The following is a 72,089-nucleotide window of genomic DNA, read 5'->3' as shown; positions in this document are numbered from 1 at the left end:
TAGACTAGTGTGGGAAATTCTCAACACATGAGATAGATATAGAGAGAAGAAGAGAAAATAACAAAGTGGCTTAGAAAAGGACTTGTGTTTAGAGAGAATATAAAACTATCAGAAAATCTGACTTGTGACTTATCTGTCGTCTCTCAAATCTTCTCTCTAAGCACTCCTTTTATAGACTCAATTAGGCCATTTAATTTAATTAAAAAATCAATAAAATAACAGCCATTTTGAAGCCCTAGGTCGAAATTATCATGGGCTATAGGCCCGTGAAATTTCCCATTTGATTATAAGCCCATTGGACATAAAATCAAGGCCTGTATTATTTTCTATTGATTTAATTAATTAAATAATTATTTAAATCCTTTATCAAATTAATTATTTATAATTTGAACCTTGATTTAAATTTATTTATTAATTTAGATACCAATTTATCTTAATTAATAAATCTGCCATAATTTCTCTTTTCTTCTCAAAATTACACAACTCTGTGAAACTATCCAAAATTGACCTGGTCAACTTTGATAATTCTAATTGATTATTAAATCAATTAATTGAGATTATCTAGATGATTTTATCCAAGGTACAATGGGGACCATGTGCCTATGAAATCAAGCTCCAATAAGTTATCATAAATCTAACAAATAAATTTACTAACTTATTAATTCCTCGTGACTCCACTATAGACTTGGAATTGCACTCTTGAATTCATAGAACGCTCTATAACAAATATAGATACGCTATTAGTTATCCATTGTTACAACCATAATTATCACTCAATCCTCTATAGACGGTCTACAATGAGATTGGACTAAAATACCGTTTTACCCATAATTGTATTTTATCCTTAACACACTTAGTTCCTTATAAATGATATTTCAGTAAACTAATTTAATTACTGAAATGAGATCTCTATCATTTAACACCTTGAACCAAACTAAAAGGAAACCATCGTTTCACTTCTTCATCAGAAGCTATATATGTTCATATCTATGATTAACACTCCCACTCAATTATACTACCGAGTTCCCAAGATGTAAGTATGGGCTAGTCCGTAGGGTAAGCTGGTAACGAACAAGTCAAAGAACTCAAATAATACAATCAGTTAGAATACTAACCACTCAGAATTGAGATTGAATTGACCTATGGTCAACTATATGATATGACTAGAATAGATAATAACGGTATGTTTACTTATCTTATCAACTGTCAATATCGGTCTCGTCCGATGTAACAAATACATCCGATCTTATCTACTTTGCTAATGTTCTGGGAAGAACATAACACTGTAACGTGTGAGTAGATCATATCGTAGATTGGCAAGTCAGTGTAAATCCAGTGCACTGACTAATCTTAGGACTAACTTATTTTGAACATATAATCATATTTATATTCCATTGTGATTACGTCACTATAAATAAGATTTGCTATATGCTCGAGATTTAATAGAAGTTTATATTAAACAAATAATCATGAAATTAAAACATGTGAGCAAAGTGATTGACCAAGTCAAAAAAAATGATTTCTATTCTTTTATTGATAATAAAATGAGATTACAAAGAATTTGGGTTTTAATTAGGGCATAAAACCCCAACAAACTCCCACTTGCACTAATTGAAACTAATGCCTTAATTCTACTAGTCCCATTTCCTCGATATGCTTATCAAATGTAGCTTCTGGTAGTGTCTTTGTAAAAGGATCCGCAAGATTGTCTTCAGTAGCAATCTTCATAACCTTCACATCTCCCCTGGCCACATATTCTCGAATAATGTGATACTTCCTTTCTATATGCTTACTCCTCTTGTGACTTCGAGGTTCTTTTGAGTTGGCTATCGCTCCTGTATTGTCACAAAACAACACAAGCGATTTATCCATTTCTGGAATAACACCAAGATCCGAATAGAACTTCTTTAGCCAAACTATTTCCTTAGCTGCTTCTGACGTGGCTATGTACTCAGCCTCCATGGTGGAATCTGAGATTGCAGACTGCTTTACGCTTCTCCAAATCACAGCTCCACCCCCAAGAGTAAACACCATTCTAGAAGTAGACTTTCTGTCATCGACATCAGTCTGAAAATCTGAATCGATGTAGCCTACAGGGTTCAAAACACCACCCTTGTAGACTAGCATATAATCCCTAGTCCGTCTCAAATACTTCAGTATATGGTTAACTTCTATCCAATGTTCCGGTCCTCGGTTTGACTGATACCTGCTCACTACTCCCACTACATAGCAGATATCTGGTCTAGTACACAACATGGCATACATCAGACCTCCAACTGCAGATGCGTCAGGAACTTTTCTCATTGCATCTTCCTCTTCAGGAGTCTGGGGAGACTGCTTCTTTGAAAGATGAATTCCATGGCAGGACGGTAGACGCCCTTTCTTGGAATATGTCATTGAGAAACGTTCAAGCACTTTATCAATGTAAGCTGCTTGAGATAGAGCCAAAAGTTTGTTCTTTCTATCCCTAATGATCTGGATACCTGGAACATAACTTGCTTCACCCAAATCCTTCATCTGGAATTGAGTGCTCAGCCAATTCTTCACATCTGATAATTTCTTAACATTGTTTCCAATGAGTAAGATATCATCTACATAAAGAATCAGGAATACCACTATTTGATTTGCCTTCAGTTGGTAAACACAGGGCTCATCAATATTTTGTTCAAAGCCATAGGTTTTGATTATTTCATCAAACCTAAGATTCCAGGAATGAGAAGCTTGCTTAAGTCCATAGATGGACCTATTTAACTTACAAACTTTTCCTTCTTGTCTAGATACTTTAAATCCTTCTGGCTGATCCATATAATTGACCTCGTCAAGCTTTCCATTAAGAAAAGCTTTCCATATAAATACTTCTGTCTTGACGTCCATTTGCCAAATCTCATAGTCGAGAGCAGCTGCTATGGATAGGAGGATGCGAATGGATTTGAGCATGGCTACTGGACTAAAAGTTTCCTCATAGTCCATGCCTTCTCTTTGGGTATAACCCTTTGCCACTAATCGAGCTTTATTAGTCTCGATATTTCCATCAACACCTCATTTCTTCTTGTAGATCCACTTGCGCCCAATGGCCCTAAAGTCACTAGGTGCTTCCACAAGATCCCAGACAGAATTTGAGTACATAGACTCCATTTCCTGTATCATGACTTCGAGCCATAGTTCCTTTTCAGGGCTAGCCATTGCCTGTTTGAAAGACAATGGAACATCATCACTAGTGTCACCAACAACCATATTGGTTTCACCATCCAAACCATAGCGAACTGGGTTTCTAGAAACCCTCCCACTACGACGAGGCTCCGTGACTGTTTGCTCAGGAACAGTGGTACTTTCTTCATTTAAATCGACTTGCGTCAGTTGTATATGAAGAGTGGGAATTTCATCATCAACTCGCGTTGATGACGATGGAACATTGGTTGGAATCAATTCTTTAACCATCTCCTCTAAAACTACTTTGCTGCGAGGTTTAAAGTTCTGGACATAGTCATTTTCCAGAAAAATAGGATTTGTAGAAGTAAACACTTTCTTTTCTGAATGACTATAGAAAAGTCCACCCCGAGTACCTTTAGGATAGCCAACAAACATACAAACTTCAGTTCACGGTTCTAGCTTTCCCTCCATTTTCCTCAGGATGTGAGCGGGACATTCCTGCGTAAACTAGGCGTAAACTAGATTCTATGATGGCGTAAACTAGGTTCACGACCATTCCAGCGTTCTAAAGGTGTTTTGGGGATTCATTTTGACGACACGATATTGAGAATGTCATTTGCGGTTTCAATTGCATGTCCCCAGAACGAAGTTGGTAGAGTTGAGTAAATAAGCATGCATCTAACCATTTCCAATAAAGTTCTGTTTCGGCGTTCCGCTACACCATTTTGTTGCAGAGTACATGGGGAAGTAAGTTGTGATAAAATCCCAAGTCCAGTTAAATGATCTTGGAACTGCATATCCAAATATTCTCCACCCCTATCAGATCGCAAGATCTTTAACCTTTTACCTAATTGGTTCTGAGCCATTGCCAGGAATTCCTGGAACTTTGAAAATGTTTCTGATTTCCTATGCATTAGGTAAAGACATGAGTATCTAGAGTAATCGTCAATGAAAGTGACGAAATACTCAAAACCACCCCTGGCTTGTACATTCAAAGGTTCACAAACATCTGAATGCACAAGACCTAGTGGTTATTTGGCCCTATCACCCTTTGCAGAGAATGGATGCTTGGTCAGTTTGCCTTCTAGACAAGATTCACAGACAGGTAATTCACCTAAGGTGAGTTCCCTCAAAGGTCCTTCCTTTGTAAGTCTTTGAATCCTATCATAGCCAATGTGACCTAGTCTCAAGTGCCATAAATACGTCATATTATTGTTATCGGTCTTTTGATGTTTATTGGTCCTAGGTTTAGCTACTTTGAATAAATCATTGTTAAGAGCGAGGGGTTCGTTAGGTCGAAGAATATAAAGCCCGTTTTCCAAACATGCAATACACAATTGTGATCCATTGAAAGAAATAGATATATTAAAACTTGTGAAAGTCATAACAAATCATTCTAATTGCAACATGGAAACTGAAATTAAATTTCTACTAAAATCCGGAATAAAAAATACATCTTTTAAAATTAAAAATTTATTTCCGAACTTCAGACGAGCTCTTCCTCTAGCTTGGACCGCAACAAACGCTCCATTCCCAACTCTAAGCTTTAAGCCACCTTTGTTCACTTCCTCCCACTATTCAAGAAGCTATAAAGAGTTACAAACATGGTTAGTAGTTCAAGAATCATTAATCCAAATGGATTTATCATTCTCTAAAACACATGTTTCCAAGATAAATGAACTATAATCATTACCTTTGTTGTTCGCTGCTAGAAACTTAGGGCAATCTTGTTTCCAATGCCCCTTCTCTTTGCAGTGAAAGCACTTATCTTTACCTTTCTTGTTTTTCTTGTTCTTCCCCTTAGGCATCTATGCACTTGGTTGTGCACTCGTCTTTTCAGCCTTTGCAGGCTTGGGGTTGTTAATTTGTCCACATTTCCTCTTGTTTCCAGCTTTCGAAGACGAAGCTTGGTTAGCTTTAGCCTTAGCTAGATGTGCAGCAACATTAGTAGTCTTATTTTCACCTCCTTTACTAGGTCCACCCATGACAGGTTCAATAATCTGAAGCTCGTTCATGAGCTGCGTCAGACCATAGTTGAGTTGAGCACGAACGTGCAGACATGGTGCCATCACGAACGTGCAGAGTTGGTGCTATCCAAGCATTTATGGTACCATCACGAGAATTGACGGTGCCATCACTAACGTGCAGACACGATGCTCGTTCTGGGGATTCCTCAATCATGACGAATTCAGAGTTGTCACCAATAAACTCTATGTTGATATTCTGCTTCCAATTAAGGAAGTTTTCTCCAGTGAGTTTCTCCATCAAAGGTTGAGAAAGGGTGGGAGTAGACATTACTTAACTTAAAACTACAAATTATCAATAAAATAAAAATCAATCACATTTACTCAATAAAACTTCTATTCACACAAAATTCAAGAAATAGCACAACATATACCAAAAATATGTAAGATATGAGAAAAAATACCAAAAACAATCATATCTCTATTTCTTTAGGTTTTTAACTAATCTATGATATCCTTGTCCCGGTTGGCGAGAGTAAAAAATACCACTAGTTAAATAGAGTTGTAAACTCATTTAATAATGGACACCATTATTAACAGCCTACTATTCGATCAAAATAAGAAAACAAAATCTCTTATTTTATGATCTAGACCCACGGTTTCGATAATCATAGATTTAGTCCTAGTAGTCACCGTAGGGGTGAGTCTAGTAGAATTTGACCTATAATTATCTATCTTTCGAGATCTAACCTTGTCAAAATAACTAATGAACACCTTCCGTAGGGGGACGAATTAAAGCGCCTCGAGGCCCCATTAAGCTATTGACTATGTTAAACCAATGGTGGAGATCGAATAAAATTCTTAAAATAAGCTCATTATAAAATTAAAATTAGTATTTTTATTATTTATTTTTAGAAAATTGATGACTATGGTTTTCCATAGCTATATCGTCCCACTTCCATTCTGAATGCTAAGCGGTTGCAATAAACCTGCAGGCCGCTGATGCTCTGGTTTCCCTTGCTGGCATACAAGACACTTAGACACAAACTCCGCTATGTCCTTCTTCATCCCTGGCCACCAATAGATTACCTTGATGTCATGAGTCATCTTGGTAGACCCTGGGTGAACTGAGTACGGGGTACTGTGCGCTTCTTCTATAATCATCATCTTAATCCTTTGATTATTTGGCACGCATAACCGATCCTTATATCTCAATAAACCTTGACTAGATATTGAGAAATCTGTGGTCTTGGCTTCTCGGACTGCATCCATATGTGCTACTAGTGTATCGTCATGTCCCTGATCAATCTGTATATCTTCTAGCAGATTCGACTGGATAGACAAGTTAGCCAGTTTGCTGACAATTACTTCTATTCTGGCACTAATCAGCTCCTGCTGTAGCGGCTTTTCTATTCCAGCTAAAGCTGCTAAACTTCCATAACTTTTCCTACTAAGTGCATCGGCAACTACATTTGCTTTTCCCGGGTGGTATAATATTTCGCAATCGTAATCCTTCACTAATTCTAACCATCTCCGCTGCCTCATGTTGAGCTCCTTCTGAGTAAAGAAGTACTTTAAACTTTTGTGGTCCATCAAAATCTCGCAAGGTTCTCCGTAAAGATAATGGCGCCAGATTTTCAACACAAAGACCACCGCTGCCAACTCCATATCATGAGTTGGATAGCGCTGCTCGTACTCCTTCAATTGTCGTGAGGCGTAGGCTATCGCCTTGGCATTCTGCATTAGCACGCAACTCAATCCTTGCTTCGATGCATTGCAGTAAACTACGAACTTATCGTTGGGTGTCAGTACACAGAGTATTGGTGCTGAGCAAAGCTTATCCTTAAGCAACTGGAAGCTTTCTTCACATCTATCATTCCAGTGAATCTTTGTTGTTTCCAGGTCAGGTTGGTGAGTGGAGTGGCTATCTTAGAAAAGCCCTCTACGAACCTCCTATAATAACCTGCTAACCCTAGAAAGCTTCTAACTTCAGATGCGTTCTTTGGTCTTGGCCAATCCTTCACAGCCTCTACCTTTGATGGGTCCACTGCAACTCCGTCTTTTGATATAATGTGCCCGAGGAACGCAACTTGCGAAAGCCAAAACTGGCATTTCTTGAACTTGGCGTAGAGTTGATGCTCCTTCAGTCGTGACAAAATCAACCTCAAATGTTCCTCATGTTCTACTTCATCCTTAGAGTATACTAAGATGTCGTCGATGAATACTACGACAAATTTATCTAAGTAGTCTTTGAAGACCCTACTCATCAAGTCCATAAATGCGGCTGGTGCGTTAGTAAGACCAAAGGACATAACCAAGAACTTGTAATGTCCATAACGAGTTCTAAAGGCTGTCTAAGAAATATCTTCTCCCTTTACCTTGAGCTGATGATACCCGGACAGTAAATCAATCTTTGAAAATACAGTCGCGCCTCGGAGTTGATCAAACAAGTCATCGATCTGGGGTAGCGGGTATTTATTCTTAATCGTTACCTTGTTCAGCTCGCGATAGTCTATACACATCTGCATGCTTCCGTCATTTTTCTTCACGAATAGCACCGGGGCTCCCCATGGCAAATGGCTCGGCCTAATAAAACCCAAGTCTAGGAGTTCTTTTAGCTGCGTCTTTAACTCCTTGAGTTCCGTAGGTGCCATCCGGTATGGTGCCTTAGAGATAGGCTTGGTGCCCGGTACTAATTCTATCGTGAACTCAATTTCCCGAGTTGGCGGCAATCCTGGCAAGTCATCAGGAAATACCTCTGGGAATTCTCTTACAATACGGACGTCTCCAACCTTGAGTGGTGTTTCCTTTACCACATTTGTGATGCTGGCTAAGAACGCTTGACATCCTTTTTCCATCATTCTTTGAGCTTTGAGAGATGATACTAATGGGGTGTGTAATCCTGAAGCTTGTCCCATGAAGCATATCACCTTCTTGCGTTTGCAGTCGATGGTTGCGCCTTGCCGTCCTAGCCAGTCCATGCCTAGTATTACATCAAAGTCCTTGATCACCAATTCTATCAGGTATCCTTCTAGTTCTACGTCCTCAATCTTGATCGGTATGCCTCGTACTATCCGTGATGATAGAGCTACTTTGCCCGAAGGACACTCGGTTATAAACCTAGTTCTAAATCTTTCACAAGGTTTGTCTAGTTTTTCTATCATTCCTAACGATATATACAAATGAGTGGCTCTTGAATCAAATAATATAGAGCATATGTTATTGAGGATAGAAACCTGACCTGTGACCACCTTATTGCTAGCATCAGCCTCTCCTTGGGTTAAGGCAAAAACCTTAGCAGGAACCATCTTGTCGTCTTTCTTCGCTTCTGGCTTGCGCTGAGGACAATCTTTTTTCCGGTGTCCTTCCTGACCACAGTAAAAACATTCCTTGGTATTTGCTCAGCATTCTCTAGGACGTTTCTTCTGACACTTAGCACATGGCGGGTATTCCACATAACCCGGCCTATTTCCCCCATTATTTGTCTATGCCCTCTTATCCCTGTCAGATTGCTTGTTATCAGGATGCCTTCTCTTCTGACCGTTACTGTTGTTGCCGGACAGATGGTTGCTATTATGGTTGTTATTCCGACTGGTCTGAGGTTGACCCTACTGTCTAGGCTCAGGCTTACTGACTTCTTCTTTACTTACATTAGCCTACAGCCTCTCTACTTCTATTGCCTTCTCAAGAACGTTAGCATACGTACGTAGTATTCCCTGGGTTTGCTAGCTTAACCCCCATCTCGTTCTTTGGTCGAAGTCCCCTAACGAACTTAGACACCCTCAGATATTCAGTGGGAATCATTTCTGAAGTGAACCTATCTAGGCGGTCGAACTGTCGAGCATACTATACCACTGATAAACTACCTTGCTTTAAGTTGGCGAACTCCTCAACTCTTGAAGCGAGTATAGCCGAATTGTAATACTTCTTGTGGAACAGCTCCACAAATTGAGTCCATGTCATGGTGGAAACATCATGCGATTGCTAGACGAAGTCCCACCATATCCTGGCATCCTTCTTGAGCAATGAGGAGACGCAGGATATATGGTCCGCATTACTAAGATTCATGTGCGTCAGAATTGGATCCACATTCGTTAGCCACTCTTCTGCCTCAAAGGGGTCTATAGTCCCTTCGAAGTTTGGATTGTGCTTGTAACGACCCAAATTCACTAATTAGGCTTAAGGGCCTTGATTAGTGTGCCTGGAGGGCATAATGGGAATTATGTGTGATTTTAATGATTAAGATGCATGACTATGATTTAAAGCATGTTATATGACTATGTGTATTATGTTATGTGATAATTATGTTATGTGATTTGTACTGCGTGGGTGTGGTGGTATCAATGTGATGCACGTGCTGAGACGGTCCTAGAAAGTTAGATAATGGTAACTGGTGATTTGGTAACCTACGTAACTGTTAGTAACCGTAGGGAGTAACAAGTTTTGTTGGAAAAGTGGTAAAATTGTAAAGTTAGTAAAAGGAAAAGTGTGCCCTTGAGGTTTAGTTAGAAAGAGATATTTGTGGAGGGATAAAGTGGTCTTTTGGCAATGGTTTAGATAAGTTTCAGCTAAGGAAAATGCAATCACATATAACACTTTGGGAAATTAGTTTATGCTGAATTTTGGAGACCTAGATATAGAGCAGAAGAGAAAGAGAAGAAGGAAGCTGAATTTGGCCCTTGGAAGGAAAATCAAGGGGTTTAGAGTTATCAAATCAAGCCTAGGCCAAGAATACTCAGAGGTAAGGATTTATCTAAGATTTGTTTAAGTTTCAAGTATGGTTTTTAGAGGATAGGCATGAATTGAAGCAAGTTGGTGACTGGTTTTGCATGAATTCAGAGTTGGAATAATCAAAAGAGAAGGTGATTTGAAGCTAGAGTTGAGGAGAAATTCAGTTCAAAGCTTGGATTGGAGGAAGCTCAAGTTGAATTTCTAATTGAGGTAAGGGTATTAAACATGTTTGCAATCTCGTAGCTGTTATGATTTAAGAATCTAGAGGTCTGGTTGAGACTTTTCTCAAGTTTTAGTTTAAGTGTTTGAGTCTGAAATTTAAGTGTGAATTTTGTGAATGGTTGTATAACTGAGCTAGATTATGATGTTTATAGGTTGTTGTATGGTCTATCTGGGGTTTTGAATTGGTTTTGGAACTTAGGTAGGAGTTTGGGGTGACTTGGAATGATTTGGGTTCGGGAAAAACGCAGGGGAAAAACCCAGATTTCTGGACTCGCGAAGGAGCGCCGCGGCGCAAGGCTGATTCTGAGCAGAGCAAGTTCTCTGACTTGCTGGGCGCCGCGGCCCTATAGGACTGTGCCGTGGCGCTAGGCCAATTTCAGAGCATGGGATTTTGCAATCTTGATCCTTTGCTCCGGGGGTTCGGGGGATGCCTTCGGTGCATTGTTTTAGGGATTTGAGGGTTCCGAGAGTGTGGGATTGGTTCCGGGAAGTAGTTTTGGATTGATTAATGACAAAGGATGTTTCATTTGTGTTGTGATTAGGTCTTTGGAGAGGCTCAGGGTAGTGGACCGTGCTCGCGGCTTCGTGGCATCAGAAACTAGTGTATTGAAAGGTAAGAAAACTGCACCCGATTGTGCGATTGTGATGGGACTAAGTGCTCCCGAAAGTTATATCGTGTCAATGTTGGTATTACGCCATGGGACATGTAATAGCGGTCTAAGAGTGCTGTACATGATTTTAGCGCACAGAGCGCGAATTGGCCACTGGGAGCCAATAACAACGGGATAACGGAGGGAGCATCCCGAGGGCGCTAGCCGTGGTTATCATTTGTGAATTGTGTATGTTATGAACTGATATGCCTAGTATGTGGAATACTTAAATATACTGACTGATGATATGTCTGAGTTTATGTGATGCAATGTGAAATATTGACTTGTCTGCTAACTGTTCATGCTCTGTTGTTGTTGTGTTTTCTTGTTGGGCCTTGGCTCACGGGTGCTACGTGGTGCAAGTAAAGGCAAGAGCAAGCTGGACCAAGCCTGAGGTTGAGAGCTCCGAGGTGGAATGTACATAGCCAGCGGTTCGATCGCCACGGTCGAGGAGTGGACCAGGGCAGGGATCACCTAACTACTTGTTTTGCCTTAGCATGGCTGGTTGTTGTATATAAACCTTGAGTCTTTTGTAAACGGTCTTTGAACTTAATATTTTTGGGATCCCATGTAACAAATGATACTTTTTAATGAAAATGTGGCTTTTGAGACCAAAACACTTTTAACCCTAGTTCCTTTATAGTTTCAATAACACGATTTTATTTAAATGGCTTGATTAGCAAGTCTGGCACTTTATAAACACACAGTGTAACGGTCTTGGCTATCCAGGGCGTTACACTGCTGCTTGCAGAACCTCTCATAAACTGGCTCCATGTGCTGTACTGGATATGGCGAGTAGTTTGCCACTGGCCATCCCCCATATGGACCAACTTGTTGGGGTGCTAAGGCCATTTGTTGTGGTTGCGGCTGCGATGGAGGCTGAGGGTGAGTCTGAGCCTGAGCCTGTTGTCACTGTTGCTGCAAAAGTTCTCCACTTATTGTCGTAGTCTGGCGATCTCCGCAGTGTTGTCAGCTGGCGGTGCCGGCGCGTTGCGGCTTGCAGCAGCACGCACTCCCCTTCTGCGAACTGGAGGGGCTTCATTGCTCACTGGAGCAACATTGGAGGTGTTTCCTGTAGAGTCCAAGAACTTTACTTAGCTAAGATAGATAATAGTATGATAGTATTTATAGTATTATCTTTGTTACTATGGATTTTTGGTTCAGACCGGGAATTATTTGGACACTCATAGTAGTACTTATAGATTTTCTAAGTTTAATCTATAGTTTAAGAATATTAAGTATAACCTAAGGTTTGATTATATGACTGATAATTAAGGATTATATTTATTATACTATAAGGTTTAGATATCAACCAATAGGATTTTAAGCACATGTTATGAATGGTGATTAAGGATTAAGTATTTTTGGGGATTAAATCTAATAAGGAGTAAAGTTTGAATTTTATAGGGTCAGTCAGCAGCTTTGAGTACGTTGAGGGCTTAGTCAAGGCTATTTACTCCATTCAAACTTAGCTAAAAATGTGTAATTTCGTGTTTAAATATTCAGCGTGTGCCGATATATCGCAGCTATAGGGGTGATATATCGCAGCACGTAGATACGGAAAACACGAAACGATGCACGGTCGCCTCGGGCATACTGGCCCAGGCGATATATCGCCTACAGGGGGCGAAACGATGCACGGTCGCCTCGGGCAAACTCTTTTGAATTCATTTCCTTTCAGCCATTCAAACTCCTTCAACAGTCCAGCATCTTTTGAACGAGTCTTCAGCCTCTGCTGAACGATTATTCAAATGATTTCACCTAAAAAGCCATTATTTTTATTCAAGTAAAATCAAGATCTTTTCATCTCCAAACTCTATATATAGGACCTAGTACCCAGCCATTATTCACCTTTTGCTCTAAGTTCAGAAGCTGCTAGTGTTAAGTGAGTGTGAGAGTGTAAACACCTGGTTTGGGAAAATCATAAGCTTAAACATCATAAGCTTATCAAACACTTTGGGAAGTGAGGTTGTATAGTATTTCGATTGAGGTGTAGATTGGTCTTTCAAGTCTTTGAGGTAACCAAAACTCTAGTTCATTTCTGTATTATGTTATTTTCTTTCTCATAGTCTTCTACTCAATCTTTAACCTTAATCTTCATTTTGGTTAGGGAATCTAAGTTCTTGAGCACATAAGTTCGGTAAGCATGTTTCTCAAATGGTTTAGTCTTTCCTTCTCTTTCATTTCATCTCCTTTCTTTAGACTCACTCTTTCTTATGGTTTTAGGAGTGTTCCAAAAAGTCCCAACTCAGTCCATTATATCCCGGTAACTTTGGTAAGGAAAATAGGCTAGAATCAATATGTTATGTGCTTATGTTATCTATATGTTTTATGTTATTAATGTGTTATGATATGTATGTATGTTTGTAGGCTTGGGCATATGACCCATATGACTAACAAGACCCCAAATGGATTATGGGCATATGACCTACTTAGCTAGTAGGACCCCACTAATTCCATGGGCATATGCTTGTTTAGTCTATGGGACCCCAAGTAATAATGGCCATTATAATAAGTGTATTATGTGTTATGATATGTCTTTACGTTCATTATGAAATTTATGTGTATGACAATGTGTTAGATTTTCCTTGCTGGGCATTAGGCTCATTCCTTTCTGTTTTATGTGCAGGAAAATAAGCTTTAGAGGCGGTAAGATTCGTGACGCTTAGAGGATGTGTATCAATGGTGAATGGAGTCAAGGAGCCGAGCGTTATTCGATTCGAGGATGTAGTCTTGTTTATGTTTTTTTATGGTTTTAAATGTATTTTCCGCATTTTCTATGTAACTCTTTTTACTTTAAGTTATTTTTGTTTTAAAGACAATGGGTACCCATATCCTACTTATTTTATGAAAGTAAACTTTGTTTCTAAAAGTTTCTGATAAATTATGGTATTTTCGCAAATATGTAAGTTTTATGTATAGTTTCGTTAATGGTCCAAAAAGTCTAGAGTAGTGGGTCATTACAGTTGGTATCAGAGCAACGGTTCTTTTGCATGAAGTTCTCCTCGATACACACGCTCAAAGCTCCGAATCGGACCGCCAAGTAAGTGTTTAAGTTACTAGTTATGTTACTTATGTGTATAGCTAACACCTTTAGTGTTTATGTTTTCAGTTAAGAATGAACGGAGCTTTAAGCAATGAGGATATCCGAGCCATTAAGGCTTTAAAAATAATAAGGGAGCCAAGGAACACTGTAGGAGCACTAGAAAAGATCACTCGAAGATTGATCTTGTTCCACAAAGAGATAGGTCACCTTCAAGAGTCTAAGCAAATCATGATGAGAGCTGCAGAACAATATGTCCTAATAATTAGGCTTTTAAAAGATTTTCCTTCAGCAATTTTAACTTTAGAAGAAATATGGGAGAATATAAATAATGATGATGACTTACAAGCAGCCCTAAGATATTATTCTCTCATACTTAAGTTCGCCTATGATTTAGAGTTTCAATTCACTAATGAGCAACAACATAGGATCTTCTTGAATCTTCCCCGAGGAAATTTTGAGGCTCAAGACAACGATGATTATAAGGAGATAGATGATGATATGCTAGATGAAGGATCGGATGTAGAAGATCCCGATTTTTAGAATAGCTAGTTGTTCATTGTTTGTTTTGTTTAAATCTTTATTTTATGATTGTAATAAGTGAAAATTATTTTTCCAAATTAATTTCATGTTATTTTATCATCATGTATGAGTTTGATTTTATTTTCGCAATCATAATAAGTAATAAATAAAATGAATAATGACTAAGTTCAGTGAAGGTGGATACAAATCAATGAACCAAGTTTCCTTATTGAGAGTTAGGGGGCCTTAGTAGTGGGAACGATTTTACTGATCCCAGCCCTCCCTCAATATGGTTAACTTTGGAACAAAGATAAGTTTCGAGCCTGAGAATTAAGTCATATAGGAAGATTAGAAACACACTTAGAAAATAAAGATGACTTATTTTTCTAAGTATAGAAACCCACTCTAATAATAAATAAAGACCTATATAATTTTTCATAAGAAGTCATAATAAATAGGTCCGAGATATGTTTGTTTTAGAATAAGTTTTTGCCTTAGAGCCTATTAGGGTAAGTTCTAACAAGTTCTCGACTGTTAGAACTTTTGGTGAAGATGTCGCTCCGAAGATCTGCACGCACCAACGGAAACGCCTCCAACATTGTTCTAGCGACCAATGATGCCCTCCAGTTCGCAGAAGAGGAGTGCGTGCTACTACTAGCCGCAACGCGCCGACCCCGTCAGTTGACAACATCGCGGAAATCGCTAGATGGCGACAACAAGTCGAGGAACTCTTGCAGCAACAACGTCAACAGGCGCAGACTCAGCCTCAGCCTCCACCGCAACCGCAGCCGCAGCTACAAAAAATGGCCCTAGCACCCCAACAAGTTGGTCCATATGGGGGATGGCTAGTGACGAACTACGCGCCACATTCAGTACCGAATATGGAGTCAGTGTATGAAAGGTTCCGCAAGCAGCACACTCCAAACTTCGAAGGGGCTATAGACCCCTTTGAGGCAGAAGAGTGGCTAAGGAATGTGAAGCCAATTCTTACACACATGAACCTCAGTAATACGGACCGCATATCCTGCGTCTCGTCATTACTCAGGAAGGATGCCAGAATATGGTGGGACTTAGTTCAGCAGACTAACGATGTCACCACCATGATATGGACAAGATTTGTGGAACCGTTCCACAAGAAGTATTACTCCTCGGCAGTCATCGCTAATGGTAGAAGAATATGCTCATCAGTTCAACAGATTGGTCAAGTTTGCACCAGAGTTGGTCCCAACCAACTTTACGAGGTTGACCAAGTTCATCAGAGGACTTAGACCAAAGATGGAATTAGGGGTTAAGTTAGCAAACCTGGGAACCACTACCTATGCCAATGTTCTAGAAATGGCAATAGAAGTAGAAAGGATTCAGATTAATGTTAGTAAGGAGAAGAAGGATTAAACGATGGTTCCAGACCAAAGTCTTTGCCTTGACCCAAGGAGGAACCCATGCTAGTAACAAGGATTTACAGGTCAGATCCTATCCTCGATAGTATATGTTCTAGTATCGCTTGATTGGTAGCAGTATACTCGTATATCTCATTAGGAATGATAGAAAAACTAGACAAACCTAGTGAAAGATTTAGAACTAGGTTTGTAACCGAGTTGCCTTCGAGCAAAGTAGTTCTATCATCACGAATAGTAGGAGGCGTACCGATCAAGATTGAGGACATAGAACTAGAAGGAGACCTGATAGAGCTAGTGATCAAGGACTTCGATGTAATACTAGGCATGGATCGGCTAGCACGGCATGGCGCAACGATCGACAGCAAATGCAAGAAGGTGATGTTCAAGACTCCTGACGGCCAGAGACGATGCTTCATGGGACAAGCTTCAGGATTACGCACCCCGTTAGTGTCATCTCTCAAAGCTCAACAAAGGATAGAGAAAGGATGTCAAGCATTCTTAGCCAGCATCACAAACGTGGAAAGGGAGACGCCACTTAAGGATGGAGATGTTCGAGTTATACAAGAATTTCCAGAGGTATTTCCCAATGACTTGCCAGGATTGCCGCCAAATCGAGAAATAGACTTCACGATAGAATTAGTACCGGGCACCGAGCCAATCTCTAAGGCACCATACCGGATGGCACCTACGAAACTCAAGGAGTTAAAGACGCAGCTACAAGAACTCCTAGACTTGGGTTTCATTAGGCCAAGCCATTCACCATGGGGAGCTCCGGTACTATTCGTGAAGAAGAAGGACGGAAGTATGCGCATGTGCATAGACTACCGTGAGCTGAATAAAGTAACAATTAAGAACAAATACCCGCTACCTCGGATTGATGATTTGTTTGATCAACTTCGAGGCACGACTGTATTCTCTAAGATCAATTTACGGTTCGGGTATCATCAGCTCAAGGTAAAGGGAGAAGATATTCCTAAGACAGCCTTTAGGACTCGTTATGGACACTACGAGTTCTTGGTTATGTCTTTTTGTCCTACTAACGCGCCAGCCGCATTTATGGACTTAATGAATAGAGTCTTCAAGGATTACTTAGATAAATTCATTGTTGTATTCATCGACGATATCTTAGTATACTCCAATGATGAAGTAGAGAACGAGGAACATTTAAGGATTATTTTGATGCGATTGAAGGAGCATAAACTTTACGCCAAGTTCAAGAAATGCGAGTTTTGGCTTTCACAAGTGGCGTTCCTCGGGCACATCATATCAAAAGACAGAGTTGCAGTAGATCCATCGAAGGTAGAGGCCGTGAAGGATTGGCCTAGACCAAAGAACGCGTCAAAAGTAAGAAGCTTCTTAGGGCTAGCAGGTTGCTATAGAAAGTTTGTAGAGGGCTTTTCTAAGATAGCCACTCCACGCACCAACCTGACCCGGAAGCAACAAAAGTTTAACTGGAACGATAAGTGTGAAGAAAGTTTCCAGTTGCTTAAAGATAAGCTTTGCTCAGCATCAGTACTTAGTGTACCAACACCCGACGATAAGTTCGTTGTCTAATGCGATGCATCAAAGATATGATTGGGATGCGTGTTGAAAAAATGACAAGGTGATAGCCTACGCCTCACATCAGTTGAAGGAGTATGAACAACGCTATCCAACTCACGATATGGAGTTGGCAGCGGTGGTCGTTGCAAATCTAGCGCCATTATCTTTACAGAGAACGGTGCGAGATTTATACGGACCACAAGAGTTTAAAATACTTCTTTACACAGAAGGAGCTCAACATGAGGCAGCGCGGGTGGATAGAATTAGTCAAGGATTACGACTGCGAAATCCTATACCACCCAGGGAAAGCAAACGTAGTTGCCGATGCTCTTAGTAGGAAAAGCTATGGGAACTTAGCAGTCTTATCCGGAATAGAAAAGCCGCTACAGCAGGAGCTTATCAGTGCCAGAATAAAAGTGGTTGTAGACAAGTTGGCTAACCTGTCTATCCAATCAAATTTGTTAGAAGATATAAGAATTGGTCAAGGACATGACGACACACTAGCAGCACACACGAATGCAGTCAGAGAAGGCAAGACTACAGATTTCTCAATATCAAGTCAAGGATTATTGAGATATAAGGATCGGGTATGCGTGCCAGACGATCAAAGTATTAAGAAGACGATCCTAGAAGAAGCGCACAATACCCCGTACTCAGTTCATCCAGGGTCTACCAAGATGACTCATGACATCAAGGCAGTCTATTGGTGGCTAGGGATGAATAAGGAGATAGCAGAGTATGTATCTAAGTGTCTTGTATGCCAGCAAGTGAAGGCGGAGCATCAGCGGCATGCAGGATTATTGCAACCGCTTAGCATACCGGAATGGAAGTGGGACGATATAGCCATGGACTTCGTGACGGGTCTGCCAAAGAGGAATAAGCAGCATGATTCCTCTTGGATAGTCATAGAGAGACTGACCAAGTCGGCTCATTTCCTGCCTGTTAAGACTTCATATACGGCAGACTAATATGCAGACATCTACATCCAAGAGATTGTACGATTGCATGGAATCCCCAAGACGATAGTGTCAGATAGAGGATCAGTATTTACGTCAAGATTTTAGAGAAACTTACAGAGAGATATGGGTACTAAGTTAAGCCTTAGTAAAACTTTCCATCCTCAGACAGATGGGCAGTTTGAGCGTACGATTCAGATCTTAGAGGATATGCTACGCGCGTGTATACTTGATTTCGGAGGATCATGGAACAAGTACTTACCGCTGATCGAGTTCTCGTACAACAACAGCTACCAGTCGACGATCGGAATGGCACCTTATGAGTTTCTATATGGACGAAGGTACTGATCACCGTTGCACTAGGACGAGGTAGGAGAAAGGCAGATTCTAAGGCCCGAAGCTGTTAGAAAAGCTCAAGAAGCAGTAAAGCTTTTTAGACAGCGTATGCTGGCTGCTTAAAACCATCAGAAAAGCTATGCGGATACCAAGCGACACGATGTGGAGTTCCAAGTTGGAGATCAAGTCTTCCTAAAGATATCTCCTATAAAAGGTGTCAAGCGGTTCGGGAAGAAAGGCAAGCTTAATCCCCGATTCATAGGTCCTTTTAGATATTGGACAAAGTGGGAACAGTTGCGTATAGACTAGCCCTACCGCCAGCACTAGCCGATAGTCACAACGTCTCCCACATCTCGATGTTACGCAAGTATGTGTCAGATCCATCTCACGTCCTCAAGTACAATACGATAGCGCTCCAGAAAGACTTAAGTTACGAGGAATGACCGGTTAGCATCCTAGATAGAGGGATGAAGTAGTTACGGTCTAAGAGCCTTCCTATAGTCAAAGTCCTATGGAGCAATAGTTCTGAACGCGAGGCAACGTGGGAGTTAGAGGAGGACATGCAAGGCTGGTATCCGGAGTTATGTGATAAGTAAATTTCGAGGACGAAATTCTTTTTAGTAGGGGAGAATTGTAGAGTCCAAGAACTTTACTTAGCTAAGATAGATAATAGTATGATAGTATTTATAGCATTATCTTTGTTACTATGGATTTTTGGTTCAGACCGGGAATTATTTGGACACTCATAGTAGTACTTATAGATTTTCTAAGTTTAATCTATAGTTTAAGAAAATTAAGTATAACCTAAGGTTTGATTATATGACTGATAATTAAGGATTATATTTATTATACTATAAGGTTTAGATATCAACCAATAGGATTTTAAGCACATGTTATGAATGGTGATTAAGGATTAAGTATTTTTGGGGATTAAATCTAATAAGGAGTAAAGTTTGAATTTTATAGGGTCAGTCAGCAGCTTTGAGTACGTTGAGGGCTTAGTCAAGGCTTTTTACTCCATTCAAACTTAGCTAAAAATGTGTAATTTCGTGCTTAAATATTCAGCGTGTGCCGATATATCGCAGCTATAGGGGGCGATATATCGCAGCACGTAGATACGGAAAACACGAAACGATGCACGGTCGCCTCGGGCATACTGGCCCAGGCGATATATCGCCTACAGGGGGCGATATATCGCCTCCTTCAGCATAAATTCAAACTCTTTTGAATTCATTTCCTTTCAGCCATTCAAACGCCTTCAACAGTCCAGCATCTTTTGAACGAGTCTCCAGCCTCTGCTGAACGATTATTCAAATGATTTCACCTAAAAAGCCATTATTTTTATTCAAGTAAAATCAAGATCTTTTCATCTCCAAACTCTATAAATAGGACCTAGTACCCAGCCATTATTCACCTTTTGCTCTAAGTTCAGAAGCTGCTAGTGTTAAGTGAGTGTGAGAGTGTAAACACCTGGTTTGGGAAAATCATAAGCTTAAACATCATAAGCTTATCAAACACTTTGGGAAGTGAGGTTGTATAGTATTTCGATTGAGGTGTAGATTGGTCTTTCAAGTCTTTGAGGTAACCAAAACTCTAGTTCATTTCTGTATTATGTTATTTTCTTTCTCATAGTCTTCTACTCAATCTCTAACCTTAATCTTCATTTTGGTTAGGGAATCTAAGTTCTTGAGCACATAAGTTCGGTAAGCATGTTTCTCAAATGGTTTAGTCTTTCCTTCTCTTTCATTTCATCTCCTTTCTTTAGACTCACTCTTTCTTATGGTTTTAGGAGTGTTCCAAAAAGTCCCAACTCAGTCCATTATATCCCGGTAACTTTGGTAAGGAAAATAGGCTAGAATCAATATGTTATGTGCTTATGTTATCTATATGTTTTATGTTATTAATGTGTTATGATATGTATGTATGTTTGTAGGCTTGGGCATATGACCCATATGACTAACAAGACCCCAAACGGATTATGGGCATATGACCTACTTAGCTAGTAGGACCCCACTAATTCCATGGGCATATGCTTGTTTAGTCTATGGGACCCCAAGTAATAATGGCCATTATAATAAGTGTATTATGTGTTATGATATGTCTTTACGTTCATTATGAAATTTATGTGTATGACAATGTGTTAGATTTTCCTTGCTGGGCATTAGGCTCATTCCTTTCTGTTTTATGTGCAGGAAAATAAGCTTTAGAGGCGGTAAGATTCGTGACGCTTAGAGAATGTGTATCGATGGTGAATGGAGTCAAGGAGCCGAGCGTTATTCGATTCGAGGGTGTAGTCTTGTTTATGTTTTTTTATGGTTTTAAATGTATTTTCCGCATTTTCTATGTAACTCTTTTTACTTTAAGTTATTTTTGTTTTAAAGACAATGGGTACCCATATCCTACTTATTTTATGAAAGTAAACTTTGTTTCTAAAAGTTTCTGATAAATTATGGTATTTTCGGAAAAATGTAAGTTTTATGTATAGTTTCGTTAATGGTCCAAAAAGTCTAGAGTAGTGGGTCATTACATTTTCGTTGGTGCGTGCAGATCTTCGTAGCGACATTGCAGCAGAGTTCTAACAGTTAAAAGAAACATGTTAGAACTTTACCTAATAGGCTCTCAGGAAAAAACTTAATCTAAAACAAACATATCTCGGACCTATTGATTATGACTTCTTATGAAAAATTTATATAAGTCTTCTTTAATATTAGAGTGGGTTTCTATACTTAGAAAAACAAGCCATCTTTATTTTCTAAGTTTGTTTCTATTAATCCTATATGACTAAATTCATAGGCTTGAAACTCATCTTTGTTCCAAAGTTAACCATATTGAGGGAGGGCTTGGATCAGTAAAATCGTTCCCACTACTATGGCCCCCTAACTCTCAATATAGAAACTTGGTTCATTGATTTGTATCCACCCACACCGAACTTAGTCATTATTTATTTTATTTATTATTTATTATGATTGCAAAATAAAAGTCAAACTTATACATGATAACAAAATAACATGATATTAATTTGGAAAAGAGTTTTCACTTATTACAACCATAAAACAAACAATAATTATAACAAACAATGAAACTAACTATTCTAAAAATCAGGATTTTCTACATCCGATCCTTCATCTAGCATATCATCATCTAGCTCTTCATAATCTTCATTATCATGTGCCTCAAAATATCCTCTAGGAAGGTTCGTAAAAATCCTATGTTTTTGCTCATTTGTAAACTGAAATTCTGATTTTGAAGTGAACCTAATTAATTGAAAGTAATATCGCATTGTTGCTGGTAGTTCATCTTCATCATCCATTGTTTCCCATATCTCCTCTAAGGCTGCAATTACGGGATGAAAATCTCTAAATAGTCTAATTACTAAAATGTATTGTTACGTTGCTCTCATCATGATTTGCTTAGACTCTTGAAGGTGACCTATTTCTCTGTGGAACAAAAGCAATCTCCGAGTGATTCTCTCTAGTGTTCCTATGGTTATTCTCGGTTCTCTTATTCTCTTTAAAGACTTAATGGCTCAGATATCCTCATAGGTTAATGCTCCGTTCATACTTAACTGAGAACACAAATGCTAAAATCGTTAGCTATACATATAAGCATAATAACTATAACTTAAATACTTACTTGGCGGTCAGATTCGGAGCTTTGAGTGTGTGTATCGAGGAGAACTTCATGCGAATGAACCTGGCTCTGACACCAACTGTAATGGCCCAACTACTCTAGACTTTGGACCATTAATGACTACTATACATAGACACTATTTTTTAATAAAACTTACAAGTGAAATAATCATAACTTCATTAAAACTTGAAAGAAAACAAGTGTTAAACTACATAAAATTTAAAGTAGGATATGGGATCCCATTGTTTTTAAAATGAAAACATAACATAACTTTAAATAAATGGATTACAAAATAAAGTGCGGAAAAGACATATAAAGCATAATTTTTTTTAAGAAAAGACTAAGAAGCGACTTCATCCTCGTACCGAACGCTCAATCCATCCATTTCCATTTTGCCTCAATACACAAGAACCTTTCCGCCACCATAGCTATTTTCCTGCACATATAAACATAAAGGAATGAGCCTAATGCCCAGCAAGGAAAATCTAACACATAAAATTCATATCGCAACATATACTAAAACATATAATAAACATATGTCACATATACTATAATGGCCATTATTACTTGGGGCTCGTAAACTAAACAAGTCATATGCCCATTAGATTTGTGGGGCTTGCTAGCTAAGCAAGTCATATGCCCATAAATTTATTGGGGCTTGCTAGTTATACAAGTCATATGCCCAAGTCTACAAACATACATAATATAACATATAACATATAACATAACACATAAATCATAAGATAACATATAACATAACATATAAAATCCTGTCCTATATTTTCCTTACCAAATATACCGGGATATGAGAACAAGATTGGGACTTTGGAAAAACTCCTAAAAACCATCAAAGCAAGGTGAGTATTGTAACACCCTGTTAATTAGGGCGTTACAATGTGGTATCATAGCAGCCAAGGTTTAAGGGTTCCTGATGTTGGACTGGGCATGTACATTCTCTACTAAAGACAAGCTCGACTCAGGGTTGGGTAACTATTAATGTAATTATGTGTATACATGCTTAAATGAATTATGTGTGCTTTATCTGCTAGTTTGAATAAGAAGCATGAGCTATTCTGATAGGGCCTGGCCCTTGACTACTGCATGTAGATTGAGAACGTGTTTATTAGCACGATAGATATTAGTGAGTGTTACAGGACTACTTATTAGCGTCATTGAATTTTATGAATGTCATAAATGCTTATTAGCAATGTTGTATGTGTACCCTGGATCGAGGATGCTTATTAGTGTCGTAGCATGCATAAGGAAAAATGTTCATTAACATTGTTAGGTGGTCATGCATGCCAAAGAATATGCGTACTAGCATTTTGTTTTGATGATGCCATGAAATTTCTCTGCTTATTAGCATGATTATTGAGTATGAATTATTGGGATGCTTATTAGCATGCATGTGGATGCTTATTCGATCAGTTTTGAACCGTGGGTTGATGTGAGATACTGTTATTACTGCCTGATAAGGTGAGTCATTGATTGCAGATAGACTTGGAAGTATGCTTCCAGGGCAATCCAATGAGCCAGCCAGCGCTAGGTATCAGGCCGAAAGTAATGATCAGGGTCAGAACCCTTTGCTAGCCCCTGAGAACTGGCAGCTGGTGCTTGCAGACTTACAAGCTCAACTGCAGAGGCAGAATGAAGAGATATTACGATTGAGGCAACAACAGGTTCCAGCTGAGAACGCTGCTTCAGGGGTCCCATCTGCTGTTTCAGTATCGGATGTACAACAGCAGACAGAGTTGGAGAACCGTTGGGAATTGGTATATGAGCGGTTCAGGAAGCAACACCCTCCGGTATTTGAGGGTGGCACAGATCCACTTAAGGCAGAGCAGTGGATGGCTATGATTACGTCCATCTTGAACTTCATGAGAGTTGTGGGCAATGAAAGAGTGGCTTGTGCCACGTACATGTTTCGAGAGGGTGCCCGAATCTGGTGGGAGGTGGTGTCCCAGACTATAAATGTAACTACAATGGGTTGGGAAGAGTTTAAAACCCTCTTCAATGAATAGTATTATAATGAGGCCGTTAAAGCTGCAAAGGCCGAGGAGTTTAGTAAACTTTTGCAAGGGAATATGTCAGTGACTGAGTATGCCCTGAAATTCAACACATTAGCCAAGTTTGCTCCAGACTTGGTGCCCACTGATGGGACAAGGAAGGAAAGATTCCTTCAGGGGCTACAACCTATGATAGCCCGGGATGTCAAAATTACCACTGTACCTGGAGTGACAACTTATGCTCAGGTAGTGGAGAGAGCCCTTACTGCAGAGGGTGCTGAGAATAAGATCTAGCGTGATAATGCAGCCAGGAGAGATATGAGGAGGATGGGACCTCCCTTCTCAGGAGTTGGTAGGGGCGGAGGCTCCAGTGATCAGAAAAGAAAAATCCCGGACACCAGTTTGGCTCCTAGAGCTGATAGGAGGCCACAGGGTGCGCAGATTGCCCGCCAGGGCGGCAATGAGAACTGGAAGACATATCCAGAGTGTGCCAGATGCAGGAGACATCATCTAGGTGAGTGTCGGGCGAAGGCCTGTTTTGTATGTGAACTTGTTTTGTATGTGAACTTGTTAGCCATAACTGATTTTGACATGATTTTGGGGATGGACTGGTTGACTAGATATGGAGCAACCATTTATTGTAAAAAGAAGATGGTAACTTTTGAACTTGAGGGTGAGTAACCTTTTGTATTTGTTGGCACTGTGCTGGACCCCGAATGCCTATGATCTCGATACTGAGGGCTAGGGAACTACTACAGGAAGACTGCATAGGATTCCTAGCCAGTGTGGTGGATACCACGCAGGTCATGCCAGTGGGACCATAGAGACTAGGTTGGTCTCTGAATTTCTGGACGTGTTTCCAGAGGATCTGCCGGGGTTGCCGCCGTACCCAGAGATTGACTTTGTTATTGAGCTGACACCTGGGACAGAGCCAGTGTCTATGGCTCCTTACAGAATGGCCCCAGCTGAGTTGAGGAAACTCAAGGTACAGTTATAGGAGTTGTTGGATCTGGGTTTTATTAGACCCAGTTTCTCACCATGGGGTGCACCGGTGTTATTTGTGAAGAAGAAGGATGGTTCACTAATGATGTGTATAGACTATATAGAACTGAATAAGTTGACTATCAAGAACAAGTATCCCCTACCAAGGATAGATGATTTATTTGATCAACTGCAAGGTAAAATGGTGTTCTCAAAGATAGATCTTCGATTTGGTTATCACCAGTTGAGAATTAAGGATGAAGACATACCCAAGAAAGCTTTCCGTACTAGATATGGGCACTATGAGTTTCTTGTTATGTTATTTGGTTTGACTAATGCTCCGGCAGCTTTTATGGACCTAATGAACAGAGTGTTTAAGGACTATCTGGACCAGTTTGTGATCGTCTTTATTGATGATATCTTGATTTACTCACAGGCAGAGGAGGAGCATGAGCAACATCTCAGGTTAGTCTTTTGAGATTTTCTTGTCATTTTTTTGTGTGTTAATGCCTCCCATATTTTGTGTTTAATAATGAGTTTTTTTTTTCTTCTAATTAACTTACATATTTTTCTGGTTTAGGTATTTTATTTTTCTATTTATTTTTTCATTTCCTCATGATACTACATATTTTAGTAGTCATGACTTGAGAGTTTATCATGATATTGGGCTCTTCATTTGACGTTTTCTTTGTTGATGTGGTCATATTTATGCTTTGATATATCTTTTTCCTAGTAATTCTTTATGTTTTGATATAATTACTATTTCAACTTGCAACTTTATGCTTTGATATTTCATTATAAGTCTGTAAAAATTATAGTATAGCAATTCATTCATTGCCTTGTGAAAGTAGATGCCATGAGATCTCAACTTGTCTCATATTATAATCTATGTAACATGATGAAGGTATTAATACTATATTTCTCTGTTCAAATTGTCTCATAATTGTTTTCCTTTTAGTTTTTTTTTTTTTGCAATTGTCATGCCATGGAGGTAGTTGGAATTGATATCTCATCATGTTGTGCTCCTTTTATTTCATCCCATAGACAGTAAGTACGAAAGTTACACCAATTGTTACCAACAAAATAAATAAAATAAAATAAAGTTACATCAATCGATGTACTTTTCATTCACCATCCGATTGAGTTTGCATTTATTCTAATATAGTGAAGCTTCAATTTTTAAAGTTGACCAGGAATTGTCGTTTGAATTGAAGCATTTGATCTCAACTATGCTTTAGTTTGAAATAGCTAAAATGGCAGGGTGTGCACGTCTATGTTTCTATGTATTTTAGGTGGACAATAGATTTATATCAACTTTCAATTGGAAAAAAAAAATGTATAGATTTGTTGATTTTAGTGTATACTATGCATATATATTTTGTTGGATACTTTGCATTTGATTTTGTTATGTTTATTCAGCGTTAGAATATATATGTGTACTATTGTAATTAAGTTCTTTTTTGTGATTCATTTTTTACATTCATTGATTTTGGTATATATATCTATATATAGATATGTTTTTGTTGGATATTTCTTTCTGGTATTATTATGGTTAATTATATTTATGGTATTCATTTTTTTTTGCCAATAATGTTAAAATAATGAGTATGCTTATTATGTTAGTGATTATAGGACTTATTGTGCTCTTATATTCTTAAAGGCATACAAAGTGTCATAAATGCCCATAATAAGTCATTCTTTTTTCTTTATGAAATCCTTATGATGATTAAATTGGGGATATTCTATTATTAAACAAGATATTTTGTTATACTGTAATTTTCAACTGTCTCAAACCTTGTCGGCATTCTTACAAGGTCAGTTTTTTTTTAATAATCTCTAAGAGGGATTAATCAACTAATTTTACATATTTATATTGTTGGTTCTCTCATTCAGTCTAGTTGAAATGATTTTTGATTTTATATAGACATATCTAGTATTATTATTTTATAATTGAATTGTGTTTGCTTGATTTGTTTTATTATTGGTACATTAATTAGACTGTTAAAAACATACACTTGTAAATGGTGTAATAATCTTTTCATATAGTTTTTTAGGTCCTTCTCAATTGTATTTCAAGCAACTTTGCCTAAGTTGCTTCTTTTTTAGAGTCCTTTTGCTTCTTAAAGAAACCAAAATATCATGAAGTTATAGGTATACACTACTATAAAAAAAGGTTTTTTAAGACTAGCATTGTGAGTCCTAAAAAAGTTTTTAGGACTTGCGCCTCGTGAGTCCTCTATTTGAGAGCCTTATAAACTAAGATTTTTTAGGACTTGCATTGCGAGTCCTAAAAGAATGTTTTTAAGACTCGCAATGCGTGTCCTAAAAGAATGTGCGAGTCCTAATAAAAACATTCTTTTTGGACTCACAATGCAAGTCTTGAAAAATCTGGTTGAGTGCCTTTAAGTAATTTTTTAGGACTCTCATTGCGAGTCTTAAATTAATGTTTTTAGGACTCGCATTTCTAGTCCTGAAAAATTTTATTTTTAGTTTTTTAAAATAATTTATTTTTATTTTAAATTCAAAATAACTTTTTAAATGAAACATTTATATACAATTCTGAAAACTTATAAATTAAAATAACAAAATTTGTACATTATTTTCAATGAGACACAACAATTAACAGCCATTCTAATTAATTCTAAAGATAAACAACAATTTTATATAATTAAATCTACATGAGTCCATAAATTTTCTTAGAAAAACCGGCAGCATATCAACTGCAAATCGGACATCTCCAAATTTTAAAAACCTGCAAACACAATATATAAACAAAATCAGACAGTCTAAAAACAAACACAACATATTAGTTAAACATTAACTAATTTGAAAATGAAACACAAAATACCTAAACTATTAATATACCCTAAAAATATACCCAAAATAAAATAAATTGATAATCTGAAATATAAATCTCCACACTAAAAACATACCCTTGATAATCTGAAATTATTATCTATACACTAAAAACATACCCAAAATAAAATTCAAATCAATATATATATAATTCAGAAATAAAATTTATATATTAAATAAATATTAAATCAATATATATAACATTCAGAAATAACTACCGTGGTGGACGGAGGCGCCGAGAACCACCAGTCGCCGTCGACGTCGAGCCCCAGCCAGAAGCCTTGCACTGATGAGTCCCTACGTCGCCCGAAGCCGTCGGCGAGAAGAACCACCTAGACCGAGCATGCGTTGGCCGAAGCTTGAAGTCGTTGCCACTGCGTCGCTCGAAGTCATAGTCGTTGCCGAGAACCACCCAGCCCGAAAGTTCTCGCCCCTGCGTCGCTTGAATCCGCCGCCATCGCCGAGAACCACCCAGCCCGAAGATTTGCGCCACCGTCGGTCGTCGTCCGCAACTGTTGATGATGAGTGGCTAAGGGCTGAGTTCTTTCTGTTGAAGAAGAAGAAGAAGAAGAAGGAAGGAGGCGGCTGAGTTCTTTCTGTTGAAGTAGAAGAAGAAGAAGGAAGGAGGCGGCTGAGAGGAAGGAGGCGGCAGATCTATTAGGTTATTAGGATATTAGGTATTATGTATATGATATAACATTTAAAAAATAACAATGAAATGTTAAAAAAAAAACATATTGTTAAATATTATTTCCCAACACATAATAATTATATTTTATTAATTATTTCAAAATAAATAATTAATTAAATGAGAACACTTAAAAAATTTGGTGGGAATTCGAAAATTTTCAAAATTCAAAATTTTATGATACACATAAGTTTTTAGGACTCGCGAAGAATGTTTTTAGGATTCGAAATGCAAGGCCTAAAAACATTCTTTTAGGACTCGCAACGCGAGTCCTAAAAAACTCCAGCTTTTTAAAATTCAAAATTTTATGATACACATAAGTTTTTAGGACTCGCGTTGCGAGTCCTAAAAAGTCCAGGAGGTGTTTGTTTAAAAAAAAACTCAAACTTTTAGGACTCGCTCCACGAGTCCTAAAACAAATTCTATAAGGACTCACAACGCGAGTCCTAAAAGGTCCAGGAGACTTTTTTAGGACTCGCATTTATGTGAGTGTCCTAAAAATGTGTCCTAAAATGGTGTTTTTGTAGTAGTGATAGGTAGTATAATTGCATAACGAGCTGATAAAGTCATAATTAGGTAATTACACTACTACAAAAAAGTTTTTTTAGGACTCGCAGGGCGTGAGTCCTCTATTTGAGAACCTTATAAACTAAGGATTTTTAGGACTCGCAACGCGAGTCTTAAAAGATCTGGTTGAGTGCCTATAATTAAGTTTTTAGGACTCGCTTTGTGAGTCCTAAAATTGCGAGTCCTAAAAACTTAATTATAGGCACTCAACCAGATTTTTTAGGACTCGCGGGTAATTTTTTAGGACTCGCTTTGCATGCCCTTAAAAGTAATTTTTTTTTTAAAAAAAAAATACAGCTACAATTTTAATTTTGATTTAAAAATATATATCCATTTGAGTGTCGAATATGTATCAAAATAATTTTGAAAAGAAAATACTAAAAAAATGGCAAAAAAATTTTACGAAATAAATTTAAAATTTCTAAACATGTATTGTAATTAGCTAGCTATAATATCATTCATTTTGCTCTAACCAATTCTAAATATAACATTGCCCATTCTTCTCTAACTTCGTCAATTTCTTGAGTAGTATATGGTTTTTCGGAGGTGAACTGAAAAAAATAGAAAACAAAAATTTAATTATAATTATATTAGTTGTAATAGATTCGAAGCATATATAATAATTGTACTAGATTAATACTATGTAGTTGTATATTGTTTATTACCTGTTTCGACAAGAAATGCTTGATATGAGGGGCATTGATAAGTGTAGAGTCCAAGAACTTTACTTAGCTAATTGTTTAGTAGTATTATAGTATGTTTAGTATTATCTTTGTAACTGTGGATTTTTGGTTCAGACCGGGAATTATTTGGACACTCATAGTAGTACTTGTAGATTTTCTAAGTTTAACCTATAGTTTAAGAATATTAATTTTAACCTAAGGTTGATTAATATGACTGATATTAAGGATTATATTTATTGTACTATAAGGTTTAGATATCAACCAATAGGATTTTAAGCACATGTTATGAATGGTGATTAAGGATTAAGTATTTTTGAGGATTAAATTTAATAAGGAGTAAAGTTTGAATGTTATAGGGTCAGTCAGCAGCTTTGAATACGTTGAGGGCTTAGTCAAGGCTGTTTACTCCATTCAAACTTAGCTAAAAATGTGTAATTTCGTGTTTAAATATTCAGCGTGTGCCGATATATCGCAGCTATAGGAGGCGATATGTCGCAGCACGTAGATACGGAAAACACGAATCGATGCACGGTCGCCTCAGGAACAATGGTCCAGGCGATATATCGCCTATCGGGGGCGATATATCGCCTCCTCCAGCATAAATTCAAACATTTTTTAATTCTTTTCCTTTCAGCCATTCAAACTTCTTCATAAGTCCAGCATCTTTTGAACGAGTCTTCAGCCTCTGCTGAACGATTATTCAAATGATTTTCACCGAAAAAGCCATTATTTTTATTCAAGTAAAATCAAGATACTTTCATTCCCAAACTCTATAAATAGGACCTAGTACCCAGCCATTATTCACCTTTTGCTCTAAGTTCAGAAGCTGCTAGTGTTCAGTGAGTATGAGAGTGTAAACACCTGGTTTGGGAAAAGCATAAGCTTAAACATCATAAGCTTATCAAACACTTTGGCAAGTGAGGTACTATAGTATTTCGGTTGTGGTATAGATTGGTCTTTCAAGTCTTTGAGGTAAACCAAAACTTTAGTTCATTTTCTTTATGTTATTTCCTTTTTCATAACCTTCTACTCAGTCCCCTAACCTCATTCTTATTTTGGTTAGGGAATCCAAGTTCTTAAGCACATAAGTTTCGGTAAGTATGTTTTTCAATGGTTTAGTCATTCCATCCTTTTCATCTCTTCTTCTTCATAAGACTCACTCTTTCTCATATGGTTTTAGGAGTGTTCCAAAAAGTCCCCACTCAGTCCACATATCCCGGTAACTTTGGTAAGGGAAATAGGATAGAATCTATATGTGTATTGCTTATGTTATCTTATGTATATGTTATGAAATATGATATGTTATGAATATGTTATGAACGTGTATGTTTGTAGGCTTGGGCTTATGCCCTATTTGACTAACAAGACCCCAAAAAGATTTTGGGCATATGCCTACTTAGCTAGTAGGACCCCACTAATCTCATGGGCATAAGCTTGTTTAGTCTATGGGACCCCAAGTAATAATGGCCATTATAATAAGTGTATGTATTAAGTGTTATGATATGTCTTTACGTTTATTATGAAATTTATGTTTATGACTATGTGTTAGATTTTCCTTGCTGGGCATTAGGCTCATTCCTTTCTGTTTTATGTGCAGGAAAATAGCTTTAGAGGCGGTAAGATTCGTGACGCTTAGATGATGTGTATCGATGGTAAATGGAGTCAAGGGGCCGAGCGTTATCGATTCGAGGATGTAGTCTTGTTTTACTTTTTATGGTTTTACATGTATTTTCCGCATTTTCTATGTAACTCTTTTCACTTTAAGTTATTTTTGTTTTAAAGACAATGGGTACCCATATCCTACTTATTTTTATGAAAGTAACCTTTGTTTCTACAAGTTTATAATAAATTATGGAATTTTCGCAAATGTATGTTTCAGTAAGAATTTGTATGTATAGTTTGATAATAATCCAAGAGTCTAGATTAGTGGGTCATTACAGTTCGTATCAGAGACAACGGTTCCTTCGCATGAAGTTCTCCTCGATACACACGCTCAAAGCTCCGAATCTGACCGCCAAGTAAGTATTTAAGTTACAAGTTACTTTGCCTATGTGTATAGCTAACAACTTTAGTGTTTATGTTTTTGTTAAGAATGAACGGAGCTTTAACCTACCAAGATATCCGAGCCATTAAGGCCTTAAAAAGAATAAGGGAGCCAAGAAACACCGTAGGAGCCCTAGAAAGGGTCACTCGAAGGTTGCTTTTGTTTCACCAAGAGATAGGTGGCCTTCACGAGGCTAAACAAATAATGCTAAGATCAACGGAACAATATGTATTAGTGATTAGGTTGTTTAAAGATTTCCATCCTGTAATAGCAGCTTTAGAAGAAATATGGGAAGAAATGCATGAGGAGGATGAATTACCATTAGCAATGAGATACTATTTCCTCTTAATTAGGTTTACCGCAAAATTTGAGTTTCAGTTCACAAATGAGAAAAAACATAGGATTCTCACCAACCTTCCTATAGGACGTTTCGATGCTCATGACAATGATGATTATGAAAAAATAGATGATGATATGCTAGATGACGGATCGGATGTAGAAGATCCCGATTTTTAGATTAGTAGTTTTTATTTGTTTTATTTACTTTTGATTGTAATAAGTGAAATTGTTTTTCCAAATGAATAACATGCTATTTGAATATCATGTGTGAGTTTGATTCTATTTTCGCAATCATAATAAATACTAAATAAAATAAATAATGACTGAGTTCGGTGAGGGTGGATACAAATCAATGAACCTGGTTTCCTTATTGAGAGTTAGGGGGCCATAGTAGTGGGAACGATTTTACTGATCCCAGCCCTCCCTCAATATGGTTAACTTTGGAACAAAGATAAGTTTCGAGCCTGAGAATTAAGTCACATAGGATGATTAGAAACACACTTAGAAAATAAAGATGACTTATTTGTTTATGTATAGAAACCCACTCTAATAATAAATAAAGACCTATATAATTTTTCATAAGAAGTCATAATAAATAGGTCTGAGATATGTTTGTTTTAGAATAAGTTTTTGCCTTAGAGCCTATTAGGAAAAGTTCTAACATGTTTCTTTCAACTGTTAGAACTCTGCTACGATGTCGCTCCGAAGATCTGCACGCACCAACGGAAACGCCTCCAACGATGTTCCAGCGACCAATACGGTCCCTACAGTTCGCCGAAGGGGAGTGCATGCTACTGCTCGCCGCAACGCGCCGGCACCGCCAGCTGACAACACTGCGGAGATTGCCAGACTGCGACAGCAAGTCAAGGAACTTCTGCAGCAACAACGCCAACAGGCTCAATCTCAGCCTCCGCCACAGCCGCAGCCGCAGCCACAGCAAATGGCCCCAGCACCCCAAAAAGTTGGTCCGTATGGGGGATGGCCAATGATGAACTACGCTCCATATCCAGTACAGCACATGGAGCCAGTGTATGAGAGGTTCCAGAAGCAGCACGCTCCGAACTTTGAAGGAACTACAGACCCCTTTGAGGCGGAAGAGTGGCTAAGGAATGTGGAGCCGATTCTAGTGTAACGACCCACTAATCTAGACTCTTGGACCATTATCGAACTATACATACATATTCTTACTAAAACATATATTTGCAAAAATACCACAATTTATTATAAACTTGTAGAAACAAAGGTTACTTTCATAAATAATAAGTAGGATATGGGTACCCATTGTCTTTAAAACAAAAATAACTTAAAGTAAAAAGAGTTACATAGAAAATGCGGAAAATACATCTAAAACCATAAAAAAAACATAAATAAGACTACATCCTCGAATCGAATAACACTCGGCTCCTTGACTCCATTCACCATCGATACACATCCTCTAAGCGTCACGAATCTTTCCACCTCTAAAGCTTATTTCCTGCACATAAAACAGAAAGGAATGAGCCTAATGCCCAGCAAGGAAAATCTAACACATAGTCATAAACATAAATTTCATAATAAACGTAAAGACATATCATAACACTTAATACATACACTTATTATAATGGCCATTATTACTTGGGGTCCCATAGACTAAACAAGCTTATGCCCATGAGATTAGTGGGGTCCTACCAGCTAAATAGGCTTATGCCCACAATCTTTTTGGGGTCTTGTTAGTCAAATAGGGCATATGCCCAAGCCTACAACATACACATGCATAACAAATTCATAACACATTCATAACATATCATAACATAACACATAAGATAACATAAACATAAACATATAGATTCTAGCCTATTTTCCTTACCAAAGTTACCGGGATAAAATGGACTGAGTTGGGACTTTTTGGAACACTCCTAAAACCATAATGAACAAGAGTGAGTCTAAAGAAAGGAGATGAAATGAAAGAGATGGAAAAACTAAACCATAAAAACATACTTACCAACTTCTATGCTTAAGAACTTGGATTCCCTAACCAAAATAAGAATGAGGTTAGGGGACTGAGTAGAAGGTTTTGAGAAAGGAAATAACATGAAATAAATGAAACAAAGTTTCGGGTTTACCTCAAAGATTTGCAAGATCAATCTAACCTCCACCGAAATACTATAGAACTCACTTCCCAAAGTGTTTGATAAGCTTATGATGTTTAAGCTTATAGTTTTTCCCCAAACCAGGTGTTTACACTCTCACACTCACTTAACACTAGCAGCTTCTGAACTTAGAGCAAATGGTGAATAATGGCTGGGTACTAGGTCCTATTTATAGAGTTTGGGAATGAAAATATCTTGATTTTACTTGAATAAAAATAATGGCTTTTTAGGTGAAAATCATTTGAATAATCGTTCAGCAGAGGCTGAAGACTCGTTCAAAAGATTCTGGACTGTTGAAGGAGTTTGAATGGCTGAAAGGAAATGAATTCAAAAGAGTTTGAATCCATGCTGAAGGAGGCGATATATCGCCCCCTGTAGGCGATATATCGCCTGGGCCAGTATGCCCGAGGCGACCGTGCATCGTCTCGTGTTTTCCGTATCTACGTGCTGCGATATATCGCCCCCTATAGCTGCGATATATCGGCACACGCTGAATATTTAAACACGAAATTACACATTTTTAGCTAAGTTTGAATGGAGTAAACAGCCTTGACTAAGCCCTCAACGTACTCAAAGCTGCTGACTGACCCTATAACATTCAAACTTTACTCCTTATTATATTTAATCCTCAAAAATCTTTAATCGTTAATCACCATTCATAACATGTGCTTAAAATCCTATTGGTTGATATCTAAACCTTATAGTATAAAATATATAATCCTTAATATCAGTCACATTAATCAAACCTTAGGTTAACTTAATATTCTTAAACTATAGATTAAACTTAGAAAATCTATAAGTACTACTATGAGTGTCCAAATAATTCCCGGTCTGAACCAAAAATCCATAGTAACAAAGATAATGCTATAAATACTATCATACTACTATCTATCTTAGCTAAGTAAAGTTCTTGGACTCTACAATTCTTCCCTACTAAAAAGAATTTCGTCCTCGAAATTTACTTATCACATAACTCCGGATACCGGCCTTGCATGTCCTCCTCCAACTCCCACGTTGCCTCGCGTTCAGAACTATTGCTCCATAGGACTTTGACTATAGGAAGGCTCTTAGACCGTAACTACTTCATCCTTCTATCTAGGATGCTAACCGGTCGTTCCTCATAACTTAAGTCTTTCTGGAGCGCTATGGTATCGTACTTGAGGACGTGAGATGGGTCTGACACATACTTGCGTAACATCGAGATGTGGAAGACGTTGTGACTATCGGCTAGTGTTGGCGGTAGGGCTAGTCTATACGCAACTGTTCCCACTTTGTCCAATATCTAAAAGGACCTATGAATCAGGGACTAAGCTTGTCTTTCTTCCCGAACCGCTTGACACCTTCCATAGGAGATATCTTCAAGAAGACTTGATCTCCAACTTGGAACTCCACATCGCGTCGCTTGGTATCCGCATAGCTTTTCTGACGGCTTTGAGCAGCAAGCATTCGCTGTCTAATAAGTGTTACTGCTTCTTGATCTTGTCTAACAGCTTCGGGCCTTAGAAGCTGCCTTTCTCCTACCTCGTCCTAGTGCAACGGTGATCGGTACCTTCGTCCATATAGCATCTCATAAGGTGCCATTCCGATCGTTGACTGGTAGCTGTTGTTGTACGAGAACTCGATCAGTGGTAAGTACTTGTTCCATGATCCTCCGAAATCAAGTACACATGCGCGTAGCATATCCTCTAAAATATGAATCGTACGCTCGGACTGCCCATCTGTCTGAGGATGGAAAGTTGTACTAAGGCTTAATTTAGTACCCATGGCTTGCTGTAAGCTTCTCCAAAATCTTGACGTAAACACTGATCCTCTATCTGATACTATCGTCTTGGGGATTCCATGCAATCGTACAATCTCTTGGATGTAGATGTCTGCATATTGGTCTGCCGTATAAGAAGTCTTAACAGGCAGAAAATGAGCCGACTTGGTTAGTCTATCTATGACTATCCAAGCAGAATCATGCTGCTTATTTGTCTTTGGCAGACCCGTCACGAAGTCCATGGCTATATCGTCCCACTTCCACTCCGGTATGCTAAGCGGTTGCAATAATCCTGCAGGTCGCTGATGCTCCGCCTTCACTTGCTGGCATACCAGACACTTAGATACATACTCCGCTATGTCCTTCTTCATCCCTGGCCACCAATAGACTGCCTTGATGTCATGAGTCATCTTGGTAGACCCTGGATGAACTGAGTACGGAGTATTGTGCGCTTCTTCTAGGATCGTCTTCTTAATACTCTGATTGTCTGGCACGCATACCCGATCCTTATATCTCAATAAACCTTGACTGGATATTGAGAAATCTGTAGTCTTGCCTTCTCTGACTGCATCCATGTGCGTTGCTAGTGAATCATCATGTCTCTGACCATTCCGTATGTCTTCGAGCAGATTCGATTGGATAGAAAAGTTAGCCAGCTTGCCTACAACCATTTCGATTCCGGCACTGACCAGCTCCTGCTGTAGCGGCTTTTCTATTCCGGATAAGGCTGCTAAGTTCCCATAGCTTTTCCGGCTGAGTGCATCGGCAACTACATTTGCCTTTCCCGGGTGGTATAGGATTTCGCAGTCGTAATCCTTTACTAATTCCAACCACCGGCGCTGCCTCATGTTGAGCTCCTTCTGCGTAAAGAAGTATTTTAAACTTTTGTGGTCCGTGTAAATCTCGCACCGTTCTCCATAAAGATAATGGCGCCAAATTTTTAACGCAAAGACCACCGCTGCCAACTCCATATCGTGAGTTGGATAGTGTTGTTCATACTCCTTTAACTGACGTGAGGCGTAGGCTATCACCTTGTCATTTTGCATCAGTACGCATCCCAATCCTAACTTTGATGCATCGCATTAGACAACGAACTTGTCGTTGGGTGTTGGGACACTAAGTAATGTTGTTGAGCAAAGCTTATCCTTAAGCAACTGGAAGCTTTCTTCACACTTATCATTCCAGTTAAACTTTTGTTGCTTCCGGGTCAGGTTGGTGAGTGGAGTGGCTATCTTAGAAAAGCCCTCTACAAACTTTCTATAGTAACCTGCTAGCCCTAAGAAGCTTATTACTTCCGACGCATTCTTTGGTTTAGGCCAATCCTTCACGGCCTCTACCTTTGATGGATCCACTGCAACTCCGTCTTTCGATATGATGTGCCCGAGGAACGCCACTTGTGAGAGCCAAAACTCGCATTTCTTGAACTTCGCGTAAAGTTTATGCTCCTTCAATCGCGTCAAAATATTCCTTAAATGTTCCTCGTGCTCTACTTCATCCTTGGAGTATACTAAGATATCGTCGATGAATACAACAACGAATTTATCTAAGTAATCCTTGAAGACCTTATTCATTAAGTCCATAACGCGGCTGGTGTGTTAGCAAGACCAAAAGACATAACCAACTCGTAATGTCCATAACGAGTCCTAAAGGCTATCTTAGGAATATCTTCTCCTTTTACCTTGAGCTGATGATACCCGAACCTTAAATTGATCTTAGAGAATACAGTCGCGCCTCGGAGTTGATCGAATAAATCGTCAATCCAAGGTAGCGGGTACTTGTTCTTAATCATTACTTTGTTCAGCTCACGGTAGTCTACGCACATCCGCATACTTCCGTCCTTCTTCTTCACGAATAGTACCGGAGCTCCCCATGGTTAATGGCTTGGCCTAAGTCTAGGAGTTCTTGTAGCTGCGTCTTTAACTTCTTGAGTTTTGTAGGTGCCATCCGGTATGGTGCCTTAGAGATAGGCTCGGTGCCCGGTACTAATTCTATCGTGAAGTCTATTTCTCGTTTTGGCGGCAATCCTGGCAAGTCATCGGGAAAATACCTCTGGAAATTCTGGTATAACTCGAACATCTCCATCCTTAAGTGGCGTCTCCCTTTCCACGTTCGTGCTGCTGGCTAAGAACGCTTGCCATCCTTTCTCTATCCTTTGTTGAGCTTTGAGAGATGACACTAACGGGGTGCGTAATCCTGAAGCTTGTCCCATGAAGCATCGTCTCTGGCCGTCAGGGGTCTCGAACATCACCTTCTTGCGTTTGCAGTCGATTGTTGCACCATGCCGTGCTAGCCAATCCATGCCTAGTATTACGTCGAAGTCCTTGATCACTAGCTCTATCAGGTCTCCTTCTAGTTCTATGTCCTCAATCTTGATCGGTACGCCTCGTACTATTCGTGATGATAGAACTACTTTGCCCGAAGGCAACTCGGTTACAAACCTAGTTCTAAATCTTTCACTAGGTTTGTCTAGTTTTTCTATCATTCCTAACGAGATATACGAGTATACTGCTACCAATCTAGCGATACATATATTGTTGAGGATAGGATCTGACCTATAAATGCTTGTTACTAGCATGGGTTCCTCCTTGGGTCAAGACAAAGACTTTGGTCTGGAACAATCGTTTAATCTCTCTTCTCCTCACTAACATTCATCAGAATCCTTTCTACTTCTATTGCCGTTTCTAGAACATTGCCATAGGTAGTGGTTCCCAGGTTTGCTAACTTAACCCTTAATTCCATCTTTGGTCTAAGTCCTCTGACGAACTTGGTCAACCTCGTAAAGTCGGTTGGGACCAACTCTGGTGCAAACTTTGACTAATCTGTTGAACTGACGAGCATATTCTTCTATCATTAGTGATGAATGCCGAGGTGTAATACTTCTTGTGGAACAACTCCTTAAATCTTTTCCATATCATGGTGGTGACATCGTTAGTCAGGTGAACTAAGTCCCACCATATTTTGACATCCTTCCTGAGTAATGACGAGACGTAGGATATGCGGTCCGTATTACTGAGGTTCATGTGCGAAAGAATTGGCTTCACATTCCTTAGCCACTCTTCTGCCTCAAAAGGGTCTATAGTCCCTTCGAAGTTTGGAGCGTGCTGCTTGCGGAACCTTTCATACACTGACTCCATATTCGGTACTGGATGTGGCGCGTAGTTCGTCACTGGCCATCCCCCATATGGACCAACTTGTTGGGGTGCTAAGGGCCATTTGTTGTAGCTGCGGCTGCGGTTGCGGCGGAGGCTGAGGCTAAGTCTGCGCCTGTTGACGTTGTTGCTGCAAGAGTTCCTCGACTTGTTGTCGCCGTCTAGCGATTTCCGCGGTGTTGTCAGCTGACGGTGTCGGCGAGTTGCGGCTAGTAGTAGTTCGCACTCCTCTTCTGCGAACTGGAGGGCATCATTGATCGTTGGAACAACGTTGGAGGCGTTTCCGTTGGTGCGTGCAGATCTTCGGAGCGACTTCTTCACCAAAAGTTCTAACAGTCGAGAACTTGTTAGAACTTACCCTAATAGGCTCTAAGGCAAAAACTTATTCTAAAACAAACATATCTCGGACCTATTTATTATGACTTCTTATGAAAAATTATATAGGTCTTTATTTATTATTAGAGTGGGTTTCTATACTTAGAAAAACAAGTCATCTTTATTTTCTAGGTGTGTTTCTAATCATCCTATATGACTTAATTCTCAGGCTCGAAACTTATCTTTGTTCCAAAGTTAACCATATTGAGGGAGGGTTGGGATCAGTAAAATCATTCCCACTACTAAGGCCCCCTAACTCTCAATAAGGAAACTTGGTTCATTGATTTGTATCCACCCTCACTGAACTTGGTCATTATTCATTTTATTTATTACTTATTATGATTGCGAAAATAAAATCAAACTCATACATGATAAAATAACATGAAATTAATTTGGAAAAAAAAAATAATTTTCACTTATTACAATCATAAAATAAAGAAATAAACAAAACAAACAATGAAAAACTAGCTATTCTTAAAAATCGGGATCTTCTACATCCGATCCTTCATCTAGCATATCATTATCTATTTCCTTATAATCATCATTGTCTTGAGCCTCAAAATTTCCTCGGGGAAGATTCAAGAAGATCCTATGTTGTTGCTCATTAGTGAATTGAAACTCTAAATCATAGGTGAACTTAAGTATGAGAGAATAATATCTTAGGGCTGCTTGTAAGTCATCATCATTATTTATATTCTCCCATATTTCTTCTAAAGTTAAAATTGCTGAAGGAAAATCTTTTAAAAGCCTAATTACTAGGACATATTGTTCTGCAGCTCTAATCATGATTTGCTTAGACTCTTGAAGGTGACCTATCTCTTTGTGGAACAAGATCAATCTTCGAGTGATCTTTTCTAGTGCTCCTACGGTGTTTCTTGGCTCCCTTATTCTTTTTAAAGCCTTAATGGCTCGGATATCCTCATTGCTTAAAGCTCCATTCATTCTTAACTAAAACATAAACACTAAAGTCGTTAGCTATACACATAGACAAAGTAACTTGTAACTTGTAACTTAAACACTTACTTGGCGGTCCGATTCGGAGCTTTGAGCGTGTGTATCGAGGAGAACTTCATGCAAAAGAACCGTTTGCTCTGATACCAACTGTAATGGCCCACTACTCTAGACTTTTTGGACCATTAACGAAACTATACATAAAACTTACATTTTTGCGGAAATACCATAATTTATCAGAAATTTGTAGAAACAAAGGTTACTTTCATAAATAATAAGTAGGATATGGGTACCCATTGTCTTTAAAACAAAATTAACTTAAAGTAAAAAGAGTTACATAGAAAATGCGGAAAATACATCTAAAACCATAAAAAAAAACATAAATAAGACTACATCCTCGAATCGAATAACACTCGGCTCCTTGACTCCATTCACCATCGATACACATCCTCTAAGCGTCACGAATCTTTCCACCTCTAAAGCTTATTTCCTGCACATAAAACAGAAAGGAATGAGCCTAATGCCCAGCAAGGAAAATCTAACACATAGTCATAAACATAAATTTCATAATAAACGTAAAGACATATCATAACACTTAATACATACACTTATTATAATGGCCATTATTACTTGGGGTCCCATAGACTAAACAAGCTTATGCCCATGAGATTAGTGGGGTCCTACCAGCTAAATAGGCTTATGCCCACAATCTTTTTGGGGTCTTGTTAGTCAAATAGGGCATATGCCCAAGCCTACAACATACACATGCATAACAAATTCATAACACATTCATAACATATCATAACATAACACATAAGATAACATAAACATAAACATATAGATTCTAGCCTATTTTCCTTACCAAAGTTACCGGGATAAAATGGACTGAGTTGGGACTTTTTGGAACACTCCTAAAACCATAATGAACAAGAGTGAGTCTAAAGAAAGGAGATGAAATGAAAGAGATGGAAAAACTAAACCATAAAAACATACTTACCAACTTCTATGCTTAAGAACTTGGATTCCCTAACCAAAATAAGAATGAGGTTAGGGGACTGAGTAGAAGGTTTTGAGAAAGGAAATAACATGAAATAAATGAAACAAAGTTTCGGGTTTACCTCAAAGATTTGCAAGATCAATCTAACCTCCACCGAAATACTATAGAACTCACTTCCCAAAGTGTTTGATAAGCTTATGATGTTTAAGCTTATAGTTTTTCCCCAAACCAGGTGTTTACACTCTCACACTCACTTAACACTAGCAGCTTCTGAACTTAGAGCAAATGGTGAATAATGGCTGGGTACTAGGTCCTATTTATAGAGTTTGGGAATGAAAATATCTTGATTTTACTTGAATAAAAATAATGGCTTTTTAGGTGAAAATCATTTGAATAATCGTTCAGCAGAGGCTGAAGACTCGTTCAAAAGATGCTGGACTGTTGAAGGAGTTTGAATGGCTGAAAGGAAATGAATTCAAAAGAGTTTGAATCCATGCTGAAGGAGGCGATATATCGCCCCCTGTAGGCGATATATCGCCTGGGCCAGTATGCCCGAGGCGACCGTGCATCGTCTCGTGTTTTCCGTATCTACGTGCTGCGATATATCGCCCCCTATAGCTGCGATATATCGGCACACGCTGAATATTTAAACACGAAATTACACATTTTTAGCTAAGTTTGAATGGAGTAAACAGCCTTGACTAAGCCCTCAACGTACTCAAAGCTGCTGACTGACCCTATAACATTCAAACTTTACTCCTTATTATATTTAATCCTCAAAAATCTTTAATCCTTAATCACCATTCATAACATGTGCTTAAAATCCTATTGGTTGATATCTAAATCTTATAGTATAAAATATATAATCCTTAATATCAGTCACATTAATCAAACCTTAGGTTAACTTAATATTCTTAAACTATAGATTAAACTTAGAAAATCTATAAGTACTACTATGAGTGTCCAAATAATTCCCGGTCTGAACCAAAAATCCATAGTAACAAAGATAATGCTATAAATACTATCATACTACTATCTATCTTAGCTAAGTGAAGTTCTTGGACTCTACATCTAGCCCACATGAACCTCAGTAATGCAGACCGCATATCCTGCATCTCATCTTTGCTCAAGAAAGATGCCAGGATCTGGTGGGACTTGGTCCAGCAATCCCATGATGCTGCCACCATGACGTGGACCCGATTTGTGGAGCTCTTCCACAAGAAGTACTACAATTCAGCGGTACTTGCTACGAGAGTTGAGGAGTTCACCAATCTGAAGCAAGGGATTTTAACAGTGGCAGAATATGCTCGTCAGTTCGACCGCTTAGCAAAGTTCACAGCAGAGTTAGTTCCAACCAATTATCTGAGGGTGAACAAATTCGTGAGAGGACTCCGACCAAAGATCGAGATGGGGGTGAAGCTAGCAAACCCGGGAAACACTTCATATGCCGACGTTCTTGAGACGGCAATCGAAGTAGAAAGGTTGTAGGCCAATGTAAGCAAAGAAGAAGCCAGTAAGCCTGAACCCAGACAGCAGAGCCAACCTCAGGCCAGTCGGAACAACAATCATTCTAGCAATAGCGGCAACAATCAGTCCAACAACAATGGTAACGGACAGAAGAGAAGACATCCTGACAACAAGCAATCTGACAATAATAAAAGGGCACGACCAAATAATGGGGGAAATAAGTCGGGCTACGTGGAATACCCGCCATGTGCCAAATGTTAGAAGAAGCACCCCGGAGAATGTCGCGCCAACACCAAGGAGTGTTTCAATTGTGGTCAAGAGGGGCATCGCAAGAAAGAATGTCCTCAGTAAAATCCAGAAGGAAATAAGGATGAAAAGATGGTTCCTGCTCGGGTCTTTTCTTTAACCCAAGGAGAGGCGGATGCTAGCAACAGGGTGGTCACAGGTCAGGTTTCCATCCTCAATAATTTATGTCATGCATTATTTGATTCGGGAGCCACTCATTCGTATATTTCGTTAGGAATGATAGATAAACTAGACAAACCTAGTGAAATATTTAGAACTAGGTTTGTAACTGAGTTGCCTTCGGGCAAAGTAGTTCTATCATCACGAATTGTACGAGGTGTACCAATCAAGATTGAGGACAAGGAACTAGAAGGAGACCTGATATAGCTGGTGATCAAAGACTTCGACGTCATACTAGGCATGGATTGGCTAGCACGGCATGGCGCAACGATCGACTGCAAACGCAAGAAGGTGACATTCGAAACTCCTGACGGCCAGAAACTATGTTTCATGGGACAAGCTTTAGGATTGCGTACCCCATTAGTGTCATCTCTCAAAGCTCAGAGAATGATGGAGAAAGGATGCCAAGCATTCTTAGCCAGCATCACGAATGTGGAGAATGAGACGCCGCTTAAGGTTGGAGATGTTCGGGTTATACAAGAATTTCCAGAAGTATTTCCCGATGATTTGCCAGGATTGCCGCCAACACGAGAAATAGACTTCACGATAGAATTAGTACCAGGCACCGAGCCTATCTCTAAGGCACCATACCGGATGGCACCTACGGAACTCAAGGAGTTAAAGACAAAGATACAAGAACTCCTAGACTTGGGTTTCATTAGGCCAAGCCATTCACCATGGGGAGCTCCGGTACTATTCGTGAAGAAGAAGGACGGAAGTATGCGAATGTGCATAGACTACCATGAGCTGAACAAAGTAATGATTAAGAACAAGTACCCGCTACCTCGGATTGACGATTTTTTCGATCAACTCCGAGGCGCGACTGTATTTTCTAAGATCGATTTACGGTCCGGGTATCATCAGCTCAAGGTAAAGGGGGAAGATATTCCTAAGACAGCCTTTAGGACTCGTTATGGACATTACGAGTTCTTGGTTATGTCTTTTGGTCTTACTAATGCGCCAGCCGCGTTTATGGACTTAATGAATAGGGTCTTCAAAGACTACTTGGATAAATTCGTCGTTGTGTTCATCGACGACATTTTAATTTACTCCAAGGACGAAGTAGAGCACGAGGAACACTTAAGGTTGATTTTGACGCGATTGAAGGAGCATAAACTCTATGCCAAGTTCAAGAAATGCGAGTTTTGGCTTTCGCAAGTGGCGTTCCTCGGGCACATCATATCGAAAGACGGAGTTGCAGTAGATCCATCGAAGGTAGAGGCCATGAAGGATTGGCCTAGACCAAAGAACGCGTCAGAGGTAAGAAGCTTCTTAGGGCTAGCAGGTTATTATAGAAAGTTTGTAGAGGGCTTTTCTAAGATAGCCACTCCACTCACCAACCTGACCTGGAAGCAACAGAAGTTTATCTGGAATGAGAAGTGTGAGGAAAGCTTTCAGTTGCTTAAAGATAAGCTTTGCTCAACACCAGTACTCAGTGTACCAACGCCCAACTATAAGTTCGTTGTCTACTGCGACGCATCGAAGCAAGGATTGGGATGTGTACTGATGCAAAATGACAAGGTGATAGCCTACGCCTCATGTCAGTTAAAGGAGTATGAACAACGCTATCCAACTCATGATATGGAGTTGGCAGCGGTGGTATTTGCGTTAAAAATCTGGTGCCATTATCTTTACGGAGAACGTTGCGAGATTTATACGGACCACAAGAGTTTAAAATACTTCTTTACGCAGAAGGAGCTCAACATGAGGCAGCGCAGGTGGTTGGAGTTAGTAAAGGATTACGACTGCGAAATCCTATACCACCCAGGAAAGGCGAACGTAGTTGCCGATGCGCTTAGTAGGAAAAGCTATGGGAATTTAGCAGCCTTATCCGGAATTGAAAAACCGCTACAGCAGGAGCTTATCAGTGCCGGAACCGAAGTTGTTGTAGGCAAGCTGGCAAACTTGTCTATCCAATCGAATCTGCTAGAGGACATACGGATTGGTCAGAGACATGATAAATCGCTAGCACCACATATGGAAGCAGTCAGAGAAGGCAAGAATACCGATTTCTCAATATCTAGCCAAGGCTTATTGAGATATAAGGATCGGGTATGCGTGCCAAATGATCAAAGTATTAAGAAGACGATTCTAGAAGAAGCGCACAGTACCCCATACTCAGTTCATCCAGGGTCTACCAAGATGACTCATGACATCAAGGTAATCTATTGGTGGCCAGGGATGAAGAAGGACATAGAGAAGTATGTATCTAAGTGTCTGGTATGCCAACAAGTGAAAACGGAGCATCAGCACCCTGCAGGCTTATTGCAACCACTTAGCGTGCCAGAATGGAAGTGGGACGATATAGCCATGGACTTCGTGACAGGGCTGCCAAAGACAAATAAGCAACATGATTCCGCTTGGATAGTCATAGATAGACTAACCAAGTCGGCTCATTTTCTGCCTGTTAAGACTTCATTTACGGCAAACCAATATGCAGACATCTACATCCAAGAGATAGTACGATTGCATGGAATCCCCAAGATGATAGTGTCAGATAGAGGATCAATATTTACGTCAAGATTTTGGAGAAGCTTACAGCAAGCTATGGGTACTAAGTTAAGCCTTAGTACAGCTTTTCATCCTCAGACAGATGGGCAGTCCAAGCGTACGATTCAAATCTTAGAGGATATGCTACGCACGTGTGTACTTGATTTCGGAGGATCATGGAACAAGTACTTGCCGCAGATTGAGTTCTCGTACAACAACAGCTACCAGTCGACAATCGGAATGGCACCTTATGAGTTGCTATATGGAAGAAGGTGCCGATCACCGTTGCACTGGGACGAGGTAGGAGAAAGGCAGCTTCTAGGGCCCGAAGCTGTTAGACAAGCTCAAGAAGCAGTAACGCTTATTAGACAGCGTATGCTTGCTGCTCAAAGCCGACAGAAAAGTTATATGGATACCAAGCGACGTGATGTGGAGTTCCAAGCTGGAGATCAAGTCTTCCTGAAGATATCTCCTATGAAGGGTGTCAAACGGTTTGGGAAGAAAGGCAAGCTTAGTCCCCGATTCATAGGTCCTTTTGAAATATTGGACAAAGTGGGACCAGTTGCTTATAGACTAGCCCTACCGCCAGCACTAGCCAATAGTCACAACGTCTTCCACATCTCGATGTTACGCAAGTATGTGTCAGACCCATCTCACGTCCTCAAGTACGATACCATAGCGCTCCAGAAAGACTTAAGTTACGAGGAACGACCAATTAGCATCCTAGATAGAGGGATGAAGCAGTTACGGTCCAAGAGCTTTCCTATAGTCAAAGTCTTATGGAGTAATAGTTCTGAACGCGAGGCAACGTGGGAGTTAGAGGAGGACATGCAGAACCGGTATCCGGAGTTATTTGGTAAGTAAATTTCGAGGACGAAATTCCTTTTAGTAGGGGAGAATTGTAGAGTCCAAGAACTTTACTTAGCTAATTGTTTAGTAGTATTATAGTATGTTTAGTATTATCTTTGTAACTGTGGATTTTTGGTTCAGACCGGGAATTATTTGGACACTCATAGTAGTACTTATAGATTTTCTAAGTTTAACCTATAGTTTAAGAATATTAATTTTAACCTAAGGTTGATTAATATGACTGATATTAAGGATTATATTTATTGTACTATAAGGTTTAGATATCAACCAATAGGATTTTAAGCACATGTTATGAATGGTGATTAAGGATTAAGTATTTTTGAGGATTAAATTTAATAAGGAGTAAAGTTTGAATGTTATAGGGTCAGTCAGCAGCTTTGAATACGTTGAGGGCTTAGTCAAGGTTGTTTACTCCATTCAAACTTAGCTAAAAATGTGTAATTTCGTGTTTAAATATTCAGCGTGTGCCGATATATCGCAGCTATAGGAGGCGATATGTTGCAGCACGTAGATACGGAAAACACGAATCGATGCACGATCGCCTCGGGAACAATAGTCCAGGCGATATATCGCCTATAGGGGGCGATATATCGCCTCCTCCAGCATAAATTCAAACATTTTTTAATTCTTTTCCTTTCAGCCATTCAAACTTCTTCATAAGTCCAGCATCTTTTGAACGAGTCTTCAGCCTCTGCTGAACGATTATTCAAATGATTTTCACCTAAAAAGCCATTATTTTTATTCAAGTAAAATCAAGATACTTTCATTCCCAAACTCTATAAATAGGACCTAGTACCCAGCCATTATTCACCTTTTGCTCTAAGTTCAGAAGCTGCTAGTGTTCAGTGAGTATGAGAGTGTAAACACCTGGTTTGGGAAAAGCATAAGCTTAAACATCATAAGCTTATCAAACACTTTGGCAAGTGAGGTACTATAGTATTTCGGTTGTGGTATAGATTGGTCTTTCAAGTCTTTGAGGTAAACCAAAACTTTAGTTCATTTTCTTTATGTTATTTCCTTTTTCATAACCTTCTACTCAGTCCCCTAACCTCATTCTTATTTTGGTTAGGGAATCCAAGTTCTTAAGCACATAAGTTTCGGTGAGTATGTTTTTCAATGGTTTAGTCTTTCCATCCTTTTCATTTCTTCTTCTTCATAAGACTCACTCTTTCTCATATGGTTTTAGGAGTGTTCCAAAAAGTCCCCACTCAGTCCACATATCCCGGTAACTTTGGTAAGGAAAATAGGATAGAATCTATATGTGTATTGCTTATGTTATCTTATGTATATGTTATGAAATATGATATGTTATGAATATGTTATGAATGTGTATGTTTGTAGGCTTGGGCTTATGCCCTATTTGACTAAAAAGACCCCAAAAAGATTTTGGGCATATGCCTACTTAGCTAGTAGGACCCCACTAATCTCATGGGCATAAGCTTGTTTAGTCTATGGGACCCCAAGTAATAATGGCCATTATAATAAGTGCATTTATTAAGTGTTATGATATGTCTTTACGCTTATTATGAAATTTATGTTTATGACTATGTGTTAGATTTTCCTTGCTGGGCATTAGGCTCATTCCTTTCTGTTTTATGTGCAGGAAAATAGCTTTAGAGGCGATAAGATTCATGACGCTTAGAGGATGTGTATCGATGGTGAATGGAGTCAAGGGGCCGAGCGTTATTCAATTCGAGGATGTAGTCTTGTTTTACTTTTTATGGTTTTACATGTATTTTCCGCATTTTCTATGTAACTCTTTTCACTTTAAGTTATTTTTGTTTAAAAGACAATGGGTACCCATATCCTACTTATTTTTATGAAAGTAACCTTTGTTTCTACAAGTTTATAATAAATTATGGTATTTTCGCAAATGTATGTTTTAGTAAGAATTTGTATGTATAGTTTGATAATGGTCCAAGAGTCTAGATTAGTGGGTCATTACAATAAGTACATTCTTCATCATCCTCATAACGTAATGACTATTGAATCCAATGAAGTTCGCCTATCATTCTAGTTACTATAGAAGAGAAATAAAGAGCTAGTATCAATCACTAACATAAAAACATGAAATACTTTATAAGGATCTACATTCTAACACATGCCAAATAATATGGGGATAATTGTCAATAACACTTACTTGTAACCAAAATATGAAAAAATTACATCCCGGTTTCCAACAAAATGCCAATGCATGAAAACAGACATAGGAACCACAATGCATGCCAATACATCCCGGTTTAATACTACTAGGCATTTGGCACCTTAAATTTAGAGAATCCTTCCATCACAGAATGCCAAGAATCCATCAAATACGAAGCACTTAAACTTAAATCCCAGCTACATCGACATGTAACACACAAGAAAGATTAAAGCCACTGATTTCATTGATTTCAACAATACTAATGGTTTGTTAATAATAATGGTTTATGTTTATATGCACTGATTTCAACAATACTAGAAAGATGAATAAATGCAAGACATAAGTTACTTTAGCTTCATCATTATTCCACTTAAACTAAATAAAGCAAACACTTAAAGAAATTTCCTTGATGTGATCAAATATAGATCCTTGATCTCTCTTGGTATATATACTAATAATGAATAATCTCATAATATTACCTAATCAAATCCAAATCCAATTTTTTTTATTATGTTTTTACCATGCAATGCATGAAATCATCAAAATTTTGTAAAAAATAGGATCCAAATCACAATGAGTGATTTGGATTTTAAGATCCAATCAATCACATATATACCAACTAGAATGTGATTACCAAATTTAATGTAATAGTAAAATAATAAAATAATTCTAAATTTTTAATAGGACAAAGATATAAATTTTTGGTATCATATAATTTCACTCACATATATACTTAGTATCTTATTATCAAATTTTGTACACAACTTAAAACAATAATTAATATATAAGTATGCAAACATATGTAATCAATCCAAAAAAATAATATATACTAAATCGACTCTTTTGAGGCTCGGATTAAGCAAATTTTGTGATTAGTAGCAAAATTGAAATTCAACTTAATTATTAATTAGACGGTCAAATGTTAAATATCCGGATCACAAATTTATCATTGTGGCAGTTATCATTTTCATATTTCCACACAAAACTAAGTACAAAAAAATCTATAGAAAATCAGGCAACATATCCCCTAATTTACTAACCTAGCCATCTGTCACAATTAACACCAACATGTCAAACAAATCAAACAGCACACAGGTTTTCATCCATATATCACCGCAACACACAAAATTATCAGAACCTACTTCACTAAGACATGCAAGTTCTCAATCTTCCGTTATCACCGTAGCGTACAGAATTCCCAAAACCTACTTCACTACGGATGAATATCTAAGATATTTAAACTCCACTAAGTACAAAAATATTTGACAGATAGCCATAAATAAGAAGTCTTAACACAACAAGGAAACTATTTTTTTATAATTCAAACTCAGATAAGCTCTAATAAAAATCTTTAAAATTTATGAAAGTAAAACTGCAATCAATTTCTAATTACATGAAACATGTTTGGTATTAATTACCTGTTCTACACCTTGAACTGAGGACCTTTCCTTTCTGGAAGCATCACCATGTTCAACTTCAGCAGCTAAACTATCATGGACGTCCACAACATCCTATTAACAGTGGCAAACGTGAGAAGTAAAGGCATTGAGAATATTTACAAAATCAATTCATAGTGCTTATAATAATAGACCAATTTCAAGCAAAAAAATATTCTAAATGTTATTGCTGCAGTGCAGGAATAAAATCCACAATAGCATGAACTACTAAAAAAGACTCCAGCAATCAAAACCATCACACAAGAAAAAGAAACTGACAATTTATTCTTCCTTATGATACTACAACAAGTAGATTTAGCTGTTTCGCATATGTATATGTAGAAAGAAAAAATTCTAACACTGTACAACTTCTACTTCTCGTGCTGCGCAAAATAATGAGCTAATGAAAGCATCAAAATATAAATTAGTAAAATATAACCATGGCATGGTCCAAGATATTCCTATATTAATTATTTATAATTACACTTATTAATTTAGAGATGAGTAGTCTGTAGACCACAACAATAATTAAGGTAAATCAAATCATAAAGATTAGTTAGATATTAATTGAGTTTTGAGTATAGCTAAGCTAAGGAGGATTGAGTCCACTTAAGAAGCTATATGTGATTGTTTTACAGTAGTACTACTAGTTGTACATTTCAAGAAAAATTACATAATCCTCAACAAATTCATGTTATACAGTTACAAAGGAAGCCAAGATATGAATAACAACTAACATTTTGTGCACACAAGTTTCAAATTTTGACTAATATACAGTTTAAAGAGATTACTAATATGGCATGAAAAAGATCACTCATAAAGCCTCCATAGGATATTCCTATCCTTGCCGACATAACTAACTTAAAAATAATAAAATTGTTAATAGAGATTGAGTGTACCAAACTTCAATGGCGTGAAGTTTGCATTCTTAGGCTTCACTTTATTTTACCAATCCTTATTTATATTCTACATTTAATATTGACTAATTTCTAAAATTACATTCACATGAAGACAGATATTTCAGTACCAGATGTGTAGTTGAGTTGTGCTTAATTATACTTGTTCCATTTCCATACGAAAGATCTAATACTTTGAGCTTTGCTCTCAGAATTTGCATGATCACCACAAGTAATCCAAAATGCCCTTTCAGGTCTCCAATCTGAAAGTTTGCATTAAAATCAAATGAAGTTTGAAACTAATAAACATTAATTTGAAATCTAAGCTCAATTAATTAAAGCAGATTTTGTAATCTTACAACTCAGAATTACTTTGGAAACTTTAATTAATCTTTCATAAGCATTATTATTACAAGGGAGAGCTAATAATTTTGAAGAAAACTTTGATTTCATGAATATTCAATCACCTGACAACTTAAGCCTAAATGATGATTGAAAATTAATCAAATTCTTAAGTAATTCTTGCTATTATTACCTTCATGAATTTGGGAGCTCCAAAGTATTCTTCTTGTTGAAAACGTCAATATATATACTCATTAAATAATTTTTTAGAATAATGAAGTCAATATATATACCCATCTCCATCAAACCTGCACACAGAGCAAAGGAAACAAAATCAGTGTCCAAATATGACACCAAATATACAAGTTAGTTTCAAATGATCAAGATGACAACACTCAATTCAAGAAAACTTTATTTTTATATAAAATACAAGGTTGTTTATTCAATTATTAGTCCTAGGTTTACTAATTTTAGTAAGTTTGGTTAAGTCGTATGTATAATAACCAGATCAGTTTCTTATCTGTAGACTAGCATTTTACATTATTCAATGTAAGAAAATCATTGAGAGAGTTTTGAAAGCTCAAGACTTGTTGTTACTCTTTTCTCTTTATTATTGCTTTCAGTTAAGTTAAATCTTTTGTTTCCAACTATCAGATAACCACCTAATAATAGTTTTACATCTGAACTAGTTAATTTATTTATTTATTCTGAAAAATTATTACGCTATGATTTTTCCAATAAGGAGGTTAAATGACAAGAAGAGAAATGTGACCCTTCTATCAAAAAAATGGTTTTCAAGAGACCAAAACGTGATGAATAAAATTATTAAAATACCTAAAACCAAAAACAGAAGCACACTGCGAAAACAGAGCAAAACTAAACAAGCACAATTGAGAACAAAACAGTAAGACATATAGTTTATTTTCCATTTCTTTGACCTCATCCTCATCACCTAATAAAAATAGTATTACTTGAATATATAAATTCTTTATAGTTGAAAAATTGAGAGGGAAACACAATGATAGCATTTAATACAAACAAACACATTAAACAAATTAGAACCTTCTTCCTAATGTCAACAAACTTTATTTCTTTGTTATTCTATAGGTTCTGGATTCCAACTTCACCAATAGGCTCAATTAAATACACTACCAAGACAAAGAAGCAAATTCTTTCCAGTTAACAAGGTAGAGAAACACGAATCCATTATTACTCTATTTTAGTTTAGTTAGTAATAATATCCCAACAAACAGTAAAGAAGGATAAGAATATGGAGAATGACACAGTGTAATAGCGTTATAAGGATTACAAAAAATATAAACAACATTTGGGGTTTTGGGAAAAAGCAATATTAAATGAGAAAAAAGAAAAAGACTTCAAGCAATGGCTTTGGCAGTGGCATTGCCTCCAAAACTTAAAAAATTGGTAACAACTTTTTTTCACTACCTATAATTTGATTAATACAACTTATAAAATGATCAACTTATAAAAGAAAAGATGTGTAGATACCAGTGATATCCAGCTAGTGGAACAAACTTGAGACCAACTTGAAGAAACTCTCCATTTAAGCACTCCTGCATATGTATAGTATAGCATATATATACAGTATATACACACAAGTAGCTACCATGTTATATACTAAGAAAAAGCTCAATATAATAAAGACAAACCACGAAAGAGTTATATAATTATAAATATATATTATATTTAATCATCTAACAATAATAATAACAAAAGGCAGTAGTAATTTGAGCACACAAAAACTAGAATCACTCATAGTTTCATTAAATCATATTCTGTTGTTTCTTTGAATCAATTTCTCAAACACTTGAAGAGCATCAACCATTAGTTTAAGAGATCCATATGCCCTGGTTTCCTTACACTACTTTCCAGCTCAAGACAAAAAACATCCAAAAGATAAAATCAGAAACTAACCAGAAAATATCCTAGAGTTACAAGAAAATTTTAAGATAAACAAGCAAAAATTTAAATCTCAAATCACACAGGCACCAAGCCAACGAATCCCAAATCTCAAAATACACCAAGCCAAATAATTGGAATACATCAAAGCCTCCAAACAACTTCATACGAAACCTTACAAAACAGAATATATAGGCATTATAAATCTATTCATGTATATAATATTTATACATATATTTCTCAAATCTATATACATATGGAAAAAAAAATTGTTAAAGAAAGCATACTTAGAGCAGAGACCACCGTTGCGACCCCTGTGAGGCCACCGCTCCACCAGCTGCGACGGCATACCTCTGATTGTTCAATGCCCCCACCGTCGCGACCCCTGCGAGGCCACCGCTCCACCAGCTGGAGGCTTCTGCTCACGGAGGAGAACGGCAACAAAGGGCTCGCGAGGCTGGAGTTTCAGCGGCGTCTGGTACTCCTGATCGGGTGTCTGCACGCCGACGACCATCGGAGGGCAGCCGTTCGGCCCTAGCAGAGCAGAGAGAGATGGAGAAATGCAAGTATGGATCGGGTATGGTGGGAGAGAGAAAGGGATTTTTGGCACTTATATTTTATTTATTTATTTTATAAATACAAATAAGAGTATATTATTCAGATAAAAAAAATGTGATATTCCTAATATTATAAAAAATAATTTTAAAAATCAAAACTATACAAATTCTCTTAAAACTTATAATAATTGTTACATAAAATAATTTTATGCTTTTTTACTTGACAACAATTTTAAGGACTTGCTATGAGAGTCTTTAATATTCTCGCTTTGCGAGTCCTAAAAAAATATTAAAGACTCTCATAGCAAGTCCTTAAAATTGTCAAGTAAAACACTCATTTTTTAGCCCAGATTTTTTTAGGACTCGCATATTTTTTTAGGACACTCATTGCGAGTCCTAAATTGTGTTTTTTCATGACTCTCATTGAGAGTCCTAAAAACTCCATAAATATTTTTAAGGACTTGCATTTATATGCGTATCCTAAAAAAGTGTCCCGTAAAGGGTATTTTGTAGTAGTGTTAAATTTTTTTATGTACTCTTTTGGTTTACTATTAACTTTAAATTCAAGCATTAATTATTTAAATTCTTATGTAGCTAAGCAAATCGACCCACAACAAAGACAAGTGCACAATGGATGATGAATTGAAGGATGAAGCAAGTTTCATGGTTTACTTTTTGTGTATCTTGCTGTGACTTTGTTTTTCATTTTTGAAGTAAAAGATGTTCAAGATTATAGAACTTTATTATGTATGCTTTCAAACTTAAGTTAGAAATAAGATCTCATGAAGTAGCCACAGTCATGGTTTGAATTAGTTCTTGTTTAATGTAATACTTATGGTTTATCAATCTATATAATATTACATTTTCTTATTATTTTTTATATTTTTTTATCGAAATACAATAATAAAATCCTTTTAATTTAAAAGAAAACTTATAATTATCCTTACACAACAAAATTAAAAATCTATAATCTAGACTAAAATAACAATTGGACCTTTAATATGGTATTTACAGTTGTCTTGGATACATATTATAAGTGTAACAAAATATTATGATTTATATAATACAACAAACTAAAAAGGCTATCAAAATAATCAATTATAACAATTGAAAAGTGTTATGCAAAAAGTTGAAGATTAAACTTCAAATTTATAACCAATTACTCTAACTAAACGTTATTATTTTAATATGATAGCTACTAAAAATGTGTTATTGAATACTTTAAAATAACATCGAACATAACATTGACAAACTGTTATAGAAAAGACGGGACTTTTAATAACAGGAGCTATGTTAGCGTTTTGAGAAGTGTTATGAATACTTCTAGTTAGCAGTTTTTAAGTATTATGAATACTGTTTTTTCTTGTAGTGTTTGAGATCTTACTAATGAATCTTATCTCTATGCATGGCCCACTGGCACTACAACAAAAATTACTTTTAGGGGCGACGCATGTCGCCCCTAATAACCCAAAAAGTCGCCCCTAATACGTATCAGGGGCGACTTGTCGCCCCTGATTGGTCGCCCGTAGAAAAATGTCCCTGAAGGGTACATTAGGGGCGACTATAGGGTCGCCCCTGATATTCAAATATTAGGGGCGACATAGTCGCCCCTAAAAGTTGAAATTTCGCCACAAAAAATCAAAAATTTTGAAATATTTTTTCGATATGTCGCCCCTAATACTTAATTAGTCGCCCCTAATAATTAAGTATTAGGGGCGACATGTCGCTCCTAATACTATAATATGTCGCCCCCAGATGTTTACACGTGGTATATTATTAGGGGCGACAATGTCGCCCCTAATAATTAATTATTAGGGGCGACATGTCGCCCCTAATAGTTTACTATGTCGCCCCCAAATAGTACACGTGGCTATTAACAGGGGCGACAATGTCGCCCCTAATACTACTTTATTTATAAAAAATAATAAAAAAATTAATTAATTAAATATTATTAGGGGCGACAAGTCGCCCCTAATACTACTCTATTTATATAAAAAAAATAATAAAATTAATTAAATAAAATTTTAAATAATTATTTATCGAAATATTTATTTAAAATTTAATTAATTAAATATAAAAAATTATATTAAATATTTAAATTAGTATATTAAAATAACAATTGTAAATATTCATAATACATTAACATAACAAATATTTATAAAATTAAACAATAATTAATAAAAAAATAAATTTAGTCTCCTAAGTCAGTTGTCTCGTCCTCCTCCCTATTGTCTTCTTGTTGTGGTTGTTGCGGTGGTTGTGATTGCTGCGGTGGCGGTGGCGGCATCGGCCAAGGATATTGGGGAGGTAATGTAGACGATCCAGCTCCATACATGTAGGGATACGATGGCTGGGAGGACGGTGGAATCGGACACGGATAATGTGTTGTTCCGTACATATATGGAGGTACCATATGATAAGACGGCGCTGCCCCGTACATAGAAGGATGAGTTGGAGCTGGAGGTTGAGAAGACGAAGCCCTAGAAGTATTGTCACTATCAGGCACATGCGGCATCTGAACGTTTGGTGGACGAAATGGAGGTACAAAATATTGAGTTAAGAAATTAACTTGATCAGTCAATTTCTGTAAATTATTCTCCAGATTTTCTATATATTCTCTTGAATGATGAGGAGGAACTCGAGACTCGCTGAAGTGAGAGTGTTGGGTAGATGATGACCTCGACCCCGACCCCGACCCCTTCAATTTGCGGCCCACTCCTCGCTCATGTCCACGCCTTTGGCCTAATACTTTTTGTAGCACCTCCTCCTGATCAACTGATGACGGACTATCATTATTAGAAGCATCAGTGGATGTTTGCTGAGTTCGTAACTCAAAATCAGCCTTCAGTTTTTCCTGTTTTCAAAAAATGTTAGACACTAACATTAAATATAACTCTATTAATATTAAAAAATATAATTCAAACTTACATAATCTTGGCGAGCATCATCGTTCACGAAATCATTTTTTGATTTCTTCCAATGATAATTCTTCCATGACTCAATGAGGTCCGGGTTCGTCTAAAAAATATAACCAAAATGTTAGAGAACATATAATTTAAAATAACATAATTTTGATAATATTTTATCTTTTACTTACTTTTTCAAAACGGACGGCTGCCAGCGATTTTGTACCCTGTGTTGTAGAATACTTTTGTTTCTTCCGATTTTCCTTATTCTTTATGGAGCGCGCAATAAATTGTGGACTTGTAAATAACTGACAAATCTGCTTCCACTCCTCCTTGTTAACATCATTGGTTGGGTTGTTTAGAACCTTATCCCAATCCTCCGGTCCATTGTAGTATTTCTCAAAGTGTTCGTGTCTTAGTGTTTTCCTATTGCGGTATCGGTCTTTCATCTCTCGATCGATACCATTTAAACACTTTAAGAAATCCTCGCGGCCCGCTATTTGATAATAGTACTAAATTGAAAATTAAACATATTAATAATATATGTACTATATTAAAGACAAATTTTAAAAAAATATATTTAATACTATTTTTACCTGAATTATGGCAAGGACCTGATCCTTGTATTGTTGAGGCACTAATTCCCATGAACCGTAATGTCCGGGAACTTTCGTTTTAATTTGGGTTCCCACAAGGCGGACAAAAGCAGCGTGCTCGCTCCCAACAACCTTGTACGTTCGTGGGCAAAACGTTACTTCCAGTGGTTTTCCATTTTTACGCCGCCTCTCCTCTAGATCTTTTCCAATAGCTGCGCCACGACCCTTTCTCTTAATTGGGATTCCTGTATTTTTTTTTATTAATAATACATAGAATATTAGTATATACATGATAAACATATGTGTAAATAAAATAACAAAAAAATTACCTGAGTCGCATGTAGTCGGGATCCTAGTAGGATCCGGTGGAGGATCACCGCCAGCGTCTCCACCGTGAGCTCTAGCCACATCTGCTGACATCTACTAACACGACAGTAATTTAACCTATCTATTTTAATATTTAATTATTATTTATAATTAATTTATTGAGTATTATTTCAATTGATTAGGTAATTTGAAACATGCTATTTGGAAACGAACTTTTTATTTCTCAATATGCATAATACATTGAACACTAGATACAAAACTAAGTAGAATAGTCACTATCCTCACTAATTACATCAACATCTATCGGGCACACATCATCAGTATTATCATCACTAAGGTCGACAATTAATTCATCCTCATCTTCTGCTTCTTCTACACTGTCTGCCATATCATCTTCATTGTCATTAATAAATCCATCATCTTCTTGAACAACTAAAGAAGGTCGATGGGCCGTGTTGACTTGAGTTGCTGGTACATCAGATTGCTGAACAACCAACTCTCCGAGATCCACAGTCAAAACAAAATTCGATGAGTTGGTGTCATGTACAACATCAACATCAGCAATCATATCTGAAGCATCTGGAAAGTCCCAAACTTGCCGATGATTCACTTCTTGGACAACTTTCCAATCTCGTCCTCTAACAAGATCATCGATGTAGAATACTTGTTTTGCTTGACTAGCTAGTATGAACGGTTCATCTTTATACCATTCACCGCTAACATTGATACTAGTAATATTATTTACAGTGATGGTTTTCTTTTTTTTCGGATCTGTATTGAACCATTTACATCGAAATAATACCACCGAATAAGAACCAGTAAAAGACAGCTGGAGTATTTCTTCAAGTTGCCCGTAATAGTTAAAACCTTCTGTTCCAGCAACACACACTCCACTGTTTTGTGTAATTCGATTTTGATCTCGATTGTATGAGACAAATCGAACTCCGTTCACTATACATGCTTGGTAGGAGTAAGCTAATAGATCTGACCCAGATGCTAAAGCTAGTAATTCATCAGCATGCTCTAATGACCCAAGTTGGTGCAAGTCATATATCTAATAATAAAGAAATATATTAGAATAAGAATGTAATTTGTAGTATGCAATTTGCTAAGTACAAGTTACCTTCTTATGAAACCATGAACGAAACTCTTTCTTATGTATCAATTTATGATTGGCAGCCATATCTCTTTGTTGCACCTCAGTTAGGTGTTCCCTGTTAATTAATTAACAATGTCAATATTGTTAATTAAGGAGTACATTGAACAAAGAATAAAATGAATATTAATTATGTACTTACTCTAAATACACTTCAGTTTCTGGAGAATTATCCAATATGAACCACTCAGCTTTATTCCGAGTATTTTCATCGAGGGGCACGGGAATTCCCTTACTAAGAGGACGACATTGAGATTCAAACACTGTGAGGTGTCGATTCACATACGGTGCATCTTCGTTTCGATCAGGCTGATTAAATTTTGTTTCCACACCTTTGAAATACATTGAACAAAATGTCAAAGCCTCATCTGCAACATATCCTTCTGCTATAGATCCTTCAGGACGAGCTTTATTCCTGACATAGTTTTTTAATTTTTTCATGTATCTTTCAAAAGGATACATCCACCTCATAAATACAGGTCCTCCCAATATTGCTTCATCAGGCAAGTGCAAAACCAGATGGATCATTATGTCAAAGAATGCTGGAGGGAAAATCAACTCCATCTTGCATAAAATAACAATCAAGTCATCCTTAGCTTTCTCCATATCAGAAACGTTCAGTGTCCTAGAGCACAATTGTTTGAAGAAATTACACAATTCAGTGATGGTAGTGGATATAGATTCTGGTAAAAACTTGCGAACACCTACTGCAAGTAATCGTTGCATTATCACATGACAATCATGGGACTTCAACCCAACAATGTTTGAGTCATTGTCTGTGACTTTTTTCTTTAGATTAGAACAAAAACCATCGGGTAACTTCACTCCTCTCAAAAATTGACAGAAATCTCGCCTCTGTTCAAAAGTGAACACGTATGGAGCATGCGGTTTCATTAACCTTTTATTGGCATCCTCGTAAATCCACAATGATTTCCTAACCCCCATATTCTTTAAATCATGTCTTGCGTTAGTGGTGTCCTTAGATTTATCATTATCTAACAAAGTCCCAAGGATACTGTCGCACACATTCTTCTCAACATGCATCACATCTAGGTTGTGTTTTAACTGATTTGAACTCCAGTAATCAAGTTCATAGAAAATACTTTTTTTCCTCCAATTACTTTCCCCTACACCTCGCTTGCGCTTCACCCCCCCAAATCTGTCATGTTTACCAGACACTTGAAGCGGTAAAGCATTGACTTGATCTAAAACTTGTTGACAAGTAAACTGTTGTGGAGGATTTCTTTTCTCAACTTTGCCATCAAATTCCTTGTCTCTTCTATACTTATGATTACTCATCAAGAATCGCCTATGACCGACATACGATGTCTTACCAATCACTCGAATGGAAGTGGTGTCTTCATTGCACGTTGGACATGCTTTATACCCTTGCCCGCTCCAACCAGACAAGCTACTACGAGCAGGGAAATCGTTAATTGTCCACAGAAGGGCTGCACGCATCTTGAACAATTCATTCCTTGTGCCATCTCTTGTGTCGACTCCGTTAATCCACAATTGTTTTAACTCATCCACCAAGGGTCTTAGAAATACATCCATGTCTTTACCCGGTGATTTTGGCCCAGGAATAAGCAGAGTTAGCATAAAATACTCTTCCTTCATGCATAGCCAAGGGGGGAGATTGTAGTTCGTCAAAATCACAGGCCACATGCTGTATGATAAGCTCATGTTGCCAAAAGGATTAAACCCATCAGCAGCCAAGCCTAGACGAACATTTCTAGGATCTTTTGCAAAATCAGGATGGGTGGCATCAAAGTCTTTCCATGCAGACCCGTCAACCGGATGACGCATCACCCCATCTTCTATTGATCTCCCAGTATGATGCCATAACATGTCATTAGCTGTATGTCTTGAACTGTACATTCGCTTTAATCTGGGAGTCAACGGAAAGTAACGCATCACCTTGTGTGGAACCTTTTTCCCCTTCTTCTTTTCATTGACCCATCGGCTACTCCCACACACATGACATGAATCTTTGCTTGCATGCTCATTATAAAATAAGGAACAATCATATTTACACACATGGATTGATTGATATCCCAACCCTAACTTACTCAGCTTCTTTTTCGCCTCATAGTGTGTTGGGGGAATTTTATTATCTTTCGGAAATGCAAATTTTAGTAACTTCAACAATTCATCGAAAGAGTTATTTGGCCACTTCCCTCTAACTTTCAAATGCATCAACTTCGCCAAAAAGTTTAAGGATGATATCCAATCACAACCCGGATACAACTCAGCTTCAATCTCGTCGAACAACTCGTCATAATACTGTCCCATTCGACTGCCAGACACACCATCTGCTTCCTCTGCATTTGTCGGTAAGAGGAAATCATCAACGACGTCAACCATCTCGTCTACATCTTCATTCTCCTCAACTACCTCATTGGCGACACTAGCTTCCACCTCACCGTGGTAAACCCACTTTTGATAACTCTGTTGAAAACCCTTGTCAAAGACATGAGCCTCCACTGTATCTATAGTTTGTAGTTTAACATTCAGGCACCTCACACACGGGCATAAAATTCTCCCGTCGCAGTCTACGTGTTCTTTTGCCATTCTCAAGAAGGCTTGGAGACCGTTCCAATAAGCATCACAGTTACGCTTCCTTAATGTCGTCCAACTCTTATCTATCGGCATCTACGATACAAGAATAAACAATAATTAAAACTTATTGACTATGTGTGTGTGTGCCCTAATCCACCTTTTCACTCCACTTCTATAAGGGTAAAGAACCTATCCCATTCAGATTTGTAGTATACATATAATTTAATCTACACTCTTAAAATTGTTTTGTTTATGTAAAAATTTCGGCAGCACCTCCCTATAGTTCTCATAAGTGGGCAGACTAAAATTAAGTTTGCCCACTTACGAGAACAAATAAGGAGACACATATTGAAATCTCTATTAACGAAACAATAAAATGAGTACTAGATCAAATTATAGGTACACAATAAATCCAAACTATCCATGCGGACACATACCGTCCTGGATAATTCGGAGAAGCATATTTAAGAGTTCTTACTAACTCAGCTTCACCGAACGGGTCTAAGGCTTTTCGTGATTGAAAATAATTAATAAAACATTATCACTAAGTGATAATATATAAAACGTCTATCCAATCTTTGGTGATCAAATTTTATCACCAAAGAAAAGCAACAAAAAAAGAAATATTTTTTAACATTAGATGTTTTATGATGTCTTATAAAATCTTATGATATTAAATTATAAATTTGTAATTTATTTTGAAATTATTTATCTAACTTTTAATTTATTTTTAAATTACTAAATTTGTTAATATTAAATTAAATTATAATTTTTTAATTCATTTATCTAAAATTTTAATTTATTTTGAAATTATTTATCTAATTTTTTAATTACTAAATTTGTTAATATTAAATAAAATTATAATTTTTTAATTCATTTATCTAAATTTGTAATTTATTTTGAAATTATTTATCTAACTTTTAATTTATTTTTAAATTACTAAATTTGTTAATATTAAATTAAATAATAATTTTTTAATTTATTTTGAAATTATTTATCTAACTTTTAATTTATTTTTAAATTATACATCTAATTATTTAATTTATTTTTAAATTACTAAATTTGTTAATATTAAATTATAATTTTTCACTTTATTTTAAAATTATTAAATTGTTATATTAAATTAAATTATTTATCTAATATTTTAATTTATTCTTTAATTTATTTTGTTAATTCTAAGTATTTAATGTCTTATTTATTATATTATTATTTATTTAGTCCTCTAACTCTACCAAAATTTTGACAACATAACATTTCTATTATAACATATCCCAAAAATTTAAAACCCTACAAAAAACACTCAGAAAATTCCCAGAACATTCACAATATACATATTATTAATCAAATCTAAATACTAACACATACTACAATTTTATACACATATATAAATATATCACTAAACACATCTCATTTTGTACACACATTCACATATTAATTATATTAATTAAACTAATAACATAATTAAAAAATAAATACCTTGATGCCACAAAATTATATTATACCAGTGACCGAATTTCCAAGAGATACTCCTTCAATTTCTACACAAAATCAACTCAAATAATTAAATTTAAACAAAATTAAATCAACTTAATATATATATATATATACAGACTATAATAGTTCAATTTTAAGTCATATAAGACAAACTAAAGGCCCTTTAAGCTTCGGCAAATCACTGATGATTAACTCTTACTTTGACATAACTGATGACTTATATTTATTCCACACACACAATAGCATCTCTCTCTCTCTTTATAAATATACATATATCTATATTTAATTAATGCTCATTCATGCACATGCTGATCAGGGTGCACATTCTCTACTTTATTTCATCAGTAATGTCACAACATTATTTGGGCATCTTATACAATTACCAAGCATTACAATGTTCTGACAACAAAAAAAGAGGAGGTTTAACGTAAGGTATCTTTCACATGCCTCTAACACATCATGTCAGACACATGGTGTGCAACACTGAAAAGGTCAGTATGTGATAGCTTTGATTACTGAACAAAGCTTAACAAGACACCAAATCTAATACTATACTATGGTCTGGTGTTCACAACTTGCTTATTAAGAAGATATATATTTATATATATTGTGTATGTATACACACACGCCCATACACATATAAGCATTATTCTAATCACATGGAGTGTGGGAAATAGTGGAGTCCAGTCCTATCATTTATAATCTCAAGGTACACTTACTATATCTTTATATACATATATATATATATATATGCCCAAAAAAGAAAAATGTATACTTTTGCTCAAGTTTTAAGTCTAAAGTCTAAAGTCTAAATTCTGCCATGAAGAAGATAAGCAACAAAAGAGTAAGTGAAAACATAACTTTGGAATATATTTGAACTAAGTGAAAATATTATTTAAACCCTTTAACTCATATAGACATATATATATATATAGCTTATTTCATTAATACATTCAATACCAAAAGAGTAATATATACGAAAAATTAATAAATGTTTATATATGTAAGTATTTTTAATCTAGACCCCACGATGAAAAGAAAATAAAAGATCAGTGTGAGTTGGAGAATGGTTAAAAGGTCTATTTTGAGTACCAAAAATACCCATCTCTGCTAGACCAGACTCCTGCACCTCTATATATCTTCTTCTTGATCACAGACTCAACTTCCCAAAACAAAAAACAAAAAAATAGAGTATTATTATAAGTCTTCTCCTCTATTATTTTCCATTACCATAAACTTTGATCATAGACAAGGTTTGTGCATATATATATATATATATGTTAAGTTTGTTTAATTTAGTTTTGTGTAGGGTGTTATGAAATTGAGTTTTGTTTTTTTGGTTGATTAAATATATATATATATATAGTTATATGGAGAGAGAGAGAGAGAAATACAAGGCTAGCTATATGCATTTCGTTACACAAATCACTATTGGGATCAATAATGCATATTTGACAAATCACAAATGGGATCAATTATGCATGGATGGCTGAGTGACTAATTTCACAAATAACACATCAAGTTCAGTTCAAACGCATAAATAGTTCAGTTCAAAGTTTATAAGACTATTGTAAGTAGTTTTATGTGTGCATATACTTTCATAACATAAGAATATCAGATCAGCACATATATTATATGATTTAAATATATATGTGAGTGACAATATTTGAAGGTTAATTAATTACAAGAGGAGGCTAATTTACGTAGCCTAGCTAATTATTTCTCTTTTAACTTTGTATAATACAACCTAAATTTGTCCAGCTATATTCTTTGATAGAACGGCCTGCATATACTACACACATATATATGTATGGGATATGTAGTTCAATCAAAACCTGAACAACTAGTTTGTGTGTGTAGATATAAATATATGCACAAGGAGAGGATAGACAAATTGGTAGAGATAAAGAGAACAGAGAACAGAGAACAGAGAACACCACAAACAGACAAGTCACCTTCTGTAAACGACGTAATGGTTTGCTTAAGAAAGCTTATGAGTTATCTGTTTTGTGCGATGCTGAGGTTGCTCTCATCGTCTTCTCCAGCCGTGGACGCCTCTCATTAGCTTAGGCACTTATTCCTACCAAAACGATGGGAACACAACAGAATCAGCCATTCATATGGCCCTCAAGGTACACTTACTATATCTTTATATATATACATATATATATGTATATGAATGGATCATAGAGAGAGAAAGTCAACCAAATGAACAAATCTGAGCACAATAACGCAAACACATATTCAGATTTGGCTGCCTAGTTTACCTCAGAGAAAGCGGAAGAGACTGTGTGGTCGGCTGGTTCTTGCTTCGGCGGGGTCGCTTGGTTCTTGCAGAAGCTGAGCTCGGCGGGGTCGTTAGGGAGAGAAAGCCGAGAGCTGAGTTCTTGCAGAGGCTGAGTTCAGTGGCGTTGAACGGATCTAGAGGGCTGAGTGTTAGAGAGGGAGACTTACAGAGGAGAGAATTTTGGAAGCTTGACAGAGGAGAGACTTACGGAGATAAGGTTGGGGTTTGGGGTTTGGGGTCTGAGGGGAGATAGGGAGACCTAATTTTCGTTTGGTGTCTGGAGGATTTGGGGTTTGGGGTATATGGGATATTATAGAGGGAAAAACATATTTTGGGGGGTTTTTTATTTGGCTTGCCGGGAAAAACACATTTTGGAGGTTTTTTTTATTTGGCTTGACCCAATTATTAAGTATTATTAATAAAATTTTATTTAAAAAAACTTCTTTTATTAAATATATAATAACTAATTAAATTAATAATTAAAAAAATTAGACAACTAATGAAAAATTATTTTTTAATTAATAATTACTCTATGTTGCAAATTAATAATTAATACTTTTTTATAAATATATTTGTATAATATAACATTTTAAAATTATTTTCAATATTTAACCAATAAATAGAACAACTCATTTTCAATATTACACTAATTTTATAAAATATGATAAAGAATAATGTAGTTAAATTACATTTAAGTATATTATTCTTTATATCATAGCTAATTTAAATTTTAATATAAAAATTATTAATTATAAATACAGAAATTAATAATATGGAAAATTTAGAAACAAAAAAATATAATTTTAAAAGTTTTTAATAAATACATAATTTTTATAAATATATATTTACATAATTTAGTTTTTTTTTAAATTAAATTATTCATTTAACAAAAGTAAAACTTTTTAAATTCAATCTATTCTCCATTTCTAAATTTTAATGTCACTTATTAATCATTCCAAGAAATAATACATAATTTGAGACATAAATCCATCTATTATCTCATTATATAATTAAATTTTAATTTTAATATAAAAAATTATTATAAATACAAAAGTTAATAATATGAAAAATTTAGAAAAAACAATTAGTTTTAAAAGTTTTTAATAAATATACATAATTTTCATAAATATATATTTAAAAAAATTTAGTTTATTTTTTAAATTAAATTATTTATTATTTATTAATTATATTTTTAGATTTTTTTATTTGAATTTCGACGACATTTTATAAGAGATGTTTACATAAATATGGGAAAAATATAAATAGTTTCTAAATTTATGGGAAAAAAAATAATTGTACAAAATATGTTAAGTTTTGGAAAAAAAGTTTAAAATATGGTAAATAAATTACCATAAACTTAATTCTCTTCTCTCCTCACGATCTCTGTCTCTTCTTCTCATTTCTTTCTTTCTCCTCTCCCATTTCTTCCTCATTTCTTATTTTCTTTCTCACGATCTCTACTCAGATTTCTTCTGGCGATGCTACCTCCGACGACGGCGACGACGAACTGGTTTTTCTTCTTCTTCTTCTTCTTCTTCTTCTTCTTCTTCTTCTTCTTTCTTTCTTTCTTTCTTCTTTTTCTTCTTCTTCTTTCTTTCTTCTTATTCTTCTTCTTCTTATTTGGTCTTTCTTATTCTTCTTTTTCTTTCTTCAAATCTAGTTTTATTCTTTTTCTTCTTTTTCACATCTGATTTTGAACTTCATATTTTATTTTTCTGAGGTTTTTTTTTTTAAATCTGTTTAAGTAACCAGGTACTTGACTTCATATTTGATTTTTCTGGGTTTTTTTTTCTAAATCTGTTTAAGTAACCAGGTACTTGACTTCATATTTGATTTGATTTAAGAAATGTACTGAAGAAAAGTTGACTGCTATTATTTAATGTAGGCTAGAGTAGTATAAGAAGCTAGGTAGTTGAATATTTTAGGGTACTTTTAACATATGAAAGCTTAGGTTAGCTGATTAGTTTTTTTGGTTGAAAATGGCAAAAGTTGTCAAAAGGTTTTTCCCTGTGATGTTTAGATCAATTGGATATAGCTTTAGCAGCCAAACGTTCATCAAATAAGGTTCTAACATAAATATTTATGTGTTTATTAATTATTTAAAGAAATAGAACTAGAATGTTTGCTCAAAAAATGTATCGATAGGTTTACAAAATTTATTCAGAATACAAGTACAAGAAATAAAAAAACAAGCAAACAAAACTTTTGATTTTTCTGGGTTTTTTTTTTCCAAATCTGTTTAAGTAACCAGGTTCCATGACGCCTGATTCATTTTATTCATATCATATTTTTTTTAGACCTAGGTGTAACCAGTTACAATAGCGATTAATTTAGATTCTTTTGTTTAGATTTGATTTTGTTTTCACACCTGACTAAGCAACCAGGTACCATAGCAATTGGTTATTTTTTTTAGATTTGATTTTTTTTCTTAAGTTTTTTTTTTCGAATTGTAAATAATATTATATTTTAAAAAAAATACAATATAAGGTAATTAATAAATAATAATTAGTATACTTAAAAAAAACATATCAAGAAAATAGCATGGTAGGTCGGTTTATAAAACCGACCTACTAAATACCTACTAAGTTGCATAATAGGTCGGTTCTATCATTGATGATTTCTTGTCATAACATAAATTTTTTATGACTATATGTCGTTTTTAATCTTAACAAATAATTATTTGTGACTGAAAGTATTATACAGTAACAATTTGTCCTTGAGCAAAAATATATGTAGTCACAATAAATTATTATTTTTGTTGCTAATACTTTTAGCTACGGACTTTTAAATATATTTTTAGTCACAAATTTTATTGTAATCATGGAAACAATATTATTTATAGTTAAATCTTGGATTTGGATTTTTTTCTTCCAAAATATGTAAGATCCTATCACAATTACTTTATTACAACGATAAAAGTAGTAATTAGTTACAACTTTTTCTTAGTTCAAGAGTAGTAGCTGGTTACGATTTTGAAACCAAAAGAAAAAAGTTTTCCCAAACTTGTAACCTGTTACCAGTTTTAAACTTGAAAAAGTTGTAACCGGTTATAATTTATCTCATTGCTGGTTACCTGAATAAAATTTTGAAAAAAAAGGACAATTTCATATTCAAATTCTCAACTCATAAATCAATTGTTGGTCTCAATTTTTTTAATAGAATTGTAGATCGACTAATATTGATCTTGAGTAGCATAAAATCAATCGAAATTGTGAATGAAAGTTTACAATATGTGGGAATGTGGAAAATTTTGAAACTTAATTGCCAACAAATAAGAGTATAAATCCTGTAAATTTTTTGGTAGAAAAAGATAGTGATCGAGGTAGAATGACATATGAAATTATATTATTACATTAATTATCTCTTTAATTAAAATTTTAAGATTATGGAGTAGTTTTCTTTATAGTTAAGGGTTATTTCAAAACCCTAGACATGATATCTTGAATGCATTGATGAATTTTTTTTTTATTCCCTTATATTAAATTGCTTCTATCTTTCTATTTGAATGTCATGGATCTTGTAAAATCTTGTTTAGATGGCCACTAATTAAGGTTTTGCATTGTTCTACTATCATCTTAGGATTTCTATTCACCTAATAGTTTAGGATTCTAAGTAAAGTGATAAATTGCAATTAAGGTATTGTGACGGGTATTCTAATTGTGATGAGAAATAGAACCTAGGTTAAATGAATTGCATACTTAATGAATTTGTTGCCTAGATTAACCTGTTTCAACAAAGTGTAATGTTTTTACTAGGTTAAATAGATTGCATGCTTAATGACCAGGTACCATGACGCCTAATTCATTTTATTCATATCGGATTTTTTTTAGACCTAGGTGTAACCAGTTACAATAGCGATTAATTTAGATTCTTTTGTTTAGATTTGATTTTGTTTTCACACCTGACTAAGCAACCAGGTACCATAGCAATTGGTTATTTTTTTTAGATTTGATTTTGTTTTCTTAAGTTTTTTTTTTCGAATTGTAAATAATATTATATTTTAACAAAAATACAATATAAGGTAATTAATAAATAATAATTAGTATACTTAAAAAAAACATATCAAGAAAATAGCATGGTAGGTCCGTTTATAAAACCGACCTACTAAGTACCTACTAAGTTGCATAATAGGTCGGTTCTATCATTGATGATTTCTTGTCACAACATAAATTTTTTATGACTATATGTTGTTTTTAATCTTAACAAATAATTATTTGTGACTGAAAGTATTATACAGTAACAATTTGTCCTTGAGCAAAAATATATTTAGTCACAATAAATTATTATTTTTGTTGCTAATACTTTTAGCTACGGACTTTTAAATATATTTTTAGTCACAAATTTTATTGTAATCATGGAAACAATATTATTTATAGTTAAATCTTGGATCTGAATTTTTTTCTTCCAAAATATGTAAGATCCTATCACAATTACTTTATTACAACGATAAAAGTAGTAATTAGTTACAACTTTTTCTTAGTTCAAGAGTAGTAGCTGGTTACGATTTTAAAACCAAAAGAAAAAAGTTTTCCCAAACTTGTAACCTGTTACCAGTTTTAAACTTGTAACTGTTACCAGTTTTAAACTTGTAACCTGTTACAAGTTTTAAACTTGAAAAAGTTGTAACCGGTTATAATTTATCTCATTGCTGGTTACCTGAATAAAATTTTGAAAAAAGGACAATTTCATATTCAAATTCTCAACTCATAAATCAATTGTTGGTCTCAATTTTTTTAATAGAATTGTAGATCGACTAATATTGATCTTGAGTAGCATAAAATCAATCGAAATTGTGAATGAAAGTTTACAATATGTGGGAATGTGAAAATTTTTGAAACTTAATTGCCAACAAATAAGAGTATAAATCCTGTAAATATTTTGGTAGAAAAAGATAGTGATCGAGGTAGAATGACATATGAAATTATATTATTACATTAATTATCTCTTTAATTAAAATTTTAAGATGGCATATATGTAAGTTTCACTATAAATAATATTGTTTCCATAATTACAATAAAAATTGTGACTAAAAATATATTTAAAAGTCCGTAGCTAAAAGTATTAGCAACAAAAATAATAATTTATTGTGACTACATATATTTTTGCTCAAGGACAAATTGTTACTGTATAATACTTTCAGTCACAAATAATTATTTGTTAAGATTAAAAACGACATATAGTCATAAAAAATTTATGTTATGACAAGAAATCATCAATGATAATTTATGTTATGCATGACAGGTCGGTTCCTTAAAAACCGACCTGCCATGCTTCTCTTTAACTAACATGATAGGTCGGTTCCCTGAATACCGACTTATGAACATATATTAAGTCGGTTTCTGCAGAACTGACCTACCATGACCGATGCCTGATGTCTAGATTGTAGTAGTGATTGGCCGCGGCCAACATGATCTCCTGGCCGCGACCTCCGCGCGAACATGACCCAGAATATGACCCGTGGCCGCGGCCGTGCGACAAATTTTTCTTTAAAATTTAAATTTTAAATGTAATTATTGGGGGCTATAAAAGGGATTAGGGTTAACTTTTATCATAACTTTGGATTGCGATTTTTAGAGGCTAGAGCAGCAGAGGAGGAGGAAAAAACATCATCATCTATATTCTTCAATCTAGTTTTTCATTATTCTCAAAACACTTTTATTTTCATTGAATATTTATGTTTATGAATATGAAATATGATTATGGAATAGTTTTCTTTATAGTTAAGAATTATTTCAAAACCCTAGACATGATATCTTGAATGCATTGATGAATTTTATTTTTTTTATTCCCTTATATTAAATTGCTTCTATTTTTCTATTTGAATGTCATGGATCTTGTAAAATCTTGTTTAGATGGCCACTAATTAAGGTTTTGCATTGTTCTACTATCATCTTAGGATTTCTATTCACCTAATAGTTTAGGATTCTAAGTAAAGTGATAAATTGCAATTAAGGTATTGTGACGGGTATTCAAATTGTGATGAGAAATAGAACCTAGGTTAAATGAATTGCATGCTTAATGAATTTGTTGCCTAGATTAACCTGTTTCCACAAAGTGTAATGAGTTTATTGCTGGGTAAAAAGGGTTAATTAAGAGCACTTAGCTTTAATTAATTATATTAGGCAAATTGGGATAATTGACTGCTTAAGTGTTATCTGCGGGGTTAATAATTTAATTGGGAATAGGGAATATTATTCATCATTGTTGATAGATTGATTGTTGAAGGTGGAGAGTAATCCTTGACTATTTCTTTAATATCGTTATATCCTTAGTTATTCAATCATTGATATTTATTTCATTTTATGTTTTTAGCTATTAAAACTAAAACCCCTTTTTAATTTTAATCTAGTATTAGCATTGGTCTAGAATTAACTGTTGGCGTTGGGGTCAATAGCGACACATTTTAACTGTCGGCATTGGTCTCGAATTAACTGTCGGCGTTGGGGTCAATAACGACAGTCAAAAGCAACGGTGACAGTTATTAGCTGTCGGCGTAGAGTCACACTAA

General features: G+C 36.3%; 2 protein-coding genes and 2 long non-coding RNA genes across 4 annotated transcripts; all 4 read right to left on the bottom strand.

Annotated features, from left to right (window-relative positions):
* Positions 1–27,704: 27,704 nt before the first annotated feature.
* LOC133790091 (uncharacterized) lies at positions 27,705–28,572 on the bottom strand. The gene is made up of 2 exons (XR_009873884.1): positions 28,205–28,572; positions 27,705–27,882 (listed from the first exon to the last, which is right to left on the bottom strand). It is a non-coding gene; the product is annotated as an uncharacterized LOC133790091 (long non-coding RNA).
* A 25,049-nt stretch (positions 28,573–53,621) lies between these two features.
* Positions 53,622–54,261, bottom strand: LOC133790089 (uncharacterized). The gene is made up of 2 exons (XR_009873883.1): positions 53,984–54,261; positions 53,622–53,870 (listed from the first exon to the last, which is right to left on the bottom strand). It is a non-coding gene; the product is annotated as an uncharacterized LOC133790089 (long non-coding RNA).
* A 2,183-nt stretch (positions 54,262–56,444) lies between these two features.
* LOC133792548 (uncharacterized) lies at positions 56,445–65,856 on the bottom strand. Its single transcript, XM_062230456.1, has 7 exons — positions 65,562–65,856; positions 65,250–65,374; positions 58,085–58,175; positions 57,756–58,000; positions 57,351–57,671; positions 57,182–57,271; positions 56,445–57,107 (listed from the first exon to the last, which is right to left on the bottom strand). The coding sequence occupies exons 3-7, from the start codon at positions 58,173–58,175 to the stop codon at positions 56,445–56,447; spliced, it is 1,410 nt and encodes a 469-aa protein (XP_062086440.1). The 5' UTR covers positions 65,250–65,374; positions 65,562–65,856.
* Positions 58,285–62,404, bottom strand: LOC133789096 (uncharacterized). Its single transcript, XM_062226819.1, has 3 exons — positions 59,381–62,404; positions 59,206–59,296; positions 58,285–59,136 (listed from the first exon to the last, which is right to left on the bottom strand). The coding sequence occupies exons 1-3, from the start codon at positions 61,891–61,893 to the stop codon at positions 58,342–58,344; spliced, it is 3,399 nt and encodes a 1,132-aa protein (XP_062082803.1). The 5' UTR covers positions 61,894–62,404; the 3' UTR covers positions 58,285–58,341.
* Positions 65,857–72,089: the final 6,233 nt, after the last annotated feature.

Source organism: Humulus lupulus, chromosome 7 (genome assembly GCF_963169125.1).
Source record: "Humulus lupulus chromosome 7, drHumLupu1.1, whole genome shotgun sequence".
Lineage (NCBI taxonomy): Eukaryota > Viridiplantae > Streptophyta > Magnoliopsida > Rosales > Cannabaceae > Humulus > Humulus lupulus.
Note: the sequence above shows the minus strand (reverse complement) of the source record. Positions and strands in the feature narration are given on the sequence as shown.

What these genes read in the sequence shown, in the direction of transcription:
- LOC133792548 (XM_062230456.1), bottom strand. Translation starts at nt 58,175, where the DNA reads ATGTCAGCAGATGTGGCTAGAGCTCACGGTGGAGACGCTGGCGGTGAT. An exon ending in CCCGACTACATGCGACTCAG is followed by an intron (nt 58,001 to 58,084) that starts GTAATTTTTTTG and finishes AAAAAAATACAG; the next exon opens with GAATCCCAATTAAGAGAAAG. An exon ending in AGGTCCTTGCCATAATTCAG is followed by an intron (nt 57,672 to 57,755) that starts GTAAAAATAGTA and finishes TTTTCAATTTAG; the next exon opens with TACTATTATCAAATAGCGGG.
- LOC133789096 (XM_062226819.1), bottom strand. Translation starts at nt 61,893, where the DNA reads ATGCCGATAGATAAGAGTTGGACGACATTAAGGAAGCGTAACTGTGAT. An exon ending in GAAACTGAAGTGTATTTAGA is followed by an intron (nt 59,297 to 59,380) that starts GTAAGTACATAA and finishes ATTAATTAACAG; the next exon opens with GGAACACCTAACTGAGGTGC. An exon ending in GTTCATGGTTTCATAAGAAG is followed by an intron (nt 59,137 to 59,205) that starts GTAACTTGTACT and finishes CTTTATTATTAG; the next exon opens with ATATATGACTTGCACCAACT.